The sequence below is a fragment of the Pholis gunnellus genome (assembly GCF_910591455.1).
Source record: "Pholis gunnellus genome assembly, chromosome: 12".
NCBI lineage: Eukaryota > Metazoa > Chordata > Actinopteri > Perciformes > Pholidae > Pholis > Pholis gunnellus.
In genome coordinates this window covers 4732793-4804261 of record NC_136539.1, presented here as the reverse complement: position 1 = coordinate 4804261, position 71469 = coordinate 4732793, and the positions used below count along the sequence as shown (strand labels likewise).

At 43.1% G+C, this 71469-nt stretch overlaps 5 protein-coding genes across 6 annotated transcripts in view; 1 reads left to right on the top strand and 4 right to left on the bottom strand.

Annotated features, from left to right (window-relative positions):
* Positions 1-26080: 26080 nt before the first annotated feature.
* On the bottom strand, positions 26081-34694 carry asmtl (acetylserotonin O-methyltransferase-like). Its single transcript, XM_079169625.1, has 15 exons — positions 34631-34694; positions 33760-33875; positions 32889-33020; positions 32755-32802; positions 32593-32657; positions 32442-32506; positions 31841-31949; positions 31129-31447; positions 30820-31059; positions 30072-30234; positions 29775-29974; positions 29556-29688; positions 29324-29464; positions 29070-29192; positions 26081-28609 (listed from the first exon to the last, which is right to left on the bottom strand). Exons 2-15 carry the CDS (start codon positions 33850-33852, stop codon positions 28404-28406), a joined length of 2037 nt encoding a protein of 678 aa, XP_079025751.1. The 5' UTR covers positions 33853-33875; positions 34631-34694; the 3' UTR covers positions 26081-28403.
* A 214-nt stretch (positions 34695-34908) lies between these two features.
* Positions 34909-38365, bottom strand: p2ry8 (P2Y receptor family member 8). 2 transcript variants are annotated; one of them, XM_079170785.1, is made up of 3 exons: positions 38265-38365; positions 36749-37068; positions 34909-36207 (listed from the first exon to the last, which is right to left on the bottom strand). In XM_079170785.1, exons 2-3 carry the CDS (start codon positions 37039-37041, stop codon positions 35457-35459), a joined length of 1044 nt encoding a protein of 347 aa, XP_079026911.1. In that variant the 5' UTR covers positions 37042-37068; positions 38265-38365; the 3' UTR covers positions 34909-35456. The 2 variants fall into 2 exon arrangements, with proteins under 2 accessions (XP_079026911.1, XP_079026910.1); XM_079170784.1 differs by having other exon boundaries at positions 36749-37082; positions 38265-38315.
* A 2711-nt stretch (positions 38366-41076) lies between these two features.
* upf3a (UPF3A regulator of nonsense mediated mRNA decay) lies at positions 41077-46564 on the bottom strand (the record flags this gene model as incomplete). The annotated part of the gene is made up of 10 exons (XM_079169658.1): positions 41077-41265; positions 42354-42654; positions 43835-43968; positions 44061-44219; positions 44312-44367; positions 44467-44577; positions 44695-44793; positions 45017-45123; positions 45241-45347; positions 46424-46564. 10 exons carry the CDS (start codon positions 46562-46564, stop codon positions 41077-41079), a joined length of 1404 nt encoding a protein of 467 aa, XP_079025784.1.
* Positions 46565-48494: 1930 nt separating this feature from the next.
* On the bottom strand, positions 48495-56016 carry cdc16 (cell division cycle 16 homolog). Its single transcript, XM_079169605.1, has 18 exons — positions 55881-56016; positions 55637-55691; positions 55274-55371; positions 55069-55107; positions 54795-54935; positions 54211-54370; positions 54023-54117; positions 53387-53520; positions 53064-53143; positions 52887-52936; positions 52732-52805; positions 52495-52620; positions 52221-52373; positions 51794-51857; positions 51625-51686; positions 49836-49971; positions 49435-49525; positions 48495-49288 (listed from the first exon to the last, which is right to left on the bottom strand). The coding sequence occupies exons 1-18, from the start codon at positions 55926-55928 to the stop codon at positions 49035-49037; spliced, it is 1860 nt and encodes a 619-aa protein (XP_079025731.1). The 5' UTR covers positions 55929-56016; the 3' UTR covers positions 48495-49034.
* Positions 56017-70775: 14759 nt separating this feature from the next.
* fgf14 (fibroblast growth factor 14) overlaps positions 70776-71469 on the top strand; it is a gene marked incomplete at both ends in the record, with an annotated part of 105280 nt that continues 104586 nt past the window's right edge. Inside the window, one exon of the mRNA XM_079170011.1 lies at positions 70776-70983. Within this exon, the coding sequence (XP_079026137.1) occupies positions 70776-70983 (208 nt within the window). The remainder of the gene's footprint in view (positions 70984-71469) is intronic.

Below are 71469 nucleotides of genomic sequence, written 5' to 3'. Positions count from 1 at the left end.
AGAGGAACAAAGGGAACCGTCTATTTCTCTGATAGAAGCCAATGGCTGGTAAGAGGTTTGATTTGAGTGTTGGGGATGCTATTTGCCTAGAGAAAGCCTGAGGATGAGGGCCGATCGCGCTGGCAATAGAATCGGGCTGTCAGCTGGCATCTAGCGATAATTGCATCCCATGGCAGGACCCCGTCGGCCGGGAGAGGAGCAGCGCAGTGTGGTGAGCCGACGCGGGAATCCATTTTCACCGCAGCCCGGTCATAATTGTTTCCCGAGCATGAGGATACTTGTTGCCAATCTGCGTGAGGGCCAAGCTCTGATTGACACCCATTGACCAGAGAGGCCGGGGGATGCGGGGAAGAGATGGAGAGGGGTTTGGAAGGCCTTGAGTATCACCGGGATTGTCACTCAAAGATTAGAAGTGGAGGAGAGAGGGGGGTGATGGGAAAGTGAGTAGAAAAAAAAACAGAGAATAGAGAAAGAAAAGGGCCAAGATGTTCATGATTCCAATGTGTTAGTATAATTATCCTGTTTCCTCTTCCAATTGTTTCCTCTTTCATTATTAATCCTTTGTAAATCCAACCTCCTCCCTGGTGGATGATCATTTACACAAGTCAATAAAGCAGTAACCCTGAAAACAAGCAGCACGGCCAAACCTAATGATTTTCTCAGCACCATACTCTGCAGGGGAAAATGTATATTTTATCCACTTTAACCTGCAGGAGAACTATTGATTAGTAATTGATAAGATCATCTCTTTAAATAGACACAGATGCCTGTCTTGCTTCATCAAAGAGATCCTTAACGCTGATTGTGATCACCATAAGATGCTCTATAGCTCAATTTGCTCCCGGCAGAACAGCCTGCTATCTGAGAGCCGTGGGCTCCACTTCTTCCGTGAGATGGCTCCGATCTATTTGGCGAAAGCACCTGGGGAACTTATCACTCACCTGTCCGAAGCTAATTCCGCATGGTGTCAAGCATGGAATTGGATTTAAGGACAGAGGAGTCGCACAGGTCCGTCTGCTGTCAGCGGGTCCCGGTGCCCCCTCTCTCGCGTGTCACTTCAGGGCCTGGTGAACATGCTAAAATTCCTAAAGCGCCATCACAGGCTATCTGAGGCCCTGGGCAAATCTCTGATGACATCCTCTACTCCCCATGTACCCCGCTTCTTTGGACCAGGATCCCTGAGTATCTTTAAGCAGAAGCAGCACATCGTAAAGGGAATAGGAAGCCAGTGGACATCCCCGCCCCTGTGACAGTAATGTCCTATTATCTGTCAGGCCGACACACAAGTGAGGCGCGCCTTGGGTCGGGTTTGACTACATCCTCAGTGATACACCAGAAGAGGAAATGTTTACATGTGTTTTTACGAACCATTTACAACATGTAGGTCCCATTTAAAATAACGGGGATTGTATGTATGTATTCTGAGTTTGGTGTGTCTTACCATTCAGAAAGCAGTGGTTACAGCCGAGTAATTGCTGCGGTAACAGTGTTGTTTAGAGACTGGTCGGGGTCAAGGGTGAGAGATTACACTGAAATATTGTTCCTCGAGAAGAAATGGCCGCCTCGGTCGTCAGCCATGAGCCCACTCGCTGCTTAGCCGTGAGGCATTCAAATTGACAGGTCTCATTATGTGTGAACTCCCCGATATTCCCCCTCGCATTCCGTGGCCTGTCAGTCTCCACCTGCCTGTCCATCTCGCTGCCGCGTCCCCTCAGCGCCCGCTCGCTGACAACCACCCTTCTCCTCGCCAGCTTTTTAGGCTGGGAACGAGCTGGCGAGAGAGCGTGTGTGTGTTTGTGTGTGTGTGTGTGTTTTTCCGTGTGTGTGAGGGAGGGGTGTGTGGGTGTAGTCAGTAGCAGGCTTTATAGAAAAAGGGCCCAGCTATCTGACAATCTGACAGGGGTCCTCTTGTAAACAAACTGCAACAACCAGTGTGATCTAACCTATAGCATTGTGCTGCAAATTAGAAGGGGACTCACACTTCATATGCATGCAGGCGGCTCCATATAAATATAAGCAGGTGCATATAAGCACACACACACACACACACACACACACACTCAAGCGGGATGGTGCCATAGCAGAATCTTAAGTACCTTATGCAAACTGTATGTTTGTTGGAGGCACAGGCAGAGCGCTGATGAGTGGCTCATTATGGCAACACCAGCACTACACACTGGGTATCGCATAATCAAAGCCTGGGGGTACGTATTAATTATCCTTTTGAATAGTGATGAAATTTTAAAAAGCTTCTCCTTAAGGCTCACATCACGGATAGATGAAACAAAGCGCAGCACAGCTTGCGCGCCCAGCCTCACATGTGTTTTTACATCTGTTCAGGATATTTCAATTTGATGCTCAACAAGCTGAGACCGAGATTAAAGGATAATAACGTGTCACCCTCCACACAAGCATCTCCTCCGGAGCGAGTAATGGCACATCAGCAGGCAGGCGGCTTCTGGAGGGGGGAGCTAGCTAACAGCCATCACAGGCGAAGTCGATCCAGTCACGCGTGTGTCTTCTGCTTGTCTCCCAGTCAAGGTTGCTGAGGCACTGTCTCCGTCTTTCTCCTCACACGTACCAGTTGACTGGGAAAAGAGGGTACGGGGGAAAGAGCAGACAGGGGAGGGGGTAGGGGGAGTTGTGTTTTTTTCTAAAGAAAGCGTTGTCTTTAATGAACATGTTAAAAGAATGTTTCACCATCTATAATTTATATGGTAGGGCTTCGTCTGGGAAAAGGGGCTATAGCTCCAGTATGCACATGTGAATCCCTGATCATGACGGTACAGAGGATCCTGAACACCTGCTTTGCCGGAGAGGTGTGCCTGCTCCTGTGCCGCTGTGGTATACAGAGGGACTCGTGGGATATAGATGCATGGTGAGCATGAAGATATTTGGTGGCAAATTGTGTGAGGAGCTGCTGATTGACACTCACCGACCAGAGATACGAGGTGATGGACCCGGAGAAGAAAGGCAGTGATGGGACAGTGAGGGGGAAAGCAGTCTGAGAAGGATTGTGATTCTGTTTAAAGCCCCAGTTATGTTCTCCGCACGGACGGTTGCACGGTTGCAATCGCGACGCGGAAACTTTTCAATCAAACCGATATTCTCCCAAACTGGTTAGTTGGTGGTTTCAGCATGGTTTCCGCCCGTTAAAAAAAATTACAGATTTGTAGGGACAGGTAAAAATCTGCTGCACTGGACCCCCGCGAAGGTGCGTGTCTGATGGTGTGACGTCACTTTGCCCGTGCGGAAACACGTGACCCTCAGTGATGCGTCAAGCGTACATCAAACTTAAGGATTTACTGTAATTTTCTGATCTCCAGTCTTAATAGAGCTGATCCTTTCAGTATCTTACTTTCTCTCATGGTGTATAATACCATCAATAAATAACCCTAAAAACGGGCAGCACAGGAAAGATAAGCTTCTTTTTTATTTTATTTTATTGCTTTCTTTAATCAATCAAATGTATCTTTTATAAACTTTAAACTGCAGGAAACCGATGAGATACCCCATCTATTTTTGAATATTCCCTGTCTGCTTCGGAGGGAACGGATTATTAACATTGATTGTTATCACACCATCCATATGATGAACATGACTATCGCGGAAGTTTTCTTTGCTATAGTGTCTTTAATAAAGGAGTACAACAGGAATTTAGCAGTACACTTCACTTAAAATTGAGGGACTCACTCAAGAGACAGATTTAAAACAGATAACTTGACTTTTAGTATGAGATTAAGCTCCGGAAACACTTAATCCTACATTTCCCATAACCATTCGTTTGACCCTGCCTGATAAATGCCCATGTTGCAGCCTAAAGGCCTTTACAAACAGGGTTGTTTTCTTTGCTCCGATTAAAATTCGCACATTAATAAATCTTTTTCAACTATTATTTTTGTCATGTATATTTCCACAAAGACGATATTACGTGGGGAAAAAGCGACATTATTCCATATATTTCTTTGGAACGAGGTACATTTTTCTTATCCTTCATTCTGCGAATGAATGCATCAACCGATCACGTTGGGCTAAACGGACATATATTAAAAACACGAACACTATAGTGTACAACAACACAGAGGCGCCATAGTCCGAAACCAAGATCGCAAACTTCAACACTCCTTTCAACTTTGACAAAGGCAGCACAGACCAGAGCCACTCCTTCCATTCTCATCTTTCACAAGAAAAGCCCTAGTTATACACTGTGTCAATGTTAACCAGGGGAAAATTTGCTAAAAGTAAACTCAATAAAATATGTTACAAATAGTTGAAACAGTTAGCTTAAAGTTATCGATAAACGGTTGAAATAGTTAACTTAAAGCAGTATTTCTCAAACTGTTGGGGTGGTATTACAGGTGGGGCGCAGGGGGAAATGCAGAATTTTTTTATTTCAGGAACTTTATTGAGAACTTCACATATTACGAAAGTAGAAAGTACATGGACATAAAACCAAGTCATTAATAAATACATGGCGAAATGCCTGTACTTTCGTGTAAATGTTTATGTTTACAGGTTATGCTTGCATCACATTTGTAGCTTAGTGTGCAAAATGAAGAGATATTATGGAGATGACATCTGACTCTACCCGGAGGCTGAGGTTTACAGCTCAAACACTGAGTGAGTTCTGGCTTGTGAGGGAGCCTCCACTCATCGGACTCAGTGGGCATTCTGCTTCCCTTCGCCACATCCTACCTCTGAGAGATCGGCTTTTCTGCTGTTGCCTCTCAAAACAAAATACAGATCTAAGCTCAACATTGAGCATTGACTGAGAGTGGCCGGATCAAGTCTGCAACCCTGTTTTAAAAAGAGTTGTAATGGAAAGCAGCTCATTGCAGCCACTAATACTGATAAAACCTGATGGCTCACATATCTGCACTCATTTTGTTTTGTTTTGCACAGGTTGCATGTTATTGTTGTTTTGAAAATATATGCAGTGTAAAACTCATTAAAACTCTTTTGCCAAATATTTTAACTTGTTTTGTTTAGTTTTTCACAGGTTGCACGTTATTGTTATTTTCTTGAAAAGATATTCAGTGCAAAACAGGTTAATTGAAGCCACAATAAGCTATTTTTTGCCAAATATTAGGGTTTTTTTGCGAAGATAGAAATGTATTTGCATTGTTCTGACAAAGTGATGGCACATTTTATTTGTTTTTGTCTGATGGAGCAATCTGGTTTCTGGTGATTGCAATTTTTTTTATTCTATTATTTGAGAAAGCACAGATGGAGGAGTCACAAAATGTTATTTCAATAAAAATTCAACATGGACCATTTTGTTACAATTTTGTTGGGGCGGTGGGGCATGAACATTTTTCTTCCTCCAAAGTGGGGCGTGACAGAAAAAGTTTGAAAACCACTGACTTAAAGTAACGGATACACAGTTGAAATAGTTAGCTTAAAGTAAGGGATAAACTGTTGAAATTGTTAGCTTAAAGTAAGGGATAAACTGTTGAAATAGTTAGCTTAAAGTAACGGATACACAGCTGAAATAGTTAGCTTAAAGTAACGGATAAACAGTTGAAATAGTTAGCTTAAAGTAACGGATAAACTGTTGAAATAGTTAGCTTAAAGTAACGGATAAACTGTTGAAATAGTTAGCTTAAAGTAACGGATAAACTGTTGAAATAGTTAGCTTAAAGTAACTGATACACAGCTGAAATAGTTAGCTTAAAGTAACGGATAAACAGTTGAAATAGTTAACTTATCGTAACGGATACACAGCTGAAATAGTTAGCTTAAAGTAACGGATACACAGCTGAAATAGTTAGCTTAAAGTAATGGATAAACTGTTAGCTTAAAGAGCTAAAAGAAATGGCTAGCCTACACTGTTCAAGTAAGAACATCTGCCACTCCAAGCAGTTGTATGACTCTACGTGCAAATAGACGGGTTGGTAGTTTTTTTCCCCCTCTCATACGTGAAATATGAAACCATTTTTTGCAGTTGAACAATATTAAAAGTCAAGGAGCCAACCTCCATGACAACGTGCATCAGACCTCCTTTGGTTCAGCAGAGCAGCATTTGTCTGGATGTCTCCTTCTATGACCAGAGTGGATGATCTAATCGCCTGCTACTGCTGCTGTAGTAGATACACCCTCGGTGATGACAGCACGGGTGAGCAGGTGAGGTCACAGCCAATTGTCACTAATAGGAGCAAGATCAGTCGCAGCACTGGCAACTGTGTAGAAACTCTAACCTTATTATTTACAAAGCTTGCACCTCGAACCTCATCAGTCTCAAACAGAGCGTTGCCGTCAGCGCACGCGGCTGAGTGGAGATTATCACAGTCAAAATAGAAAGAAGAGAGGGGGAAAACAAGCTATACTGTAGCTGTCAAAATTTCCTCCTGTCTGAATTTCTCCTTTACAAGTGCCTCGCTATATGTAAACACACCCACACAAAGACACGCTCGCAAACACACAGCCACTAAAAAAGTACACGCCTGTGTGCGCACACTGCAATTTCTTCCAGTGAAGGATGTTGGAAAAACCTGTCAGACTTTCACAAAGCAAAAGCAAATTTATTTATTTATTTGAGTTCAGAGTAATTACAGGCATTACCGCGGCGCTCGGCTGTGACATCTCTTTATAAAATCAGGTTCAGAGTGCGGCAGGTAGAGACGTGCCAGGGAGGAATTGTGACTCTTTTCCTCTTCTAATCTCTAATCAAATTAAATAGGTGAGCACTTTTTCCTGCTCGCTCTCTCTCTCTCTCTCTCTCTCTCTCTCTCCCTCCTCATCCTCCTCCTCCTCCTCTCCCTCCCATCACATGAGAGGATAAGCTTTGCCTGAAACTGCCAAGTGCACTAGATCTAGATACCATGAAAAATTCTGCTTGTCAGCACTTCCATAATTTTTGGTCCTGAGGAATTTTTCAATATGACTGCACGAGTACACATAGCAGCCGCTTAAGAAAAAAAACAAAACACCAGAGCCAAGGAACCAATTGAAGGTATTTGTTTCCATTTCCGGCTATTTGGCAAAGATGAGACTAGATAAATATGTGATTCATTCCTGCCGAACACAATGGCTTCTGTGGAAATACGTTACTCCATGCCTCTTTTTCTTTGACTCTAAATAATTGAACAGAGAGAGAGAGAGAGAGAGAGAGAAAGAGAGGAAGGCCTCCGCAGGGTTCATATTGAGTTTTTTACTGACTTTTTCCCTCAACATCTGTTCCTACTGGCACAAAGATTCACACTCACACGGATCAGATGACAACGCGGCTGTCTGAAAATTCCCGGCTTTGAGCATCATTTGACAAAGTAAGCGAGATGAAGACGAGCGCAGGTACAACATGGTCAGACTCCGCTGGGTTTGCAGATGCTCACGCTCCTCCTCTCACATGAGCACCACCGGGCGCCCCAGGGCCCTGACAGGAAAAGATATGACATATTTATAAAAAAAAAGGAAACTAGAAGGAGGGGGGAATGAAAACAACTCCCCCCTATGTAGAAAGAACCCAAAAAAAAAAAAGGGCTGTGTTTTACATCTCTTTCACAACGACAGCTTCAGGGACAGTTTATGTGCGAGAGACAAAGATACTTTGACACTGTCAGCTTCTGTCACTGAAGCTACCAATGGTTGCTGGCGAGGCGTCGCTGCAGCAAAGCGGCCTGCTCGTCTCGGGCGCACGCGGGTTGATCTGTGTGCGTGAGCGAGACTGTGAGACGGCTGGGTCTTTTGTGTGTGACTTGATGTCTGGAGGCCTTTATGATAATGAATGCTAGGTCTCCCCCCCTACCACCACCACTAAAACATATCAATAAATAAAACATAGGAACTCCTCCGTTGTGGTTGATTCACACGCGGGAACAGGCGCGGGCCCCCTTTTAGCTCGCTGCCACTTTAAGGGAACGCGGCTTAGCTGCGATACAAATACACCATCATAAACACTTAAGATGAACAATCCACCTGAGACCGAGAAAGCAGCCCTTTTATCCACGGTGAAGGAGAGCTATACATAATTAAGAGAGGAAAGTGTAAAGATATAATTGCTACGTTGTTGATAATCTTGATTACCATTATTAAGTAGTTTTTTAAAAGATACATGACTCTGAGCCATATTTAGAGGGCCTAACTTATTAATCAGGCAGCTGTTTGCAGTAGCTCTTCAGAGAAATGCAGCAGTAGAGGTACAGTAATAAGCGGTGCTAGTGTGTGTGTAAAGGGGGGGAAATGTATTATTTTACGCTAAATTAATTTTTTGGACCTGAAAAAGGGATATGTTGAGATTAAACATTATGAGAATATAAAAATCAATGGGCAAAAATAAAGACAACAATCAAAACCCATTATAAATCAGTGACTACATGAAAGAAAGTACTAAAAAATGACTCACAACTGAGCGCATAGTTCCCCTTTGTGACGAAGTCATCTCTGGCAAAAGTCTTTGTTTCTTTGTGTTTTTGCTCCCACTGCAGAGGTCATGTTGTGGGTCTAACCCCCGGGGTCTGAGGTTTCGCTCTCAGGTGCTGTCTGCCGTCCGGGCTCAGCTCACCACACAACCGTCCCCGGGCCCCTGCCCGGGCCCCTGCCCGGGCCCCTGCCGCTGCTCTTCAAACACTGCTTGGAATATTAGAAGAAAGGAAAAAAAAAAGAAAAATCAAACATTGATTAGTGAGAAAACACTGGCAGATGTTTATTTCCAGATGCAGAATATTTAGCGAGAGAAGAATTTAACAAAACAGGAGAAAAATATTGAAACGAGCCACGATAAAAACATGTTAGAGGACAAATGACCGTGATTCATCTGTAAATCTGAACATTATTAATTATCTTGGCTTCCATTAAAATCTGATACTCCCATTTTCATCAGATCAGAGAACGATGTTGCAAAAAATGGAAAGAACTTTTAAACTAATGGACTTAAGTTTAGTACGAGTATACATGGGAAAAAGGCATGCCTGCTCATTACGAAACCTGACTGCAACATAGATCTGACGATGAATCACAAAATGTTTTTCCTTTATTGGACTTAACAATCTAACATTTCCCCTCCATCTTCATTCAGTTATAATCCCATGGATCTAAACTTGTTAAAAGTGTCACATCTAGAAGGCAGAAGACACAGAAATCAACATGTCGTTTATCTATCTTGCTCTATAGTCTTTATGCCCAAACACAGCAGCATTACAGGGTGTTGAACACAGCATGTTTGGGCTCCAGCCTCTGTGATGATGCTCGTCATCATAGTCACACTGCCCTCCATTGGTTAAAGCTCATATTACAACAACTGTTCTGAGGGTACAGTAAGTATTGACATTCCAATTTGACTAATAGCGGTTCAGAAGGTGGGGGGGGGGGGGGGGGGGGGGGTTGGGGGGGGTTGCTGGAGTCAGGTGTGATGGAATTATTGAAGACGGTTAAAGACTTATGATGTGCCAAGGTCCCACAGTACATAAAGCATAATGCATGTTTCCATGACTCTTTTCCTTTTTCTTAATAGCCAATCTCACAGTCTAAATAATGACAACTTCTCTGTGAATAAGTCAACATCATATGTGGGTCATCGTACTTCCATTCTGTCTGCCAACATTAATGTATTTCAGTTAATAAAACAGCTTGTGGTTTAGTGTAACCTATTAGGGCAATATTACACTACACACTGCTGAATGTGGTCATCACTGAAACACTGGCTTCAATTAATTCAAGCCCTTCTCTCCTAATATGTTGAAAAGCAGTGATGGCTGTAACTTGTTGCATTGCACACATGGTTGTCATTCATTTAATAAGATACTTATTCCAGGTCACACTCTTCTGTCTGCCTCGGTGCTTTGGGTCTCACAATAGAAAAGAAAAATGTATACACCAACATCCATTTTGATCCTTTTGCGTTCATGAACATATTTGCATCGAAGACGAATTGAAATTCTTTGTCGAAATCGTCCAATCATTTTATTAGTGCGGAATCGATATCAAATGAGTCAGTCAGTGAGATTTATACTTTTATGTCGGAAAAAAATCGAACATGTAATTATCATTTTTATATGTTAGTTAGTATAGTGAGGGAAAAGAGGAAAAGTGGTCACTTACTCATCCACTTTATCTGAACTATATTCGTCTTAAAATGCTGCGCTATGAGCACTTACTAAAGAAAATACTAAAATACATTTGAGTGATTTATGGCCCTTTAGAGTAGTAGGAACGCGAGGGTCCTCAGACTGCACTTGTGGCAGCAGAGCCACCGCACTGTGTCATGCGGGTCGCTTCCCATAACACAGCGAGATCAGCGCATTCCTAGAGTCGTTCAGCAGGTCTGTTGCATTGCTTTAAAGACGTGTGGGGACGGTCACGACACGAGTATTCTGTCACTTTAACAAATGACACGCAGGTGTTTCTTTTCATCCGCTGTGCCTCTCTTGCTTCTCAACACTGCGCTCCCGTTAGCTTCCATGCACCTGTTCGGGCGGGGCCGTCGTTCCCGGGCGTGGCTCCGCCCAGCTCAAACCTGGGTTTAGGTCTATTTAGCGAGCGTGAGAGCAAACACCTGGGCGGACGTGCAGGGCCTTTCATAAAGTATGTATTATACTTCCTCTAAAGAAAGCATGCCACAGCCTCATGTACTCCAAAATGCACGTGTGAAACCAGAAACTAGAGAGCCCTGTCTGAGTACACAAGTACCATCCCATCTCTGCTGCAACCTATGCCTCTGTGACATACAGTGAGACTTTTCATTGACTGTCAGCGGAGGTGAATGTTTGAGTTTACGAAAAGGATGAACTGTCACTAGCTTTTACAGAGCTGCGTATGGTACTGCTGTATGTGAGGCCGCCTGGGTTCTAATTGCTAGAATTATCCCTCTGGGCTTCTGTCAATCGGCGACGCCCTCTTTGCAGCACTTTAGTAGTGAAGTTTATGGGGAAATGTGGTGCTGATTTCAGAGTGCATCTGGCTCGAGACAGAGGCAGGCGGTCCTCCAGACTATTCAGTAGTTTAATTGTTTAACGGTTATTATGCCAAAGAATTTTAACGTGATATATTGAGGTGTAAAGAACTTTAGGTCTATTAAACAGGGTTGGAGCCTTTGAGGTCATGTCACATGACGTTTGCTCAATATTCTCGCACACTTATCGGCCTTGTGTCTTGTGCAATACGGACACAAAAACGATGGAGCAATGGAGCTGTGATGCGCTAAAGGACTTTACACATCTTGCTTTTGTAGTATACTTTGTGTATGAACTGAAATAGTTAATAATAGAGTAATTCCTACTCTTCCTGATTTTGTTACAAAGCCACCTCGCATTTCCTTTTGAATTACAAACATTGAGTGAACTTAAAAGTCAGATCCCCCCTTGTTATTGACAGACTCAAATATACCACTGAAGTTATAATTAGTGCTCAAAGAATGAATTATTTTTGTGTGTGACTGTCTTTAATATTTGTAATCTTTCCCTGACACCTAAAAGAAGACTTCCCTCGGAGTCGTATTGGTGACTCGGTTAACTCGTATGACATGAACCACATTATAATGGTGAAAACAGCAATCGTTAGGTGATAATGACGTGAACGGGGGACTTTTCTGGTGAAAAAGTTTGATTTTTTTGCGTGGCTGACGGAGAGGCCTGACTGGAATAATGAGTGCCTAACATCTGGGAGGCAAGCCGAGGGTAGCCGACTCCAAAAAAAAACGGTCATGTTTAGGATATTGCCGCGATTGAAACCAGATGGTACTGAGAAAACACACACTTTTCATTTTTCATTACGCTCTCATTCGGTGGAAGTCCTTGAGATACGATGCCCCCTGCTCTTTTGAAGACGAGACTCAAAAAGTGCGTCGAAGTGCCTGCGATGCATTTCTCAATGGACTCCATAAGGATACGCTCAAGCTCGTGAGAAAGCCGGCGACTTATCTACGGCTCTGTCAACCAACTTTGATGAAAAACGGATCAGAGCAAAGATCATCCTCTTCATCCACCGAATCAAAACGCCTGGACGTGCAGAGGAGCCTATACCGCTGGAACTGGAAACCCTTCATGCACCCATGTAATGTGCAATGCTCGTAGCACATACAGCCCCGGCTCCCCCCTCAGGGGCCAGGATGATGGTTTGGCAGGGGGGATGGCGAGGAGCAGGTCAACACGAAGGAGCAGGAGGGGGTGGGGAGGCAACGCAGGCGGGAACAGTCAAAAGAAACCCGGAGAAGTCTTTGAATCCAGTGGAATTCCTCTCCTCCTTCCGCGGCTCCTCTGGGAGGCGTCAGGAGCCTGTGGAGAGAGCGAGGTAAGACGGGGACTGTCAGGAACAAAGCTTCGAATTCACATGATATGTTTAGCTAAAAGGGTGAAAGAGAAGTGAATCAAAGCTTGGCGGGGATCAAAGAAAACGCAACAATAAAGTCAAGGCGGTTGCCATGGGACCAGCAGGAGATGCATATCATTTTAAAAAGTTGCTCGTCGGCTCTGTCAGATGTGGAGGGGATTGATTGTTATTGTTTGGTGGATGAACTGCCGCCGGAGGGGGGCGAGGAGCACAGGGGTCATCGTCGCACAGCGAGAGGAGCGCATCTCCTCGCTTGTCTTGAACAGCAGCCGCCTGTGATCGGTGTCAGAGGCCGCCGCCGAGGCACCTGCAACTCGCGATTAACAGACGGCGAGACAGACGCAAAGACAACTCTGTCAACCCGGTAAATATCTTATCGGCACAAACCACTGATAGGCTAAACATTTTTGTTTTGCATCTTACACTGTCAGAGGTTACGATCATTGTTACCGTTTGAACGTGAAATCAAATAGACTTAAGCTGTTAACGGGAGACTTTCATTTCCATTGATGCGCTGTAAATTTCAAACGCACAATTGTGGCATGGAATATGCTGTTGTTGTTATTTTTGAAGGGTTAGTTTACCTAAATTACAACAAAAAAAACGTATCTAGCTGTGCAGATAATTTTAGTTTTATGTTTTGAATTATCCAAGTCTGAAACTTCTGCCACCCCCCCCCAAAAAAAAACAATGGAGGTGAATTAGATTTAGCTTTTATGCTCAAAGTATTGAGACCTCACATGATACATACTTAATCTAACCAAACCCCCGAGCTATACGTCCTGACGCGCAGCAGGGGTGAAGGAGGTAACTAACGGTGAGGTTGCAAACTGAACACTCCTCCAAGCATGTCGGAGAACTACGGTGGCCTTCAGGTAACGCAAAAAAACGCAAAAAGGCCCTATCTAAAGCCAGTGTGTGGTTTGTCCATTCTGGGCTACTGTAGAAACCTGGTTTCTACAACATGGTTGGACTCTGTGAAGAGGATCCGCTCCCGATGTAGATATAAAGGGCTCAATCACAGAAGAAACTCCAAAATGATTACATAGTTTCAGTTGATTCTACACTCAAGAAAAAATAGTTAGAATTAATATATTCCATTTCTGCCAAAAAAATCCCGTATAATCCTACACACTCCTCCTTAATTTCTGAGGCTGAAAAATAAAAAGTTAAGGAAATAAAAAACGCTCTTCATAATGATCGGAAAGCAAGTCAAATTTATGAAAAAGTCAAATTTTTACTTCCTAATTATTAATTCAGCAAAATGACGACGTAGGTCAACATTTTGGCTTTACCTTGATTGTTTTTATTTTCATCTTTTTTTCATTTTTCTTTTTTCTGTTCATGGCTTCCAAACAAATTGTAGTACAGCATATGGAACAAATACATCTTCTGTTTCGAAATATTCTAATTATGTCTTCATTACTGAGAATTAATTTTCCATATGCCCACATACCTGCAGAAAAGCAGCCAATTTGATTGACATGACAGTGTGCATGTAATTATCTGCTGTGTTGTTGTTTTTTTGTATATGCAGGTTCCTGTTAGTGTGTGCACGTGCATTTCTTCCTAATGTGTGTGTGTGTGTGCTCGTGCAGAGATGAGTCCCGACTGTCTGCTGCTCTCTCAGATTGCACCCACGAGAGCTCCCAAAATAACAACAAAGAGCCCTCAGTGGGTCGGATGAAAGCCCTGTCACCAACCATTTCAGCACAGAGAGTCTCCTCCCCTACTGTATCTCTGAGTGACACCTCACACATCACATGGAGACAGGAAGGGGAGGCGGTCTCTCGTATTTGACCGCAACAAATATTTCCATATGTTAATGAGACTGTCGTTGGCTTTTAGCGAGGGGCCAAATGGGTTCTGATTGTGAGCTGAACGGCGGTGTGTTCCCTATTACATCGCTGATGTTCACACACGCTTCAGTAGAAGTTGGAAGTTGTGAGTGATCAGATAGAGAACAGATGGTAATGTTTGTCTTTTTTTCTTTGAAGAAGAAAATATTTTGGGGAAATATGCTTATTTCCTTTCTTGCAAAAAGTTAGAAGTTAGATGATTGATGTTTGAGCCTTTATTATGCAGCCAAAGCCAGGAGGCCGTTAGCTTAGCTTAGCATAAAGACTGTAAACAGGGGGAAACAGCTAGCCCTGCTCTGTCCCGTTTGTGCAGGATTACGGCTATCAACACCTCTAAAGCTAAGTTATTGTACGTCTGTGTACACTAACACAAATGTAAAAAAGGACAAGTTGTGATTGCTACGGAGGACAACCTGCTGTTACTCCTGTAGGCTTGTCATCACCATGTGGTTGCCAGGCAACCAGAGGAGACTCCAGGAAGTCACTGCTCTTGGCTTTTTCCTAATTTCAAACATGTACTTCCCCTTAAAACAACTTGTTTGTATATTTCTGTTTGCCTATACAGGTAAACAAACTAGCGGGCGTATTCCACATATCGTTTCTTATCTTCTAACTCTCAGGGAAGAAAAAAGCAAATCAGCATTTTTCCAACACTGGAACTATTAGGTTATGAGGGACCACAAAGAAAAGACATAATAATAAATAATCCGATGCAAATCTATGGTGAATCACTGCAATATTAAAGTACAATAACCATAATTACTGATCTGACAGCCCGACATCTCAATTGGAAAGTACAACTCTATTAAACGGCCCCAAACCAGCAGTTAAAGCCGCAGTGAAAACCCCTCCATGTTCCACTACTGATGTCAGGCCAAAAACACTACAAACAGCAGAGAAGGACTCCATTGTTATTTCTAACTGGTAGAAGCCCCGGGGTTATTTTTCCTCTGCCTTGAAACAAATCAATGAAGCACAACTCACTTTGAACAACTGCACATTTGCTGAAATCAGATGTGTGTCGAGGAGCCATCATCACGCTTTCCTCTCGTTTGTTGACGGAGCAGCACTTTGATAAACAAAGCCGCTCTTTGAAATCAGGTGCACAAGCACGAGATCGGCTGTTCGGAAAACTGACTGATTAGAGTGTTTGTTATTCTGCATGCAACCATTTGCATTGTGTGGATCCTTCCCAAAGTCATGGTCACATCGGCACTATATACAACTCAAAAGTTTGACACGGATATTTGCAAAAAAAAACAAATTGTCCTTTACTGTCACTTTGGTAAGAGTGTCAACAAACAATGTAACTTGATCGAACCAGGTGCAGCTTGTTTTCTTGTTTTTTAAGCCAATGATGCCCCCAAGTGGTGACTCTAGAAGTTGCAATGAAGTACAAGTTTACGTCACAAAATAATTGACATATTAAACCGTATAAAACTTTGCACTCATCATTACTAAACAGGCCATCATTACATCATCCTTGCTCAATGCACGGTCTGCTTCCTCGACTGAAACACTGACGTGGTGACTTACAGCCACAGTGTGTTTTCACTGGCCGTTCAAACACAACACGGTTCCCCCCAAAAACCCGGCTTATCCTCGCTATCAACACATGGAAGAGTTTTCAAGTCGCTATCTACTCGCAGCAGCGCTCTTAAATCACTCATTTTAATATCAAAGCACTTAACACGAGAATGATGATTGCTTGCAGGTGGAGAGCCGCGCTGCTTGTCAGGAGCGCATTTGAAGAAAATGACTGAGCTCTTATCCGACACGTTACAGTACGGCCAGTGTCTCCACGGGCAAGATCGCATTACAGAAGATTACTTTGGAGTTTCGAGCAATTTTCCTTAAATTACAGCGGCCTTTGGTCTCTGGTAAACTTGATTGACTTGAATGGTTTTCATTAGAAAAAAAGAAAAAAAAAACAGACCTCGCGCAGGCTTTGCTGTTGATTCTCGTAGACAAAACACACACACACACACACACACACACACACACACACACACACACACACACACACACACACACACACACAAGTGCAGACACTGAAGGGTGAGCGGGTGCAGATCTTGGAATCGTGGTTTAAGGGAACACAGGCCCGGACGTTTGATTTGTGACGCCCATCTGTGTCTCGCGCTGCACGAGAATTTGGCATATTTAAAAAAAATAACTGGTCAGCGATGCAATGTGTGCATGAAACACAATAGAAATTAAACAACAAACTACTCACACTGTCATATTTGAACTCCAGTCCACCCCCCCCCCCCCCCCCCCCCCCCTGTCTCTCCTCATCGACGGAACAACATCTGAGTCATGGAATCAGTTAGATGTCACTGAGAGCCTGAGCCCAGACTGACAAGAAAATAGCCATGAATAACATGACCACCCTTATTACTGTTCCAGGGAAAATACTTAAAGCGAAAGATCCAAAATGAAGAGTAGTCCAGATATACTTTCAGTGTCAAAAAGAATAAGAGCTATTTGTCCTGGCCAGAGACATTCCCACATTTCCATCAGCTGTTTGGCTGCTTTACCAGCAGCCTCCAAGCTGAAATGAAAGAGGAATATCTGTAAGGAATTAAGGGACGGTGTCTTTAATGCATGAAGAGACTCTCCTACCCGACCATATGAATAAAGCACAGATTCATTCAAAAACTCTGCAACACAAGCCTTAGTTCTGAATGTTAAAACGATCTCTACAGCTCACATCCACTGGAAAGAATTAGTTAACAGAACAGGTTACTGTGTGTGTGCGTGTGTGTGTGTGTGTGTGTGTGTGTGTGTGTGTGTGTGTGTGTGTGTGTGTGTGTGTGTGTGTGTGTGTGTGTGTGTGTCTTCTGCAGGTTGGTGATGCCACCTTGAGGAGGTTTACCGGCACTGCAAGGGACTAAAGCACTGTGCAACGCTTTCAACTGCAGAATAAATATTTGGGTTCCATTTCCAGAGTATCAAATGTCTCTTTTCCGCGTCTACTGTAAGTAAAACAGTGACAAGCAAAGTGTTTTCCTCTGCAGCTTTGACTTGTGGGTAGATTAACGTCGGAGGATAAACAGTCATCAGTTGGATCATCAAGAGCAATTATGATCAAGTAGGCCAAAGGTGGCAACAGTGTGATCCGTGTTTAGAGGAATGCTCCGCCCGTAGGTTTGAAGAAGGCTAAGCCTCCCTCATCCTCGGTGGGCAATTATTTTTCCCAAGGGGCCACATGAGAAACAGGGCCTGTTGTGGAGGGCCGGATCAATAGACTGAACTGGATCCTGCTCTATATTATTCCTCCTCTTTATAAAAAGTTAATTGTATGGTTTTGATGAGCTGTGAGTGGTTAGAGTAAATATTATGATCAGTGGTGGAATGTAACATTCAAGGAACTTTACTGGAGTATTTCCACTTTGTACTTCCACTACACCTCAGAGGGAAATATTGTACTTTTTACTCCACTCCACTTGTCTGGCAGCTTTAGTTACTTCTCACATTAAAATGTTTGAAACCCTTCCTAACTATCCAAACTGATCAACAGAGTGTAAAAGAGTTAGAATGAGCTCCACCTGAAACATCTGCAGCAGGAATAATGATACAAACAAATGCATATGTAATATCCATATATAACAGTAAAACACTGACAGGGATCATGTTTCTGATAAAGTAGTACTTTTATTAATTCTGTTTGTAGGACGTTCAATGTCTGCAGGATAACTTGTCATTGCATGAAAAGGCCTCATCTGCGCGGGTGAACTGGGTCAAGAGTGAAGCCTTGTTGGTGGGCCGGTGGAGGGGCCGGGCAGCGGCCAGTCTGCCTGGTGGACCTGAGTGGGGGAAAGAGGGAATGAAAGTCCTGGGAGTTTTTTGGGGCAACGAGGGCTTTCAAGCAAAGAACTGGGAGGAAGTGAAGGAGGAAGTGTGCGCTCGGTTGTCTAAATGGAAATGGTTGCTACTCCAGTTGTCGTACAGGAGAAGAGTTCTGGTTGCCAATAATTTAGTTGAGTCAACTCTTCGGCACAAACTTATTGCTCTGACGCCACCGAGAAGCCTAATAGAGGACGTCCAGAGAGCCAGCGTAGACTGGCACTGGGTCCGGGCAGCAGCTCTGTACCTGCCTGTTGATGAAGGAGGGCACGGACTGATTGACATCCAGTCCAAAATTGCCTCCTTTAGACTCCGGACAGCTCAAAGACTGCTTCTGGAGGGGGGGGGGGGGGGGGGGGGGGGGGGGGGGGGGTACACACGGTACACACTTTGGTGAACTTTTTCTCATCTCCTCCTCTCCTCTCCATCTCCTCTCCTCTCTAAAAAAAACAAATTAGATAGACAACAGTAAGTAGAGTTAAAATCTTCACAGAATAAAGGTGAACATATAAATTATGCAGCTGTATAGAAAGAAATAAAAGTGAATATTTACCTTTTAAATGAGAGGGTTTACACTTGCCCTCCACCTCCCCTCCTCTCTCTTCCTCTCCTCTCCTCTCCCTAAAGGAGAAATGGAACACAGGTTATAGAGTTATAGTTAAAAAATCAGATGAACAGATTATTTATTTATCACATCAATTTTGATGATAAGAAATAAAATCATACTCACCTCTTTCTTAGAAGGATTCACACTTGCCCTCCACCACCTCATCTCCTCCTCTCCTCTCCTCTCCACCTCCTCTCCATCTTCTCTCCTCTCTAAAAAAAACAAATACAAACAGTAAGTAAAATCTTCACAGAATAAAGGTGAACATATAAATTATGCAGCTGTATCAGAATAAAATATAAATTAATATTTACCTTTTATTTGAGAGGATTCATACTCACCTCCTCTCCTTTCCTCCTCTCTCCTCTCCTCACTCTTCCTCCTCTCCTCTCGCCTCCTCTCTCTCCTACTCCTCTCCTTTCCTCTCCTCTCCTCTCCTCTCCTCTCCTCGTCACTGAGGACTCTTGTCGGACTAAGGGTGGGCATCAACAGACATGTGAACCCCCTTGATATGCTGTGGACATCCTATTAATTCTCTGCACAGAGGAGCTTCCCTGGGGGGTCGAAACACGTTGGAGGTTCACGCTATCCCCCCCAGACCACTCTCTGTGTGCAGACACCCTGCCTGAGTCTCTGTGCAGTGACAAGGAGAACCTTCTCAACAGAGCATGCTCCTAAAATCTAATACAACTTAATACTTTTATACAACTTAATACAACTTAATACTTATATATAATACAACTTAATACTTATATCTAATACAACTTAAACAATTCAACACAATCATTTCAGTCTAAATACGTCCTCTCAAAGTCAGCTAAATTCAGTTCAAATGAATAAAGGTGCTTACCAGGATTGCGGTGCTGAACATAACCTGGAGGTTCAGGGTCTCTGTTGCACCGCCAGCTGTCGAACTGGTCTCTCCTCTCCAGATAAAGACTCACGTTCCTCGCCCACTCCGGCCCAGGGTGGTCCCATAACGGGCGACGCTGACCGGGACTTACCTTTATAGGCTCACCGGGTCCCTGAGGGGGTTTAAGTGTACTTACCTTTACAGGCACACCGGGTCCCTGAGGGGGTTTAAGTGGACTTACCTGAATAGATCCACCTTGTTCCTGGTGCTTCACAATGCCTGGAGGTCCAGGGGCCTTGTTGCACCACCAGCTGTTAAACTGGTTCCTCCACTCCGGATTCAGCCTCCTGTTCTTTGGACTTACCTTTACAGGCACACCGGGTCCCTCAGGGTACCTTCTTTTGCCTCGCCTTTGGGGTGAGCTTTGGGGGATGCTACGAAGGACCCCAGTAACCGTGCTGCCAGGGTCGTAGTCAGGTGGGGGTCCAGGTGAGGGTCCAGGTGGTGGTCCAGGTGGTGGTCCAGGTGAGGGTCCAGGTGAGGTGCCGATCTGGGAGGCGGGTCCTCTGATCCTGAGGATGGTCCGTGAGACTCCGGGCCGGTTAGGGTCCGGGATCTGGACGCTGCTGTACGCGATCCGTCGGGCCATCTGAGGGTAAAAACACACACAACCCTCAGACCACTGACGCACATCATGGTACTTTCCCACATCACATATCACATTAAAAGGATCAGTAGCACAAAGCAGTATGACTAGACAGAAAGTAGATGTCATACAATAAACTATATGCTATAACTATATGCAGAAAAAAACACAGTAAAGTGCAAAATGTTTGCAATTGTTTCACAGTGTTGTTACTGCAGGAGGCCTCCATATGTCTACAGGCTGCTGGTATCAAACCAATGAACACAGTCACCACTGAGAGTTTCACTGTACACAACACAGTTTACTGTCACGTGATTAAAATGACACCTGACCTGATATTCACAACACCATTTTGTTTTCATAATTATTGAGCATATGAAGGATTAGGCTGGATAATGTACTGATTTCTGTCCGCTGTTTATTGTAAACATTAATATGTGCGTGCACGTAAAAACGTGTGTAGATAATTACAATCAGCCTGGAAGCTTAGCACAGTTTACACAGAGTACATCTACACTCAGATACATTTTACACAGCGAGATTTACACCAGACTACGTTCAAAAAAGTCAATTTAAAGCTGTCTTGCTGATTGACTAAAAGTGGGAAACATGTACGCGTCTTTTCTATAAAATAATTATCCTTTTGTGGTTGTTTCACTCTCTGCTGCGCATCGTGTTAATGTTCAGGGCACGAGGACATGAAAGTGACACGTTTTTGAGCGAGGTTTAGTGTAAAATAGTCTCCTCATATATGAAAAACATATAAGAGTATGTAGGAAACAATGAAATAATACGATTTAAATATATTGTCATGCATGCATCACTTATGATCCATATCCCCTAGAAGTTGTATAAATATATAGAAACAATATTTGTATTAGCATTTCTCAGTGTGTGCTAGCTTAATGCTATACGGTCGGGTCTAAACAGCTAACGTTAGCTAACAAAACAAAAGCGTTATTGGTTTAAATTAGACAAAAACGTGTTTAAACTTGGTCACAACAGTCAAAAGTCAATCCTAGTGGATGAATTTACACTGATAATTGAAAATATTACCAATATTAGCATACATATTGGTGTATTTTGGGGATTCACAGTCTCAATGGTAAAATGCATTGAAGACCATAGGGGTTTAGAAAGTGTATAAATCTCACTTCTTTTCTGCAAATAGTTCTCACAACTTGACAGTAGGTCACAAGTAGAGTTCCTGATGCAATTAAAATCACAGTTTGAAGGTTTCTTTTGAGAGATAGATAGGTAGATATTTCTGCTTTTCTGACTGACTGAACTTTCGTTTCTGGACAGACGGAGTGAATTTTGAAAAGATGCGCATTTTGGTAGACATGGTAACAACAGAACGTTCAGGTCCCTGCTGAGAACAGGTCTTACCTCAGAGTCTCCATCAGGTCCGGATCAACAGTCCTCCGCTGCACAAACAGACATTAAATACAAGCTCATGAGGAATATCCTTATGGACATAAGCTAAAATAATAAAGCTAGCTTTAGACTCACGGTCTCCTGTCACGTTTGGGAGTCACGTGACCTGCCCAGGGGTTAACCACAAGTTAATTCTCCACTCAGGCTTATTATTATGTTACAAAACACCATCTCATATAATGTCCAATAATGTAGAAATGCATGTTTGCATGGAGCTCTGAGGGCGTCAGGTTGGACACTGTTACAACGCTTTTACAGGTTTCCTCCATTGTTGTGATCTAATTTTAGAGACTGGAAGCCAGATTTTTTCAGAATAAGTGACACAAACATCAATTTGCAAAATAATAAAAATATGTATTTTCTGTAGTTTGTTTTCTGGTCCACATCCTGTCTGTTTTTGGCAATAGTTGGACAAATGTCTTATCTCCAGAGACATTTACACACCCCTATATCACACTTACAATTAGTAACTTTACTAATTGATAACATATTAGTAGCATGCAGTGGCGGGCCGTGGATTTTATACCTGGGCCTTCAGTGCTGTTCTACACTTCTAATAACCTCATTATGACGTCACAGCTAGGGGTTATTATTTGTTTCGTGTAAAAGCCGCATATTCACATAACACTGCAACATTTGACAAATGAAATAAAATGTTACATGAAGTTCAACACCTAGCATACAAAACACGAAATGCAGAGTGCAGATACATGAATACGAGCATGACGGGACGCTGCGTCATTAACGGACAATACAGTCCAAATCAATGACAAACTCACAAGAGCAGTCGCATATATTCGTATGACAACAAAGCATGACAAATCAATCCAGCAGACCTGCAGCGGATCCACACATTCCACCACACGAGCACGAGCCATTCAAATATTATTCATAAAAACGCCACGATAGACAAATGAACAGTAGAGGTAAACAAACAAAGTTCACTTACCAAATGCTGTCTATCCTCCTTTCTTTGTTGACAAAGAGTTTAATCCCAGTACATCAGTTCCAGTAAGAAGTCCTTCAGTTATATTTTGCCGGTCGTCGTCGGTCTTCCGCCGCCGGTGGTCGTCTTCGGCCGTGGACCGGCGAAGGACGGGCCGCGGTTGTGGAGCTGTTTCCCTGCGAACGTGGTCGTTGAGTTGTAGATCCACTCGAGTCTCTCCAAAAGTACAGACGCTCAGTTCAAATGAAACACATTCACACCACACTGGATCTGGCATCTGGACTCTGAGCTGCAGTAATGCTGACATAACTAGGCCTGCAAACCGCTCTGGTGCGTCCATGAATCTCAAATTAAAGATCTGATTGGTTGAAGACTATGTCAATCAACAATATCGTCCCCATTCAACTTAAACTGCACATGGAAGCACTGGGTGAGTCTGCAGGCCTGGGGCCTCTCTTCTTACTAGAGACACAGAGGTGAAATCTGATTGGATAAAAGCTCTACTTAAAACAAGCTGCACTGGAAGCAGAGCAACTGAGGAGCACAGTAGCTGTGCAATGAGAAAATAAGATAATGGGAAAAATATTTTTATAAATTATAATACATATAAGAAAAAATGAAATGTATTTAAGAAAAAATATTAAATTATAAAATAGCTATAACTTTGTGATTCTGTTTAGGCCAGCAGAGAAGGCTTTGCAGGCCCTGACGGCCCGCCACTACGTTCATGTGATCACATGATGCGTTCATGTGTTCCTACGATGCGTTCATGTGTTCCATGATGCGTTCATGTGATCACATGATGCGTTCATGTGTTCCTATGATGCGTTCATGTGTTCCTATGATGCGTTCATGTGTTCCATGATGCGTTCATGTGTTCCCATGAAGCATTCATGATGCGTTCATGTGATCACATGATGCGTTCCTGTGTTCCATGATGCGTTCATGTGTTCACATGATGCGTTCATGTGTTCCATGATGCGTTCATGTGTTCCATGATGCGTTCATGTGTTCACATGATGCGTTCATGTGGTCCTATGATGCGTTCATGTGTTCCCATGATGCATTCATGTGTTCACATGATGCGTTCATGTGGTCCTATGATGCGTTCATGTGTTCCCATGATGCGTTCATGTGTTCCCATGATGCGTTCATGTGGTCCTATGATGCGTTCATGTGTTCCATGATGCGTTCATGTGATCCCATGAAGCATTCATGATGCGTTCATGTGATCACATGATGTGTTCATGTGTTCCATGATGCGTTCCTGTGTTCCATGATGCGTTCATGTGTTCCATGATGCGTTCAGGTGTTCCCATGATGCGTTCATGTGTTCACATGATGCGTTCATGTGTTCCTATGATGCATTCATGTGATCACATGATGCGTTCATGTGTTCCTATGATGCGTTCATGTGTTCCATGATGCGTTCATGTGTTCCCATGATGCGTTCATGTGTTCACATGATGCGTTCATGTGATCACATGATGCGTTCATGTGTTCCCATGATGCGTTCATGTGATTTCATAAATCCAGTTGTTTGAAGATGTTTTCAGAGCAAAATAAAATATTAGAGATGAATTATGAGCTGTTTACACTAGCTCTAAGCAGCTTATAATACATCATTAAAACTACTAATGACAAGATTTGGTTTCATCCATAAAAATACAATCTTTTATTTCCTTATCATTTGAATTTTGTGTTTTTATGAGGGAAAAAATATATGAATAGAAGACTATAACAAAGTAAAATGATAACATTTAGAATGTTTTGTGGTTTACAGATATCAGAGAGGTTGAAATGATCTTTGGGAGGGTGGCAAAAAAAAAATAGTCTGAAGCCCTGTAGACCAGCTGCTATAATCAAACCATGAATCTCAAACTAAAGATCTGATTGGTTGAAGACTATGTCAATCAACAATATCGTCCCCATTCAACTTAAACTGCACATGGAAGCACTGGGTGAGTCTGCAGGCCTGGGGCCTCTCTTCTACCTAGAGACACAGAGTTGAAATCTGATTGGATAAAAGCTCTACTTAAAACAAGCTGCACTGGAAGCAGAGCAACTGAGGAGCACAGTAGCTGTGCAATGAGAAAATGAGATAATGGGAAAAATAATAAATAAATACATATAAGAAAAAATTAAATGTATTTAAGAAAAAATATTAAATTATAAAATAGCTATAACTTTGTGATTCTGTTTAGGCCAGCAGAGAAGGCTTTGCAGGCCCTGACGGCCGCCACTGGTAGCATGTGTGTACATGTTACTGTGAGAATTGGGCCAATCACAACATGGTCAGTTTGTAACGCACATGTCCACATAGAGGACAGACACAAGCCTCGAGTGCTGCCAGTGTCTCCTTCTAGCGGCTGGAAACTCTTCAAACCTGTATTATCACAGATGGTTGGAGTAACCACAATCAACTTCATTGTTGAAGGAAGTGGTTTTAGGTTGTTCACAGCTCTCAATGTACCTCAATACATCACCAGAGATGACAGTAGCCTGTATAAAAGTAGCTGTATAAAATAAGTATACTGTATTTCTTTGGATATTCTTACATACCAGCATACCAGTTATTTAGTAACTGTCTTCTATCTGAGGAAGATGATGCAGGATGAGTGTCCGATGGATGTGGAGATGATATTTCACACTTCATGTTTCCCTCCCCCCTCCTCCTCTCTGCTCTGCTGCGACTGGTGCGGAAGTTCAAATTGTTTTCTGTCCCGTGTTGTTGGGAGTTCCCCTGTATTCTCCACTTCTCCTGTGTGTGTGATCAGGTTAGCTCTGGTAACATTTTCACCAAGCAAAAAAACTCATGGTTGGGCTCACTACGTGAAAAGTAAACCAGTGATTCTCAAGATAGGGTCCGGGGACTCCTAGAGGTCCGTGGTTCTCTGCCAGGGAGGCTGCAAAATAGGTTTCTAAGAAAATAATGTGCTGCCTCATTAAAAAGTTAATCAGTCAATTCACTCAGGGTGCAACGAACCGCTTAGCTTTACTTATTAGCCATCGAGCTAGCCGGCGAGCATGGAGAAATACTTGAGTCAGTCCACACAATCAAGGGACACTGAGCCCAAACTCGCTAAACTGAGAAAACATGACGACAGTTCGAGTTTGGTTAAATTGAGAACAGAGCAGGGAGACTAAACGGTGTCATGTGTCCTCAGGTTCCAGCCATAGACCGGATATAAGAAATGGACGGAGTGTTCGTGAAGTAACCTATTGGTTTGTGGACAGCGGTTTTGAAGACTCGAGTGTGGCAATTTTGCCATCGCCATCTTGGATTTTGGCGGTCGTCGGGTTGTTTTTTGGAACCAGTGAACAGAAGTGACCACATTTGGACTAAGGGGGAGTGACGTCATGGCAGGGACCCAAACAAAAGTAGTGATAACATGATTCAAATTAAATATGTTTCTGTTCATCTTTTTTAGTTTTAGAAAACAAATATAGTTCAAATGAGTTCAAAGAGGACAAAGGTATTAAGTATGTGCTTAATCAATGTTACCATTAGGGGCCCTTGGACAGTCACACTTTGGAAAATGACCAACAACAACAAACAAACACCTGCCAAAATGTTTTAATACTGGCAAACATAGATTTTTCCACCAGTTCTTAAGTCATAAACACAGGGAAAAAAACTTAGACCAGAATTATTTTTCTTTCTAACTTTCCTCTGAGGGCTCTGTATGTCCTCCTGTTCCGGTGAAGCATGGCGGGCATTTTGCAGGGAGCCAGTCGGCTGATTGACTGACACGTCTCTGTGCAAAATGTTTTTCATCGGATGACTGATTTCAAAAAACCCATAAAAAATACAGATCTAGGTTTGCAAAGACTTTTACACTCAAGTACACTGAAGAACATCACGTCACAGAGTGCATCGAGCTTTCATCACGTCAAATCATCCAGCTTAACATGCTGCTGACAGTTACTATGAGAGGAAGACGTGCCAAGTGGTTTGGACATAACACAGTGACTGAACTGAATGTAAAGCCTTCGTCTTGATTCTTGACCAGACATTACGTTTTCTCTCTCTTTGTGTAATGTTCGCTGGGACTCCAGAACCTCCAGAACACTTGAATCTCTCTCTGGACCATGGTGGGCACATGAGAAACAGGTTTCTAAGTAGAAAAAATAGTGTGCTGCCTCATTATAAAGTGAATCCAAACCCTTCCTAACTATCCAAACTGATCAACAGAGTGTCAAAGAGTTAAAATGAGCTCCACCTGAAACATCTGCAGCAGGAATAATGATACAAACACATATACATATGTAATATCCATATATAACAGTAAAACACTGACAGGGATCATGTTTCTGATAAAGTAGTACTTTTATTACTTCTGTTTGTCTGTTCAGTGAAGGAGTGCACTGAAGTCAGGCTGAATGTGTGAGGTGAGATGAAGGACAGCTGAGAGGTGACCGTCAGTGAGAGGATCTGGATCTGGATTCGTTAAACTCCATCACGGAGAATGTTTGTTCATAATTATGTAGGTCGATCCAGAGAGAACCAACATCTTCTGAGCATGTTGCTGTAGCAGCTTAGCTAGCAAAGCCTCAGGTGTCCGTGCAGCTCTGCATCACCAAACACATCCCAGGTAGACAACATGACCTGGCCCAGCTCCGGAGTGAACTCTGCATACCGGAAGAAACACGTCGGACTGAGACTCGGGATGAATTACGCGCCAGAATCGGGCCAATACACCGGCCGACCCTGCTATTATTGGGATAGTGACGCTGCTGCTCGCACACACCCACGAACGTACTAACGTACGTAAATTGAGATTTAAAAAAAAAACAGCAGCAGTCGCCTTCACAATAAAAGCAACACAGCTGTATTCCGTGAATGATGTACATGCATTTACGTTTCACGCCGAATTTCCCATTGACGTCTCGCGGCCCGGATGGCCCGCGGGCCATACCATGCCCAGGTCTGCCCTAGAAAGTTGAAGTGAACATGAAGTCAAGTCCACTGGGAGAGACGGAACACCAGCGTACAAAAAAACGACACCCCACTCGGACGATGACGCTGCTTGTATTTGACTTGTTGATCCTCTTTCTCCCATTGCATCCAGATTCATTTATGGTGACGTGACACACGTGTTAACGAGGCAGGAGATCCTCCAGCTTACAGCCGACACACAGATGACCAGGATGAGCGCGTGTGTGGAACGAGGAAGCTGCAAGCCAACCACAGAAAGACTTTGGACGGTTACCTGTAGATGCCGTCGTATAGGCAATAATTAAAAATAATGCTTTAAATAATCAATTTCTACAACACTTTTTCAAATTAGCTCCAGTTTTATCGAATAAATCAAATTGTATCTTACAACTTAATTAAATCAGAAATAATCATCCAATTTTAATAACATTATTCATCCTATATTATGGGTACTTTTGGTGCTATATTTAATATTCCTGGTTATACTTACATTCTTTTACTTAAGTAAACTTGGGTAATACCTATTGTCGTACTCCTACTATTACTTAAGGTAAAGGATCGCTTTTCTTTTTTTTAACCACAGATCAAAAGGCCAGAACACAAATAACAGGAAGGAATGAGAAACAGGATGTGCATGATTCAGATGCTACATTTTATAGGCAATAAAAGCACCGAGGGTGTATACTGGCTCTCTGTGCCCTCAGTCTGGGCGAGTATGTTCATGTTCGCGGGGCAGAGTGGGCTGTGTGTCCTTCCAACGTGGCCTCAACAGAAGACTCTGTTCAAGACCCGAGTGCAAAGGAAAATTACAGAATGCCTGCTACAAAACAATATACTCTGTTTTGTGTCCCAATACCTCAAACACAAACTGATTCTTTGTTCACTTGATTCACAGACTCACACTTCCTCATGAAAACATTCCTGACCTTAGTCCCTGATTTTGGTAAAAAAAGGTGTACAGTATTCCACAAGACCTTCAACACAGTATTGTCGAGGCTGTCGTCAGTCACGCTTTGATGCAGAGCATAGCATCCAGGAGGCTGTCCGTGTGTCTGACGTGTACCGCCGTGAACCCGTGGCTCTTCAAAAGCAGGCCGTACTCCGTCGCGCTCCTCTGGCTCCCCTCGCTCATGCTGAGGGCCTGCAGCAGGCCGCGCCTCGGGCCGCCTCGGCCTTCATCCAGGAAGATCTCACTCAGCAGGAGTCCGCAGCCTGGCAGCATGGTGGAAGACCATGATTTGTATGCGGGTAAACAACTTTAGAGACCACAATAGTGGTGGTTTTTGACACTTCCTTTGCTTAAGGCAAAGAATAACGATCAAGAGGGGAAACAAAAATGCCATCAAGTTGGTACTTTGGCTTGGCTTTTGAACTTTCCAGCTTCTTGTTTTGTACGTCACAAAACACCGCTGACAGTTTACAGCAGCACTTCCACTGAGAACTAAGAGACTGTGGTTAACTGAAAACAAACTACACGGCAGCGGATCTCACAGGAGATATGATTTTAAATCAGATTGTTGGCACTTACTAAGTTGCTACAGTCTCAAAAGTTTCACTAGCACATGACTGAGATTGTTGTATTAAACATTTTAGCGTTTACGTTTTAAACATGTTAGCATGCATTGTTCGGTCAACATGTAGTAACAATGTAAAGAAACTTGGAGAATTTTACCTGGCGAGCACGCATCTGCGATTTTACTGAGCAGAACATGCACTTTCTCATCAGGCCAGTCATGGAGAATCCTCGCAAGGACGTACAAGTCTGCTTTGGGCAGCTCGTCTTTAAAGAAGTCACCTGTTCACGCAGAGAGGAGAAAGACATGCGCTACAGTCAGAGTGAGGGAGGTGTTACTGTGATATCTGAGACAGCAGCAGCCAGCTCTCTGTCATTGAACGGACTGTATTTTCACACACACACACACACACCTCCTACAAATGACATCCTGTTGTCTGTGTGCAGAGGATGGAAATGTTCACTCATTTCAACCACTGCTGGCAAGTCAAACACTGTCACAGACAACCCGGGATGGGCTTTGGTAAACTCATAGGCCATGGCACCAGTGCATCCTGGGAAAAAAAGATCATAAAAGAATGGTTTATTACTCTGTGGCACACTTTTTAAATATTTTTTTTTTAAGCTTTCCATTCTTCTCCTTACCTCCGAGGTCGCAGGCAGTTTTAAACCTGGAGAGGTCGAAGGCTGTTGCTACAGCTTGTCCTGTAACTTTAGCAATGCTGTGCATGGCATCCATGAATCTCAGCTGGACTTCTTGACTTTTGTAGAAAGTATCCTTTCAATAGAAACAAAGGATATTTAAAATATTATCCTTTTTATTTGCCCCCCCCCCTCCCGTGAATACATCTGAGGCTCAATCACCTGAAACATATCCGTGGATGTCTTGCCAAAAGCCTTCTCGCGCTGGTTGGCCCCCTCCTGCACGGCACTCTCAAGGTGGGAGAAGAGAGGCCACACGGTGTCGTTACAATGCTGGATGTAGCCGCGCAGCGAGCAGGGAGCGTCCGTCAGCAGAAAGCGAGAGGCCAGATCTGCGTTCTCGAACACCGGCTTCTGGCACGCTGTGAGTAGAGACGCCACCAAACATGTAAGAGGTTCATTTCAAGTTTTGAATCGAGTTTTGAACGCTATCTCTTTAAGAGACCAGGTCGGACTCACTTCTCTCTTTGCTCCTCAACAGTCCCAGAGACACACAGGCTTCCAGCAGGCACTGCGTGCCCTTCACAGAGGCCTTGATCTCCTGGGCCACCTGCGCTGCATCCAGCCCTGGCCGGCTTTGCAGCAGGTCAAACACACACATCTTGGATGCGGTAAACAGCGCCTGGAACATTTAGAGAGAGGTGGAATGGTTACGGGAGTAAAGTGCAATGTTATCAATGTGAATGCATGTGATTTGAGAGTGCCTTGTGCTTGCAGATCAAGAAACGCATGCAAAATCATAAAATAACTGCACACAACCCTCAATAAAACCACAACTGTCCTTTCTACACTTTTTTTTGTACAGATTAACCAAATCAGATGCATGTTAATTGGTGACTTTTAGGGTGAACTGTCCCTTTAAGTTGAGCCAATGTACGCGTATTAAAGTGGTATCAATCTTTAATGTAACTCTGAGCAAGAAAAGAGAAGAAGTGTATTTTCCTAAATGTTTTCCTTTAAAAAGGGACAGTTCACCCCCAAATCAGAAATACATATTTGACCCCTTACCTGTACATCTATTTATCAATCTACATTGTTTTAGAGCGAGTTTCCTTAGATAATCCACTCAAGATCATCCACAGACCTTGTTGTGAGCAGTTTCGTGAATGAAGTATGTTATTTATAATAACAATCATTCAGTTATACGTCACTACAAAAAACATCAGCTTTAATATTATAAGAATACACAGTTTGTCTGTAATTATACCTTTGAGGCTTTGAATCCATCCATCAGATCGACGATTCGCTGCAAGTCTTCTTTTTTCGGCTCGCTGTCCTCCTGCTCTGTCACATTGAGCTCAATCACCTGCCCTCTGCTGGTCATCAGCGGTAACGTGTTCTCAGAGTCTCTGAGATTAGCCTCTCTATCCTCCGTGTGTTTAGACAGGCTGTTCACCAACGTCCAACAACTCCCATCCGCTTCATTTGCACTGCCTTTCCTTTCCACCTAGAAATAGGAGACCGTTACTTTATAGAGAACAACAGTAAAAAAAGTAACTGGCTGTGCTCAACTCACCTCATGGAGGGGAGCGGCTGAAGAGTTCGGTCTGGAGCCGGACGTGGGGTTGTGTTTGGCGGGAGAGCTGGGACTGTGGCTGGACTGAGCTGACGGTTTGGGCGGGGGCTGAGTGAGCGCCAAGGCGTGAGTGCCGTTGTGGCTCGGCAGGCCGGACACGCTCTGTTGGTCCGAGGAGGAAGTGCACCGGTTGTAAATACGGTCCAGCTGTTTGCAGAAGTGGTTAAGGGGGAAACCCACAACATTGAGGAAGTCTCCGTAGACGTACTCCACCAGCATCCCGCCGAGAGCCTGGATACCGTAGCCTCCAGCTTTGTCCCTGACACACACGGAGACACAAACATGTCCACTCAGATTAACACACAAACAGTTGCACAAACACACACACACACACACACACACACACACACAAACAGTTGCAGACACACGCAAACAGTTGCACACACACACACACACACACACAAATGTGCGTGATGACTCAATCCAACCCGGGTCAAGATATTTTTACTTTTGCTTACACATTCCATGTCAAAGAGGACAAGGCAAACACAGCTCACACTAAACTCACGCACCAAAGTCCAAAAAAGCAGCAGCTTCGTAAATGCAACCGTGCAGCAAATGACCTCCATTCAGCAAATGCGTGGTTATGTTACTGCACAAAGAGAAGTCACGAGCATACAAACATTTGAAAGTTCAAAGGTTTCTGACTCACATGGGTTCACCGCTATTGATGTACTCCCACAGCATATCATCGGAGAGATCAGCAAACTTCACCTTTGTTTCTTCGTAGAACTCAATCAACTGGTAGTCCACTTCTTCGTCTGGGGGGGGGGGGGGGGGGGGGGGGGTGGCAGGGAGGTTTAATTCAATTAAATATATTTTGTATAGCCCAAAATCACGAATTTGCCTCAGAGGGCTTTACAATCTGTACTGGAAAAACTCCCCCAAAACAACCTTTAACGGGGAGAAAAATAGAAAGACACCCCAGGGAGAGCAACAGAGGAGGGATCCCTCTATCAGGATGGACAGAAGTGCAACAGATGTCATGTGTACAGAATGAACAGAACAGAGTTATGAAATGAAATGTCCACTACAATTGACTAGTAAAGGCCTCCCATATACAGCATATTTAGCAAACTGGCATTAAATCCTACAGTCCATGAATGTATAACTTTGCCTCACAGATATATTCTTGCTGGGCATTTAAGAACTAGAAGATACAAAAAGTACCTAAACTGTTTTAACGGCTGTGCTTCATCAAATTTCGACAGAAGACAACCTGAAAGTGGAGCTGTTATCAAGCTGTGACTTACTTTCTTTCTCGTGGCAGAGGACGATAGCTACGCCAGTGAAGACGCTGTGCTCTTTACCGCTCAAGCTGGAAGAGAAAGATAAAGAAAGAGGGAAATGTAACGATACCTTCATACTAACAGTAACTCACACACAAACGTAAACCACACTCACCTTGACAGCATCCTGTAAGCGTCAGCTTTGTCCGCTGGCTTCTCCAGAATCATGCCATCGACAGACTGTGGAAATGAAAAACCAATGGCCAGAGTTAATAATAAAAAAAAATGAAAAAGAGAGTGAGCCGATAAAATACTGTAAAGCTTTTCCTCCTCTCACCACAATAGTGTCTGCTCCGATTACTATGTCTGGAGTCTTCAGGTGCTTCTGAAGCAAATGGACGCACAATATGTTATCAATAAGTCATTGGAGGGGATAATACATGCTGCCGTACAACAAGGAGCTTAACTCACAAAGGGCATCCTCCTGGCCACCTCCAGGGCCTTCTGCTTGGCCGTCTCCACAGCATACTCATGAGGTGCTTTGAAAAGCCCCTTGTCGAGGGTTTCTTTGAACCAGGATGGTACCACCTCAAACCGTAAGCCCTGCGATGAAAGAGTGAAAAAAGAAACCACAAAATTGTACCCCAAACCACGCTGCATTTCTGAGGTCGACATCTGACTCACTCTTATACATAAAAAGAAATGTGACTAAGAGGTTTACTGTATGAGATATTTCATATTTGAATTACGTTCCCCAGCTTAGTCATCGCCCGGTTTTAGTTTTTTACGACACCATTTTATTGCAGGTCTCTTTCATTTCATTCATAGTTGTTTTGGTCTCTATTGAAGAGCTGTTCTGCATGTCTTACTTGTTTGATTTTTTCAACAGCATGTAAAGAGTCTTTGAGAACTTTGGAAAGTGCTACGTTGCATCATTATTATTATCATTATTATATTTTACAGTTAAAAAAAGATCAGTGTTCTCTGGTGGAAAACATCCAACGGCAACATTGTTTCCAAAATACCCTGAACACATCTTCTATAAAGCAATAGATTGTTACTGTCAACTTCAAAATAAACTATGAACCCATTATGATTATGTTCATTATGATTGACAGCATTATCATCAGATATGACAAAGTAAGAGATGTGAGATGCACAAGACAAATGTGTTATTATTATGCATTTAAAAATCTGTAACTGTAACTTACATGATGCCTGCGATCACATGACAGCACTCTAATTGCTGGGGCATTTACTCAACATGGGTTCACAATAAAAAGGTGCATTAGTTGATATACATATATACCATTCCTATGAGTTTAACCAGAGGGCAACATACCGCATTTCTGAGAATCTCCAGTCTCCGAGGAGAAGCACTTGCCAGCACAACCAGTTTACCGGCGAGCTTGGAAATGACAGGGTTCAGCACCATGGTGGTGTTCTCGTTGAACCGCCCTAAGAGGATCAACACAGTTGAAGATTTTAGATCTAGATGTAGTCTATGTAAGGAGGCAGCAATAACGAGTCATGCCCAGTCAGGAGGACTGGTCCATTCAGTGAATCAGTCACATCGCTCACTAGTCCCAGCTTCTCAAATGTGAGGCTTTGCTGCTTTAATACGATTTATATTATTTTCAATTGTAGATTTTAGGTTTTAGACAAAACAAGCATATGATATTATTATTTTAAACAGTATGGACTAATCTGTTATAAAAGCAGTGGTTAGTTGCAGCCCTAGCCCAATGTTTCTCAAACATACATACTAGAATAATTCATTCATAAAAAGACAACGAGCTGCTGTCTGTACGGTGAAGACGTTTCTGCTCACTGTGGCGTTAAATGCATGCCGGGTAACGTTAACGTTGGCCATTTCAACCAGGTTACAGCTTTTCCAGACAATGTGAAGTTAGACTAATATCTTTATTGTGCCTACATAATCAATATATAGCTTCTATGAAAGGAGCCAAAGTTAACCACGTAACGTTACGTGACACACAATGTCCCAAGCATATCCAACAAAACAGAGTTAACTTACGACATGCATGGATAGTTCACAACTCTGCTAGCTAGAGTTTTCCCTAATGTGTAAACTTGGTGTTACGCGCGTTGTCATTCCAAAAGCGCGACACGGTTGAATGTACAAAGTCATTAAAAAGAACACGTTTTAAGGTCTGACGTTACGTTACTGTAGATAGTACAGTATCGCTCACCTGCTCATGTATTTCTTGCTCCAGTCAGGAAACTGACACAGCTACTTGCTAGCTGGTCACGAGCATTAGGACACTACCACCTACGTGACGGCGCATACGTGATGACGTTTCAGAAAGTGGGCGGAACCACAACTTGCACAGAGTAGTACCTGATCTTCTATGTGAGTAGTATGCAAGTACCATACCGCTACTCCGACTACCTCCAACAGTATTAATAATACCAATAACAACAACGATGATGATGGTAATAATAACAATAATGAAATGATAACAATAACAACAATAATAGCATTTATTATACATCTATAGCTACAACATATAATATACAGTAGTAGAGGAAGAAAACCTCATGGAAAAAAGGAGGAACTTGAAGTTAAGAATGTGAAACGGTCAACTAGACCAAGTCAACACAGTATAAAAGCATTTACAGAGATCATGTTAAGACGTTACAACTTTCCATCAGAGAAGGCTTATATTTTCACATTTTATTTGCACTTTTACATTCTACATATTTCTGAATACAAAAACTAATATGACACCTGTGGCAGATTTATTTACCTATGATTTTAAAATCCATTGGCAGCTATAAATGTTTCACATTTTAAGATAACACATAAGCCATCATCTAGGGAAATACAACAATAAGACACAGCTGCTGTCCGTGTTCATTTGTTCTGTGGTGCACATATAAACAGAACTTAAAGGATTTAGAAATGTTTAGATGCTGTAAGAGCTTGACACACACACACACACCACACTTCCTCTCACTTCCCTTGTCACAACTCTCTTACTCTCTTTTTTCTTCTCTTCCTCTCGTTCTCTCTCTCTATGCTGTGGGTGGCATCCTGCTGTCTTCTCCCACTGGACTTTCGACAGCGTAATGTGAGGAGTAAAAACTCTCTTTACGCTCCATTTTCATTGAGTCCATGCTACTCAGGCTCTGCAGATTGATTATCTGTCTCAGCTTCTGCCTGAAATCCTTGGAAGCAAAGTAGTAAATGAAGGGATCGAGGCAGCTGTTCAGGCAGCTGAAACAGAGAGACAGTTTGTAGGCCATGTAGACAGACTCCTTGTAGAAGAGTCTCAGCACCGTGTGAGTCAACAGGAGGATGTTGTTGGGCGCGAAGCAGACGGTGAACACCAGGAGGACGATGAAGGCCAGACGTATGGCTCTCTTTTTCTGTACTGTCTTGGAATCTCTGGCCAGTTTGCGTATGACACTGACATAGCAGAATGTCGTGACACAGAAAGGGAAGAGGAAGAGGACGAACACCATGCTGAAGAGAAAGGCCGCCCAGGCAAACAGGCTCGGGAGCATGTCTTTCTTCAGCACGTCAAAGCATGTGGTAATCCCGAGTTCCTGAATGTCAAAGGTCAGGTCTGTGGTCATCAGCGGATACAGTACGCTCAGGACCACGCACCACATGAGGAGGCAGCTCAAGACAGCGATGGACTTCCGAACCCTGGTCTGCCTGAACCGCATGGGCCTGACGATGCCCAGGTAGCGGTCAATTCCGATGGCCATCATGGTCAGAATGGAACAGTACATGTTGGTGTAGAAGACAAGGGTCATGACGCTGTGGGTGGATACATAGAAGAAGAGGGTTTTATTCAATCACTGGTTAAAGCAAAAAGAAAGCTGAGAAGATCAATACCACTCTCCTATTTGTCTGATCGATATAAAGACCTTCTTATAAACAGTGTTTATGGTCTGTTTGACTCTAAATGGACCATCATTTACGAAATGATCATGCTGTATTAAAGAAGACTTGAAACGAGAGATTGAGACCATAAACTCATGTTTACAATGTTTACTGAGGTAATAGACTTCTATACAACCAGACTTATTTTTGCAACCAATAGGAGAGAGAATGCAAGTTTAAGGCACTTCAGCATTGGCTTCACTTTTCGGAACCGGAGGTTGCCGCCCGATCATATTGAGCGAACAAACATAAGAGTGGTATCGATCTTCTCATTGATTACTTGGCAAGACAGCAAACGAGTGTTCTTCCCTAAATGTCAAACTATTCCAACTGGTGGACTGTGGATGTACACTGAGTAGCACATTTCTGTGGATTTCTGTTGAAGACTCCCCGCATCAATACTTATAACGAGTACCTGCACATCTTGGGTCCCAGCTTCCAGTGGTATCCTTGGAGCTGGTAGGCGATCTGAAAGGGCAGCGCGGCGCCGAGGGCCAAGTCGGTGAGGGTGAGATTTATCATGAAGATGATGGAGGGGGTCTTGGGGGAGGTGCGGAAGATGAGGAGCCACATGGAGAGGCCATTTCCTGTCAGGTTAACTGCAGTGACGATCATGTAGATGACAGAGATGGCAACGCTGGTGTTTACATTCAGGAACAGGGCCCGGGTGGCGTTGTCTAGCTTGAAGCTGCTGGAATTCCCCGTCATGACTGGATGGTTACTGGTTCCTATCACCTGTGACACATCACCTGTGGTTATAGAGGCATGTGCTGCAGTGGTCGTTTTTCTTAGAAAAAAAACTGGAGCAGCATCATACGTCTTAATTTATCTATGGCATGCAACTGGTTTGTAATATTTGAATGAAAAAGCATAAAACATCAGCCGACATACAATAAAAATAAATAAAAAAAGAAGATAAGCCGAGTCTAAAGCGACATTTGCATCCTTCCCTCTCTTTGAACGTGCAGAAGCGATTGATCTAAAAGGTGTGAAACAGACACTTTAAGCACTCTCATAAGAACTCCATTACTCTGTGTTGTTGTTTGCGTGCGAGCAGCACATGTTTCGTGTGGAGTTTTCACACAGGAAAAGAACATGATTGATTTGCGGTGAAGAGTGCCAACTGCCGCTGTGGTTTAGCTGGTGTAGCATCGACACCTGAGACACCTCGTAACTGTCGATGATCATATCATTGACGGCCCAACTGAATTTCATCTTCGCGCCATGAGAAAGTGAACACTTCAACACAGTAAGCAATACACATGGTGATGGTGTTGTTGGTGTTGGTGGTGGGGGGGAGGGGGTGGACAGTTACAAAAAGTCCACAAAAATCCCTGAGACACTGCAAGTTGCACTGTAAGCAATGGAAAGTACCCACTACTACACCAAGGATCAGGATCATAATAACGGTGACACATTTTCGATACACCAGAAAACATAATGTACGACAACGACAATTAGCAAACTGAGACTTTTGGGTTATAATGTTGTTGTTTCTAAAAGTAACAAAAATGTTGTCAGCTAAATAACTTGTTAATAGTTTGTTTTGCTTATTTATTTCCCTCCTCTCTGCTTTCAAGGTGTTTTTACACTTACACGACATATTTATGAATTGTGCAGTCAGGCATGTAGCGTGCTATTGTATGTTCACTACACCGATTCTGTACCTTAGATCTAAGTCACACGTTTAGCTCTTGGCCACTGGGTGTTCTTCGTATTTGTGTGTTTAAACACTAAATACAAATATTGTCCAAAAATGAATTTAAATAAATAATTAAATATTGCGGTAACCTTTCACTCTTTCTTTTGACTCATGATATTAAGTTACTGAGCACATTTAGGAACTACACATGTTGACCACAGTGACTTTGCTGATGAGTTAAAGGTAAAAATAAGTAAAAATCTCAGTGAAAGTCAGTCAAAACACTCACCTACGAAAAAACGGAGGCAGACGAAACAAGAGGCAGGTATGGGATTAGGTCGTGTCGGTTGAAGACGAAGGTACAGATATTGTGACTGCTGAGGAAATGAGATTTGATTGTGTTACAGTGCCATAGAGAGAGAGAGAGAGAGAGAGAGAGACAGACAGACAGACAGAGAGAGAGAGAGAGCGAAAGCGAGAGGAAATGGATCATGTGACAATCTCCATCCTACCAACTGCTGTCAACACATCAGATTCAGTGTTAACGTGTCTGAAAAATCCCCACGCCTTCACAGCATGGAGAACTCACACATTTAGTCATCATGATGATTTGCATGGTTGCCTAATACCTTTATGAATTATCTCTACAATATCTAAAGCAATAGTGCTGTTAAAATGTGTTGGGAGTGATGTGTGAACTACTTTCACTTTTGCTCATAGTCAGTCATATCCCCGCTGTGATTTATAGGAAGAGAAACCAGAGCGACGTCACAAAGTAACACCTGATAGTTGGATCACAAAGAATAAAGATTATTAAATATTTCTTTACCATACTCAACTCGATGCTCAAACTCACACATATACATTCTTTCTGTAGGGAAGCTTTTGTTTTGAAGTGAAGTGAGAGCACCCCATTTCAACCCCTCGCTCACGAGATACACGGGTTGTGAGGATGTGTTCTTATGCTGCTGGCTTCCTGTTGATTATAATAGTTCTGCTTTATTTTGGTGACGTTGTCACAGGCACGGTCAGTGAGATTACTCTGATTCATTCATTACGGAACATTGTGGGGGAAAAAAACATCAATCACGACACCTGCCCGAGTATAACTGTGTTCGCAACATTTGGAGAGAAATAAAGGTCTGCCTTCAGTATCATCAATGAAACACCTAGCATGTGTACACCCACTAATGCTAAGGTGCCGCTGCATATTCATGTGTGTTCACACATTGCTAACTATAATTGACTCATATCTGCCATTTGTAAATGTGTATGCTGGGCGGTGCTGGAGACAAACGCTGCCTCACCCAAACTGTCAAAAGGACTGAAACGCTGATTTAGTGTCTTATAACGGTACAAGAACTTTATTTTCTCACAACTTCAAGAAAGAAAAAATAAAAGAATGATACAAGAGGTATGATAGACAAATGTTAGCTGGTGTGCAAAAACAATATAAGGCTTATTCAACAGACATATTACGGTATCAATACTTGTGGCTGTTTTGATTTATTATGAATTGACAGTATTGATAGAAAACAATGCACACATTATAGAAAACAAATTGTTTTCATCTATCTGTGTCATACTTTGCAACTTTACATTTTATTTCTAGGAAATGCTCTATATATACGTAGAGAATGTGTTCTTCCTGGCTCATGGGTGGTTATGTACAAAGCTTTGCTCACAAAACAAAAAAATCTCTGTTGGATGACATCGCAGAATAAGATGGAATAAAAAATGAGGAAAAACATTGTTCTTTTTTTAATCAATAATAACTCTTATCCCCACTCATTCGCTCACCTCTACACACAAAAATACACACAGGATTTCATCTGTGAAATTTTCTAAATCCATTGTTTGTAAGTTCTACTTACATTATATATCATTTTGATAAAATCTATAGGATTATTTAAAACATCCAGGTTCAGGGGAGTCTACAAAGGCTTGGTAACAAGGTCTGTTGCAGAGGGCGAGGTCATGGTTTCACCAGACAATCGATGACGGATACGACAGGAGAGCTGCCTCTTACAGGGACACACTTCAGAAGGACACTGGACTGTCTGACACCGACTGGTTGTGCTATCATTAAGGTAACTATCATTATTATATCCGCCAGGAGAATATGTATTGGGTAGCGTGTGTGTGTGTGTGTGTGCATGCGTGAGTGAGCATCTCTGTGTCTGTCTGTCTGTCCACGGCTAATCTCGCGTACTGCTGGATCTATTGGCCTAATGTTTGTTGTGCTCATTTATGACTGTATGCCTAAGGACCTCTCGTGGTTGCAGTGATTCAGTTTTCTGTTTATATATGTACTGTTTGTACTGTATGTACTGCATGTAAGTATGTAAGTATGTACTGCATGTATACATGTATGTATGTATGTATGAGCTCTGACTACGACGGAGCATGTCTTCTTCTGTTGGTAGCAGGGGAGCTAGTTAGCTGCTAGCAGCCGGTGGGAGTCCTCTACTGTGTTTGGCTTAACAGAGCTAGCAGCTACAGAACTAAACACACAGCAGGACTGACTGTTTCTGTTCAGAGGAAGCTTTAAACAGTCGACATGAAGCGTTGCACAGTGAACTACAGTTCAGCTGCACCGAGTCGGTGCAGACAGCTGTCTGGATTCAAATAAGAGCTTATCTGTTGCATGATACGTGCGAGTGAAAAAAGTGTCTGAAGCGCTTGTGGGTCAAGACAGGGAGCAAGTGTGGTTTTTCATTCAACCAGCACTGGTCGGTGCAGAAACACCAGGCCGAGATCTGCACTCAGTTTTTTAGTTCGACCCTGTTCTTAGTATTTTTCACATGGTTCATTCCAAGGATTCTTTGAACACTAAACAGTGAGACAAAATATTTAGTGAGTACTTGAAATGTTCATGCTCCAGCAAAACTAAAACCTTCACCAACATTCACAGCTTTGTTGTCTGTCACACCTAAAACAGATGCAAACGATTCAAAGATTTGTTTGCTTTTGAAGTGCCTTTCTCCCTCAATGGAGTATATTATTTTTAAAAGCTCAATGATAACCTGTCAAATCTGCCCCCATCAGCTTAGGCTGAAGAAGCTACTTCTATTGTTTTGTATTATAAACATCCAGACTGCTCACTGTTCATCTTTGCTTTTCTCAAACCCCTTCTCCAGGCCCGTTGCCATAGCGACCGCCTCATAGCAGTGCTCCGTCCCGGGTTCAGGGGAGCGGCCCACAGGGATGCAGTCGTAGCCTTTGCCAGCCGAGCTCATGCGCTTCCTGTTGCGTGCGCCGGGCTGATAGAGCTGCATGGCTGGACGGTCCTGCAGAGAGACAAGAGAGCAGGGACATGGGAGAGACAGGCAGCACACATTTTGAATATACATATTAATATATATATACTGTATATGTATACATATTAATATATACTGTATATACTATGTACATGTATATGTATACACACACACACACACACACACACACACACACACACACACATATTAATCTTCTTTACCCGCTTATTCACGAGTCACACAGGGCTGAAGTGTATCCCAGCATGCACTGGGGCCGGCAGGTACAGAAAACAGCCTTTTCAACGTTCAAATGCTCTTCCGCATCAGTAAGTGAACGCACCGTAGAATAACGACGACCGGATTAAGTGTGTTACATACACCCTTTGTTTAATGCCAATAGTCTGATCTGTAACATTTTCTTTGTAATGTTTATTTTTTGATAAATTGTTGGAGCACCAGACGTTCTATGAGCCATCTCCACTAAAATGTATCCTTACTAGCTATTTAGGGTCTCTTGTTCACCTGGTTTCCTGTTGTTGTTTTTTTTGTGGGGGCATTATGTTCTGGGGTTGTCAGTCCCGTTTTAGTGACCGCAATATCTGAGGGACATATTAGGCACAAACGTCCACCTGGACTCAAGGACGAGCTGATACGATTTTGGTGGTCAAAGGTCAATGTGACCTCACAAAACAGTTTTCTTTGGCCTGGATTCATATGCTTATTATGACAATTTCACACATATGTAAACTAGGATAAAATGATGACATTTTGGACAGACGTGGGTATATAGTGCAACTTTCTTATAGACTGAAGTCAAGAATCAAACCCTGCACCTCGTAGTTGTGAAATTAAATGTCACGTAAATAGAAAACCTTTCCGTGACATTTAAAGAGATACGCTTTCTGTAAGTTCACTGTAACACGGTTAAGTGCTATCTCTACGCCGGCATCGGATCATGAGAGAGACCGTTTCTCTGACACAAATACACTGAAAGTTAAGAAACAAGATTTCTCGGAGCTGATGATTATCATCTGTAAAAAAAAAAACACACATCAACAAACATCTGAGACACAGTTACACGTAATTGGGTGTCACCTTCCCCCCCATCTCATGCTCACCTTCTCGCTCACCTTGTTTCGGAGGCGTTCCTTCCTGCTACCCAGGTCCTCCCTGTCCTCCTTTCCCAGTTTGTCTCCCCCGTCGGGGCAGTAGGAATAGCCATGATGGTGCCCCTCTTTCTTGGCTCGGTCCTGGCAGTAGCCCTTCCCCCATTTGGTCTCGTCTTTGCGCCGCATGAACTTGTCAAACTCGTAGTGGTGCCTCTGCCGTTTCCTCTCCTCGTCCTTCCCCCGGTGATCCTTATCCCTCTGTCTGCGGCCGTGCTGCTCTCTCTGCTCCTTGTCGCTCTCAGGCTGACCCCTAGTGGTCAGAGCGGAGATTGCGTAGACACCACATAACGTCAGGGTTACACAGGCCGGCTTGTGATTGTCAGAATTGTTGGTAGCAGATCACAGTCAGATGTGTGTTTCTTTCTACCATAACATATAGATGTACATTCAAATTTAACATCGTTTTAGTTTTGGATGATGGTTTGCAAAAAACAAGGTTTTAACTCAATTAAAAACACAACTTTCTCAGATTTTGTTGTTGTTTTCAGCACAAATAATTTCTTTTAATGACTTGACAATTATTTAGTGAGTGATAGCAGATTCCAACCCTGATATATATTTAACCCCACTTAACCCCACGCACCGCTGTCACTTCTTTCGTGGTTTCCCACCCTGGACAGAGCTGTCCAACACAGTAGTGCTGAGTAGACTGAGCTATAATGAGCCTAAGGCTTTTATTTAAAGTCATTTGAGAAGTTTACAGCTATTAAGAAAGCTGAAAAGTAAGATTTATATGTAAGCAAAGCATCTTTATTATTATGACAGTAAAGAATGGTCCATATAGCCCACGTCACGCATGCTCATATCAATCAGAAAACCTTCATAAAATCCCATAAGTGCAAAAACAAAAAGGTCATTAGGAACTAAGCCTCTGAGGGAAAGACCAGCTCTGAATGAAGGCCAGCTATTCCATAAAGTCATATCTCAACCAGAACATGAGGCCAAACGAAAAAACTAAGTCGAGAATAGAACGACAGGTACAGTTACTTCAGCTGGTGCATGGAAGCTTGCACATTTGGACACTTTTCAGAACTGAACTTTTACTTTTTATTTTGCCATGTATTTGTTACAACTGTCGTATGTGGGTCTAAGTCAAATCCAGTTTACTGCACAGACGAGTTTTCACATCAAATAAAGGAATTTTGAGTGGGATTTATTCTCCATCTTATGCCACATTAATTGACATTCTACCCTCTTCATACGGGGTGCCGTCGTCCCACACTCCTACTTCCAACTTCTCTGGAATCTATGAAATGGTCCTTTCAGGTTAAATAGAGAACTGCTTAAAAAGGCTGAGCCAGCCACATTAGCAGAAGACACACTCACTGACAGGTGGACTTGTTTCTGCAGCCAAGGTGTGCCTGAATGTCCTGAAGTGCTAACAGATCTGGAATAGGGTCCATCTCACACGATGCCCCCACGCTCCTTACTTTTCTTTGGGGTCCTTGGACTTCGTTTGTCCTCCAGCTTTCTCCCATTTGCATCTGTCCGTCTCCCCGACATCACTTTTGTCCTTCATTCGGTCTGAATCCACGTCGTCGTCCCTGTCGCTCTTCTTCAGGAGCTGGATATGCAGAAACAAAAAGAAACGATTCCATTATTGCACGCTACTGCACCCTCCACGAACAAATGAGTATCGAAGTGACGGAGCGTCACCTTGATTTTGATGTCTTTATCGGACAATTTCCTCTGCTTCTCCGCCTCCTTCCGTTTGCGTCTCTCCTCCTCCCGCCGCTTCCTCTTCTCCTCTTCCCTTTGTCGTTTCTTTTCCAGCTCCCTCCTTCTCCTCTCCTCCCTCTTCTCCTCTCTTATTCTCTGCGAGAAGAGATGTGGCACGTTAAAGACAGGATTGTTCAAAGCAGTTTGTCAAGTCATTTATTTTCATTCAAGTATTTGTCATTTCTCACCTGTTTCTCAATTTTCTTATTTTTGATGTACTCCAACAGTGGCGTTGTCCGTTTGGCTAAAATCGATCAAGGGAGAAAATCTTTTTTAGACAAGTAGACAGAAGTACTTCTTTGAACCCATACAAACCTGAACCTTGATCGTTATGGTCCTGTACCTATGAGCTCCCTGGTCTTGGCCTCTATCTCTCCCAGCAGAGTCTCCGGGTTGGCCATAGACTTCTCCTCATCACAGGAGTAATTCTCCAAGAACCGCTTGTACTCTGGGTCTGAATCGGGTTTAAGATCCAGAATGAGTGTATAATATGGTGCGATGTCTATGTCTGTGTATGTCAGGGTATTTTTATATATCTTTTAATGATGGCTCAAGCTCCGTCTTTCAGCACCTTCTTCAATGCTCCCGGCTTTGGCATCTTTCTTTTTCAGCTTCTTCTTGGAGATTTTCTGGAAGGGGGCAAACTCCACCACGGCAGGATACTCTTGGCCTGAGCAAATATTGAAATAAAAAGGCAGCTCGTCATCGAACAGACGTCCACAATCAAACAGTAACGACGGCAACAAAAGCTCTAAAGCCGCCTCTCGGGCCCGTTAAATCCAGCCTGCAGCTGTAAAACAAACATATCTTGTTTTCATTCAATACGGCAGAATAGGCTGCGCTGTGTGTCGTGGGCCGGCGAAGCCTAACCGAGTTTAAAGGGAGAGAAATACCCTTGTTGTCGATGAAGACGTAGCCATCAAATCGGTCCCTGAACAGCAGGATATCTTCAGGGTTTTTGAAATTGACATACGCTCTGGAGAACAGGTGGGGGTAAAGACTGTGGACAGAGAGAACGAGAGAGTCACAAACATTCACACGTAAGGCAATACGATGTGATATCACGCGCATACATATAGCTGGTTACTGCTCGTTGATTGGATGAAACGGTTATTACCTTTGATCGGCTGGAAAGAACTCAAAATAGTCATAGGATGGGAGCGGACTGAGCTGCTCCTCCAGCTGCTCCTTTGACAGGTTAGGTGGGAGCCTTCGGATCACCACCTGCAATCGATCATTTATATGTTATTTCCTCGGCTCAGCGGGAAGCACTTTGTTGGTAATCAAGATCATTAGGTTTCTCTCTCGAAAGATCGGCTCAAGGTTTTGACATCTGCTATTAAGATCTTGATTCCAGATCTCACAGGAACACATCAGACGATGACACGAGGGGAAAGAAGCTCAGCGGGGGGTTAAAAACCAAGAAGTGGGGAGCTTTGATAGTCAGACGGCATCATGAGACTGATGAGTCAGATATACTGAATGGTTTGCAGCATCTTTCTCGTAATCGACGCTCATGAAAAAGAACATACTACAATTTGGTGGTTTATTCACTGCAGCTTAACACACACACTTTACTTTTATGGAAGTCCTAGACTAAACCACTTGAGTACCCCTTTAACTCTCTGACCCTGCCAATGGGCCGCTCATTACAAACTCCGATGCTGTGCAGACTTTGCTCAAACACTCAGTGGTGAGGTGAAGTCATGTGACCAGGGTGAAATTCCTCAATACACCGTTAGCTTTTAATATTTGACCTTTAACATAAGGATGGGAACAAGCTTCGAGTTTACAGATATGATTCTGACAGATTGTTGTTAACCTGAAATATATTTTAATAATAATAACAGAAACAAGCAACACAGATACAATAAGCATTTCGAAGCCATCACTTTGATTCTGTCAATGTGTTTGACTCTAATGCGCTGTAATAAATACTATAAATTATGGATTGTTCTGCATTATTCAGATACACGACACCTTTGGAACTCTTTAGCTGCTGGGAAAATGAGGAGTTAGGATCCTAAAGGCGGGATTATGGCGGTTAAAATGTTGATGCAGCGTTTTAAAACATAGATGATGCAAGAATGCGGACTAGATTGGACACAGTGTCGCGTTTACGTCCAATAAAGTGTGAAATATAAAATAGTATGAGATCACAGGTCCGGTTTATTCTAGTCCGTCGTCCTCCTCCTAGCGCTGTCCGCGGTGCTGAAATGATCACCACCTCCCCTCCATGGCTGTCTTCCCCACACAGCGTATAAACAATGCGACACGTCGCTAACGCGCGGCCTACCCACCTTAGTGAAAACCTCTTTCTTCTCTTCTTTCTGCTTCAGGTTACCGGGAATGTTCTCCTGCTCCCTCGGGACGTCTCTGAACTGTATCTCCACGACGCTTTTCTCCTTGCCCGCGGTCATTTGGTCCTTTTCAGACCTCATTTCTCTCCATCTCCCTCTCTCGCCCGTGTTAAGTCGCCGTGCGCTCGCGAGGGTGTGGGGATATCGCGAGACAAAAGCGAGAGCCGGAGCTTTGATGTCACGCCGCTGCGAAGCCTACATCTCTCGTGACGCCCGCGGACACCGTCCAGGGTGTGAAGCAAAACAATGTGAATGTTTTCTTTCGGGTGAAATCATTCACATGGTGTATTACAACATGTTTTCCACTATTATATAATTGCTTTTCTATTTAATTCAGATTTTTGTTTTGCCATTGCTTATTTCGTGTTATCCGTCTTATTATTTGTCATCAACTCGTTGTTATTGCTGTCTATCTTGACCAGAACACTAAAGTGAAATAGTAACTAACGTACAAGTAACTAATTGTACTTCAGTAGCCTAAACTACTATTTTCCACAACATTACAAACTATATATTTCAAACTAAATATTCAACATGTAAAATTAAACTAACATCGAGTAGCCTACGTCATCGCTTTAGTAAATGGTCGTCCAGCTGTTTTTTAAAATAACAATCAAATCCGTATAAACGCATTTATTTCTTGAGCTCAAACACCATGTTTGTCACGTAACGCTTCGCTGCCATCAATGCATCAAAAGCTGAAGGCTAAAGTAACTATTTTGGCTCAAAGTACATTATGGTGTGAAAACAAAAGCGAGTCCCATTTTCCCCAGTGTCATTCTGTGTTCCTGCAGGGTCGGAGCGCAGTCAGGCAGTCCAGCAGCCCTCGGTGTCAACGTGCAGGTCCGGGGTCGGGCTGCGGGGCTTCATGCTCGACTGACCCGCACAGTGCGAGCTGTCCGCTGGGCTCCAGGGTTCCTCGTGGGGGGACTGGCTCACTGACCGCCCGTGGACGTCTCGGCAGGGAACTGAGGAAAAACAATAATTAAAAAAAAAAGTCCAACGATACTTTTCAAATGGAAATATGGGACTTTGTACGACGAATAAAATCAGTTTTATTTTTTTTATTTTGAGCACATAGTCTGGCCTAAATAAATCTTTACAAAAGTATCGGAGAGCATTTTTATTAAACTGGATCACTAAAGTACACTTTCTTTTTTTTAAAACTGACCATAAACTCACCACTGAGGAAGGTTTGCCTCCTGTTGCTGGTCTCCTCACACAGCCGAGGTCTCTCTAGGGTCTCTGGGGTCGACACGGAGCTCCTCAGGCTGGGAACTAAAGTGGACCAGGTGTCCAGGTCCCGGCACACCTGGTCTTGGGTGTAAATGACCGCCGCTTTAGACGGAGTACAGCCCATCTCTCTGGGAGCTACTACGGCCGCTCTCCATTTGGTGACAATACTGTACGTGAATGTGAAGAGAGATGGATGGAGGGCTGAGAGAGATCACTCCTCCCCCTAAACCGGAGCATGACATTTGAGAGGGCGGTCTGATCTCCGGTCAGTCTCACACTGCCGTGTGTTTTTCTCAGGAGGGGTTTGCATTACAACAGGCTCTCGATTTTACGTTAAAGCTTCGGTGCACGTGAACACAGCACAGGATACCAATGGTTTGTGTTGAAAATCTTTACCATTGCTAACTAGCTAGTGATATTTGGTTTAATTCTGTACTAATAACTATATTATACGTATGTGGGCTAATATCAGGATAATTACCTAATTATATTGGAGTATTAAAAAAACACAATGTAAAATTGTCTTGTTTGTTCAAATCAGTAATTTAAACATTTACCAGAGCCTGTTCATACAGGCAGGACTTCACGTCTCAACAGGGTTTAAACACAACTCATCCTCAGTGAGGATTTTGAAAGTCATTTTGTGAGAGAAAATCAAAAGATAATATGAAGCGTTTCCCAGCCCTGTTGTCATTATGTCATGAGTTTTACAGATCAACCACTAACTTGACAACAAAACACAGACATGCTGGAATCTTTTAAGATAAATGCATGGTTTATTAGAGTAATCACCAAGAATTGTTTTCACCAAAAACTGCTTGTAATAAGCTGGCTCTTTATTAAATCCACAGGTCGAGTAACACGGAGGCTCCTGCCATAGGCAGTAATAAGTGACTTTTAGTCTGTTAGATACGATGCGAGGTGTGCGGCTGTGTTTGCTCTGCTCAATCAAGTGTCAGAGGGCCACATGTTCCCGGGGTCTCCGGGCTCAACCCAAGGTCCAAGTACTCAACCCCTTCACCGAGGCACATGTTAATTCCCCCTTTTAAAGTGCATTCTTGCAAAATGAATACAGCAGGCGCTGTATGGCAATTCACACACTTTTACCCCACTCTCATAATGTTCACGACGGCATGTTCCGTGTTTTGTCACTTACAGGAACAACCATATCTAATGCACAAGAGGGAGAATCCACAGGGAACCATTGGTGGAGGACACGTGCCAGAGTTTCGGTTCGATAGCTGTCCCTGGGCTCGGATATGTGTACCTATGACAACCCGTTGCTGCGACAGTTCCGCCTCCCGACGGGATGAGATCACGTGCTGGCGTCCGACAAGGTGTCCAGCATCATGTCGCTCTCGTACATGTCGCACTCGAGGGTCAGGGAGAGTCGCAGAGGCGTCTCCAGCATCATCTTGTCCTGATTGGACAGCGGCGTTTCCAAGGACGTGATGCTGGCGTCTTCCAATCGGGGCGTGGCCAGGAGGTCGCCGGGCTCCGACGTGTTCAGCATCTTGATCAGCGCCGGAGTGTTCAAGCCGCCTCGCACCTTGTCATTGATGTCCGTGCCTTTTGTGGAGACAAATGACGACAGGCTCGAAATGTCAGCTGGTGTCTCAGAACAGACGTTGGAATATTTGCAACAAAATTTGATCATGCATAATTTTTTCAAAGATAAAAGACAACTGATGTGAAACCGGAGTAGCGTGTCCTACCTATATAGGCATCTGTGTCACCGATGTACATCTCAATACAGTGGCCGAGCATCGTCACAGAGAACGTGTCGTCCCTTTTCAGTCCGAGTGCCTGCACAGAAACAAACAAACAGACTTCTTACAATAATATAACCGTTGACATACAGAGAAAATACCACAAAAACGTTTTCTACACAATATCTTTTTCTATTTATTTTCATTTAAACTTCGTACAGCTGGTGGTGTTCACTTGCACTTGGTCTTAATGCTTATGTTTGTTTTGTTTTCTAAAAAGACAGCAAACTGTGTCCTTTAAAAGTTCTGACTTCCTTCTTGCAGAGGAGACCATCAATCCTTCATGACTCAAGGTGTTTAAGTTAGAAATAAAAACCCTTACGGACTGAAGACAAATGGCACTATACCGTGTGAAAGTAGTCGATGGCGCTCTCAAAGTCTCCCATGAGGCTGTGCACGTATCCTATGGACGAGTAGGTGGAGGCGTGCTGAGGAATCAACACCAGAGCCTGACGGTGGTACTCCAGAGCCTGGTCGTACTTTCTACAGAAACAAAGTACAAAGTCTGTATCGATGGATCCAACTAAATATCATAAGGACGTTTGCAGAAATGTGACAAAATACATTTCATCAAATAGTACATTTAAAAAAGGACCAAATTACTGGTTTCCATGATTTTGTTTAGTAACGAAAGACAAACACAGCAATACACAATGTATTTTGATAAACAAGGCCATATCAGCAATTTTGAAATTGGTGCCTTTTGTAGGCAATGAGTGCACCAGGGGAACGTTTCTAGATTTTGATAGCTGCATGTTTGAAGTTGCAAATTGTTAAAGTTTTGCTAAATACAGCATATCTTCTGCTTCTGTGTGACGGTAACACTAACTGCTGTCGATGTGTCCACATCAGCAGATTGCTGCTGCCACTGCTTTGGAAACGGTTGCTAGGTATGTGTCGATCCAGTCTGACGATGACCAAACAGGTCTTCTTTGTGGACGCACGTCTGCTGATCCTGACGAAGTGAGTTTGTGACTGAGGTACAAAACAATTCCATGAAGGCGTTGTGATCACAAAAAATAGATGATGTCCAAAGTATATACGCACACTTCAGTCATAATCGTTTTACAAACAAATGCAGAGAACAGTTCTGTTCAACCTTTTTTAAAGTGCCAGTCAAAGGTTAACCTCGCACGGCAGCTGGATTCTCGCGATATCTCAAGATCACACAAAAATCCACCGCGTCAGGCTTCCAGTAATGCCTTTGTGTTGGAACCACAGTTGGTCCAGTCAGCGTCCTGTGTGGCGCTACTGGCTGATGCGTTTGTGAGGTTCTTAACAACAAGCGGTTCCTGAAGAAGTGCGCGTAGATGCTGCAATGGCATCAGTAATATCAGAACTGGAGAGGGCTTTTCACGATGGGAAGGATGTTTTCGTTCCTCTGCTGACTGGCTTCAGCAAGAGCTTGATTGACAGCTGGTTCATCCAATGACCTGCCAAGTATCGTTCAAAAAGGGCCTGCCCTTCTCCAAACAATGACGGCTTCTCGGATGATTCTGTCTAACAAATCCTCTGGCGGGTCAGGTGAGCTAAAGGTCCTAGCAGCACAACATCATAAAGTCATTGTGCAGTACTGATTATCATGTTGACCCTACTTCAGTGATACCACGATAACACATGCACCATAGTGTCCCTATCAGCACATGTGAAGCTGTGTTTCTATGGTTTTCACATACAAGGAATGGAAATGAATGCATCACTGACGCACAACGTTAACGCATTCACCCCGTATGGATGAAACCCTCGTTCTATAGAAAAACTACCTCAGCCTTTCAAAACAACCACTTGCGTGGCGCACATTCTGCAAAGCCCCTTATATCTAGTGAGTGGTGGCTATGCATAATTCATTAAAGGGTCTTTTCATGAATTCCCAATGAGGGCCCTGCATTCTGAATGATTGCGACGGAACAAGCGAGCGCATCTCTGAAAATAGCTTGTATGAGGAAGGTGATGAAAATATAAGGAGGGGCATGAACAAATTAGAGCAGAGTGCACTCACCGATCTTCTTTAATAATCCACTTGGGATGAATTTAGCCTCCCATATTAGTAGCGTATGTGCCATCTCCCCTGTTGGGCCACTTTGAGACTATTCATTTAAATAGAAAATGACCTGAGAAAATTGGCTCCGTACTTACTTTAACTTCCGACACACGTGACCCAAGTTGTTTAACAAAGGCTCCCATTTGTCCACAGTGACCTTACATTGGAAAGAAAAACAGCAAAAAGCATACATTATTAACATGTGGTCATGTTTTCAAGTTGTTCGTCATTCAGAACTTTTTAATGAACTAAATCAGTCGTTACCTCGTTTCCTATGGCTTTGATCTTCTCCATTGCATCGAGAAACAACCTCTCTGCCGTCTTCCAGCTAAAACAATAGATGTGACATTTCTTTACAGAACACATGATTTTATGTTTTTATAACCAGTGTGTAATTTAAATTACCCAGACTTCAGAAAAAAACTAAAATATTTTAGATTAGAGTTTTTGAGATATTTTCTGCCATCCCAATATAACAGGTGAATGTAATGTGATTTGATGCACGGATATCAAAAGCCCCTCAAAACAAACTAAAACTATCTTCATGACGAGATACCAGTGAGAAAACGTGTCCTCTTGTAACCACCGCTGTGTGCCAACATTCCTTTGTGCTGCTAATAACATGTATGCTACCTTTGTCAATCTGGAGGCCTACGTGTTGGTTGTTTGTGTTTGTGGCTCCATGACTCACTCTCCATTTTGAAAGGCCACCACCGCCACCTCGTGTATGACAAACGGGTCCTCTGGAGCGATACTGAGAGCCTGGCTGAAGAAACGCTCTGCCAGCTTGGAGTTGTTGGTCAGACCGTACTCCAGGCCGATGTAAAGCATGGGTAAGTGGCACCTGGATGAGAGAGAGCCACAAACAAGTGTCACCAGAAATAGCAAAATTGCCAATGCAGGCTAAAGAGACCGGTATGTCTATGGCTGTCAGGACCTCCAGGACCTGTTCGTCGTGTACTTACCCTTTCATCAGCTGGGCCGCGGTGAAGTATGCAGCCATGGCTTGGTCATGCTCACTCTCCACCGCAAAAGAATGACCATAGGCGATCCATGCAGGGCCGTATGTCCTCTCCAGCGTGGTGGCTTTGCTACAGGATACACACAATATTATATAATCTGCATAACCGCACCAAAACATAAACAGCCTGCTCTGTGGCCTCAGACAGGATGTGCTTCCTTTTGAGCGTGCGACTGCATACCTGAGGTATCGCCGAGCATGCTCGTTTTTATGGCCCACCATGAGATAGTAGCACCCGACAGCAAACCAGGACACCTGATGAAGGTTTATGATGGTTATCAATTACTGAAACATTATGTATAAAAAAAAAAGAGAGGAATAGGCTGCAACACTTACTGGGTTGTTGGGATACAAGTCTACAAGTTTGTGCGAGAGGTAAAACAATTCTGCAGAGGAAAAAAACAACACAAAAAAGCTTACTAAGCAAAATTAACCAATTAACTATGACACTGGTGGGTAGGCTAAGCAATCAAACAAAACGTGCTTCATGCATGAATGCAATGTATATTTTACCGTTTGCTTTTCCAAGCTCAACCAGCGTTCCTATGTGGACCGGTAAACAGTTGGCATGGAAGGGGTCTTTAACCATCACCCTGAAACACAAATACAGAGCTGCATTAAGTGGTCGTGCATTTCTACAGACATTCTACTGCAGTTAACTTGTTAACCTTTATATAGAATGTAATCCACATCATATGATGGGATCCCACACTGTGATTTGGGGCATTATTTATTGGCTTTTTTAGGTTTGAATGTTACTATACAATGACACAGATCCATAGATGTGCATTAGTCAAAACCAAAGATCAACCACAGACTAAGAGGAAGACACTTACGTTGAGGTGAGTTTGTAGCACATCTTGAAATCACAGTTATAATAATGTCTCTCGGCAAGAGACACCACCACATCCAAGTTATCCTGAAGACCATTGACCATCTCTGGCACCACCAAATCACTGGGCTTGTTGTACTGCAGAGGGAAGGAGAGTGTGTGAGTGTGTGTGTGAGAAAGGTGGTTGTAGGGTTTAAATGTGAGTAGGTGTGAAAGATAAAACAAGGTCATGAAAAAGGCAGAGAAACGAGACTGATTAAGGAGGGTACACTGGAGAGAAACATTTGGTTGTTAGCTCTCTATGAACTCAAATTAAAAGTATTTGAGATTGACTAAAAACAAACTGCAGGGCCCACGTTCACTCAAGTAAAATGTCATTTTATACAACAATGTGGATAAATAATGTGCCTTCAATAACTTTTGGACAACAATGGAACAAAAATGTGTCGATAAGACAGAGGAATAGCTTTAAGTTATATCAGGCTACAAAGACAATACTGGTCGGATCAATTCATTGTTGGTTTTGGTATTTTCAAAGGACTCGCCGACAATAAGAAAATATGACTATCATCAGACTTATGCTTCAATTAATAATAATACAAAATAAAAATAAATCAAAACTAAATGCAGAGCCCCATACCTTCTTTAATTTATTCTCAAATAGGAAGTGTAAGAGCTCCTCCTCCTCCTCGGTGCACTGTTGACTCAGAGGAAGCGAGTCCAGGAAGTCTTTTTCTATTGAAAAATGAACAACTTTCACATACAAGTTCTTGAAATGATGATAAAATAAATAGGTCAGTGCACATCCTCGCCACAGATCAGCCTCACCTTCCTGCGCGGTCAACATGTGGTGGGACGTTAAAAGGTCAAAGGCTTCAAAGCAGTACACGTCCAGTTTCAAGGCCTCTTTATAGCTCGAGGTGGCCAGCGGTCTGTTGTCCATGGCATCATAGATCTTACCCCGCAGGAGGCAGATGGAGCTGTTGACCTGAAATATTGAACAGAAAGAGTCTTTAGTAAATACATATAACAGCACTCATAACTTTATATAGTGTTTAAGCTCCATCCACGGCATTAAGAAACAACTCTCATATCCTGACATAGAAAGTATTTCATGCCAGCACTAAATGTCAAATAAATACATTCATATTTTCTGCACTCAACTGTTAACAATGGTTAACAATAACAATGGTTATAAATGGCCACGTCTAGAGCACGTTTTCACCACTGAATATGATCTACTACACCATACAAGCCAGTCGTGCGGGGGCAATTTTGAGCAGGTGACCTCCATGATGTAAATGTCAGTGGAGATGACCATATCTGTTGTGTAGTAGTTAAACATCTTGGATGAATCTGATGAATATAAACAATGATCTCATGAGTGACTAGTGTGGATGAAGAAGACTTACAGCGGTAGGGGACATGTCCCAATCCTTGGCCGACTCTGGTGTCCCACTGTCCTCTTTCGCACTCCTGTCCAGCAGCTTCTTACAAGCTGACTCCTCTGTGTCCAGGATATCCAAGGCCTGCTGGAACTCTTTGGCAGCATACTAGACAAAGCAATCAAAAGGATAATGCATCTGAAGCATGGGCAATGTCTGGTAGGGTTCTCTCTATATTATATTCTGCAGCACATGTAGAGGAGGGTTTATGACTGACAGTGTTTATTTTGGAGTTACTTACATGGCACCTAGCAGCAAGATACTGACAAGCTCCGTACAACTGTGTGAGAGAGGACATGTTTGTTTCAGACAAGGGACTGACTTCATGGAGACAGTGATAACTATAATACACACATTTTTATTTGTGTTATAAACCGTGTCACCCACTTCCCCAGCACAAAGCTTTGACAACACACATTGACAACTCACACATAACCTGCGATTACCTTGTCAAGTTTCCGTGAGCGGAGGGCATGGGAGGCTCTGTGGTACTGTGAGGTCAAGTAAAGGCACTGAGCTAGCCAGTAGATATCCTGGGGATCCTCTGCATGCCAAACAAAGAGGTAGTATTGGGGTCATCAACTTCTGACGGCTACACAAAAACACTGCAGCTGTTGGCAAGCTACTGTATTCAAGTTACGTTTATTTTCAGCTGTGAGTGTACGTAACAATGTCACATTTAACACGTATTCTCTCTCTATAAAACGCCAGTGCTGCTAACATTAGCATAGTAACTTAAGGTGGCAGATTGGTAGGTTAAGTCCGCTCTCATGCTGGTGTAACGTTAGCGGTTTATAGCACTAACTCACCGTGAGACAGGGACGCTATCTTGTCGGCCCAAAACAGAGCACTTTGATACTGTTGCTGTGAAGAAACACACAAAGACAGGGCAAGAGTCACTCAAATATATCGTTATTGTTGTGGTTGGCTGGCTGCCGGGCCGGCCGGCTGATAGCTTTTAAGTTAGCGTGCCAGTCAAGCTAGCTGTATCGCTCCCAAGCTAACATTAGCTAGCAGGACAAAAAGTCAGAAATAAATTCGGCTAATTGTTACCTGGTCAATGTACTGCCGTACTCGCTTTCGAATTCTGTCGAGATTCATTTTGAGTTTTCCTTTTTACAATTATCGCTCTGACTATCAAAAGCGTGTCATTCTTAGAGACAAAAACAATACAGTGTATCAAACTGTGCTCAAAACAGTACGTGCTAGCTTGCTAGCAGCGTAAAATCAAATCCGCGGCTTCTTTCTGCAACGGGTGTCCTGCAAAATTGTTCCGTAAGGAAACTCATACTGGATAGACAGTTCCACATGAACTCTTTCACTTTCGTTGTATGTCTAGCTGTAAAATAATAGTATAAACATAAAAACAATATACAAACGTTTACTTGATTTATTTATTGTTGTATTTGTTGCTGTGAAAGAAACAATACAAAAGGTTATCATTCAATGTGTGACAATTATATAAACCACAGACATGAATTTAACTCGGTACACAGCCTATACAAAACTACTACTTCTCTATTTTAGAGTGCCATGCAGGATTTAGGTCCAGTTTCTCTGTACATATATGTACTTTTCAAAACTGCCTATAGTGGCACAAAGAGTCTCTTTATTGTGAAGAAAAACACGAGTTTGCTAAAAGAATAAAACATTTTATCCCTCTTCAGGAACCAGGATTCTCAGGTGTGTCCTGCGAGAAGTATTTCTCAGGTACATTTGGTTCAGGGTATGTTACTATGTCCTGCTGTATCTCTCTTCTTGTACCTTCTTTCTTGCTGGTTTCTTTCCTCTTTTCATTTTCCCCAGACTCTGCTTTGCCATTGGCCTTGTTGCTTGCAGGACTGTGTGTGTTTGCACCAGCGCTAATCTTCTGTTCTTCATTAGCATCACTGCGCTTCTTGTCTGGTTGTTCTTGTCCCTGAAATTGACACGTACAATAAAGTCTTTATTATGATATTCAGTTATGATCATATGATACAGTTTAAGGGGTCATTGTGAGTGTAGAAGTGACAGATAATTAACGAATGTTATCTAAAAAAAGAAGGAAAACAAATTAAACCTTTTGCTGGCTTGTCCTCCCTCGTGGGTAATGTGCAATGCTGTCCATCACTTTGAGAGTTTTGAGCCAGCCCTCATGCCAGCTCCTCAGATTATAATGAGAGCTGCACTGGCTCAGACGGAACAGGATCATTTGATTCTCCTCGGTAATACGGAGCAGCTCCAGTTGTCGCCTCTCCGCGCCAAGGCTGCGATGAAGAGTAAACACGGGCTTTACGACTGGGTTCAGTGTCAAGGGCCACCATATTCCTCGCCATTACAACTTGTTGCTTCACTTTAATATGTACTTTTACACCGACAGTTCTACCACAACCTCAACTGACCTTTTTGTGTCATAATAATTCCTGTTGTCAACTCCTCCACGTGTCCTCATGATGTGCGATATTTTCTCCACGAGCATATTGTTCTCCCTCTGAATCTTCATTGCCAACTCTTCTTCAAGCTTAATGCAATAACACAGGATTGGACATTGCCACACAGTGTTCAGGTTGAGATTTAAAAACATTCTTATATTCACTGCACTATTCATTTCTCATAGTTTGAGACTTCACTGGGTGGTTTTCGGGCACTGATACATCTGCTGCCACCCTGTGGACGTAATGTGAGCAGAGTTGAAGACGTGAGAGAGAAAACAGCCACCTTTTGGTTCTTCAGCTTGACTGTCAGGTGACTATAGGTCTTTGGTGGAGTCGTGTTGATTGTTGGTTTGGCTGACGTCACCTTGGGAGACAAGAAAAAAACAAAACATGCAGCTTTGTGTAGAGCAATGAATGGCACTGAATCATAGCAACACGTACTGGTTTGAAAAATAGGTTAATTTGTGACTAGAATAAAAACTTGAGGCGTAGGTCAAAACATTTTAAAATAAGGAGTAATAGGAAGGTATTAAGTCACTTCACAAACCAAAGTAGGGTACATGTTTGTCCTAACCTTCCCCCTGTGTAAATCATATGAAGCCTTGTCAAATTTCTGCTGCAGGTATTTGTTTCCAGTGGGAAGCAGGGGTCGATACCCCCGATGTGCCATCACGGCCCTGTCGATACAAAAACATTAAACTAAAGTGCGATACCACCAGCCCCCCACCTCCACTAGAAAACCACACACTTTTAAATCATCGTGCATTAGTGCTGTGGTCCAGAATGAATCGCACAAACAGTGAACAGTATCACGACCTCACGGTATCACGGTCCCTCCTCTGACTCACCTCACACTCTGTGGCGTCTCGATGTCACAGCTCTTCATCAGCCCAGGAGAGAGTGTGTGTGCTCTAAAGCGTCCCGCTTGACTCCGGCTCCAGAGACTGCGCTCTGTTTCCTGACAGTCATACGCGGTTGCCATGACAGCCTGACTGTGGAGAGCGGAGATGAATGAACGGTTTCAAACGATGTCCTTGTTTAGCAAGTTCCACACAGAGAGACACATACAGGCACCGAGATAGGCTAATTAGAGAGGAGGCTGGAGGAGAGGGGGGGGGGGGGGGGGGGGGGCTGTGAAATGAGCTGCCACACAGTTCAAAGCTGGAAACACAAACTGAATTTTCTAAATGTGCTCATGCTATTTTTAAACTGGAAAATAAAAAAAGGTTACGCTCATTTTCTAACACCGATCAGACTTTCTGAAAGTTCCAAAGGGATCTGCTAAACATGTTGATCGTGAAATAAGTAAATCGAATGCAGAATTATTACATTACAACATGTTAAAGCATTGAATTAATGAGGTCACAGGAATGCAGGCGACTGTATGTCCTTCCTTGCTTTATGCAGACAATAACAGCCTTGGTAACAGTTACTTGGAAACTTGAACTAACGCACTCGGTGCAGAAAATCTGCTGGCACAAAACAACACTGCAGGTTGATTGATCCCCCTGCAACTAGGGGGGATTGAGTTTATATAAAGTTAGACAACTACATTAAATCCCATCCAATCCATACAGCACACGGCACTGCATATTAGCTGTGGCATCATGTTAAATGATCATGTTTAGTACCCAATATCTGTTCTGGACAGTACAACACAATGGAGCACATCATCAAGGATTTGTTGAATGAATCCCATTGAGGTGATGTGACTTCATGAATGAACATCTATATCGCCACACTGCCCCCTGCTGACCAGAACTGGTTACGGCAACTATTTTGCTGCAACTGAGATCATAACTTGTTAATAATTCAAATTCCACGCCAGAGTGAACAACCACAGCACTGAAACTACATGAAACTGTAGTAGATAATTAGACCCCCCCCCCGATGCACCACAATGTACATTGAATGAAATGTTAACTGTAACAAGATTCAGACTGGCAAACTGAACTAAATGTCAATATGTAACACCTACATGTGTGTTACCTGTGCTATCAATGCACAAACAATATGCTGGCAAATAATTGCACCGTATACTTTTATGAGTATATTACAGATTAATACGGTAGCGTGTAACTGCAGTAGTTGTTGTAAAGTTGCCCTAACAAAGGGCGATTCTTCACGTCTGACATCTCCCCACAGACGCCTTCAAAAGCCAATTAACTGCACCCCCCCCCCCCCCCCCCCCCCCCCCCAGCGCGGTGAATGAAATACGGGCAGTAAAACTGTACCGGTCCAATTTGTTACTTTGTTGTGTAAAGAAGAGACGTGTTGATGGGACAGATGGCAGATGCCAGGGTGATAAAATATATAGCTCAGAGATGGGTGCCTCTCGATATGCCACATTCTTTCTTTGTGATTTTTGTTTTGCGATCGTATTTCAAAACATAAAAAACATGCTTGTTAAGTAGGAATACTGCAAAAAATCATATTCAATGTGCTTGTAAATTGAATGAGAGTGATACTCTCTGCTGGTGCGCTTACTTACACCAAACAATCTCAGCACACACTGGCCATAAAAGGTGGGGAACAACCATTTACTCTTCTCTCTCTCGTCTCTACTGTGGTTCAAACTGGTGCAGCCAGAGGAAACCAATGAAGAAACTAACCTCAAGGCCTTCTCACACAGACAAAAAGCTGTTCTCAACAGACTTACAGCTGCACCAAATCCACCATCATATCAGTTTCTGCCAGGAAATGGACTAATGTAGCTGGACCTTCCTTAAATAACCAACGTTTGTCAAACCTTGATTACTCACAGGACATCTCCATGCCTTCAGATCACATGGCACCTCTAATAACAACTGGTTCCGCCAGTGATGCTTCACAAGCGTCATTTTAAATACTCGTGCAATCAATTATTTTGTGTTTAACACCCACAATGTTTGTTTACACTTCATTTCAGCTTTTCTTTTGTATTAATCACTGTCTGTCCACAATCCATTGCCACTGAATGCGGTTACAAACATAAGTAAAATCAAAAAACAAAAAGTCCATTTTTTTCTTGTTGGCTCTGTATCATGATCAATTAAGAAGATAAGATTAAGATAACGAAGGTTGTTTTCATGTCCTGAATGGCAGGGGATGCTACCAGTTCCAGGGAAGTCTCACCGGTGCACTAGTGGATCTTCCATTGCACCATTGTGGGAATAAGATGGTCTCTCTGGGACATGAGGAGTGCAAGGACCTGGGACCTGCTACACGTATAAACACAACAGCAACACTGTGTGTGTGTGTTTGTGTGTGTATACACAGGTGTGTAAGGTTTTCCAGATGAAGCTATTTTTGTATCTTAAAGAGAAGACAAACATATGCAATACAGAGGATGCTTCCACTGTATAGCATAACAATCGGAGAAAGAAGGGGAAATATATACTGCTGCTGTTGCACAGTGTAACACTCACCTCCATCATTCTATTAGATGACGTTATGTGTGGTAGTGCAGGTCTATAGCTGTTTCTAAGGTACTTTGCTTTGATGAGGAATCCAATCCAATAATCAAAGTAAATCTGATTATATTGTATTTCTATCTTTTGTTTTATCTTTATGGTTTACTTATTCATTATACCTTTACTGTTTACTTTCCACGTTGCTGCTGTAATCCTGCAGACTAATAAAGGATTATTTTATTTCATCTTAAATGTTACTTATTTGTCTACTTGTTCGCTGGGTTTGTCACACTTTGGCAACGGATGCTGAACAGAAACCCGGTCTCCCCTGCTGGCCGCCCCGTCTCTCCGCTTATTGAGACAAATACGAGCAGTTCCTTCACGGCTGATATCTCACTGCGAGCCTGTGACCAGAACCGCAGTGAGATCAGCCGGAGGAGTTTGTTCATTCCCCCAGGGTCAAGATCAAGGTTTTCCTTTTTTTGGCAAATCTGTGTGTAATGGAAAGTGACTACGGTAACAGGTCCCGTGAGAAGGGTTCAGCATCACACCGGCTCTCAGCCTGCTCGTTAGGGTTCCTGAACATGCAAGTAAGACGATCTGTCAGTAAAGACTGATTCTGTTCATCTAATGTCCTCTTAAGAGCCCACCAGAAATATGGTTTCGTTGGAACACTTAGGCCTTCAATTTCTCCACATATTTACATAATAGTTCATTGGCTCAAATGCAACACTTCATTCAAACCTTTCAGATCAACAGGCTTCAGAAGCCGGTGAATGGGCCAGGAAGCTTTCGCTCTCCTCTCTCCTTAAAAGCTCTCAGTGATCATCTATCGGATAGGGGTTGATGAAGCATTACAAACACCGTCGTGACCTTTTTTAAAAATAGAAACCGACATTAGAGACATCTCTGGGCACACTGCTTACCTCCATCTGGAGATGGCCCCGTTCTTCCATTATCTCGTATAGAGAACACTGTACGTCACATTTAAACGTATCAGAGAACGCAGCGATCATTCCGTGTGTCTGAATATCACGTGGGAGGGTTATCAGCGCCTCTTTTTCCTCCCCTCACCTGCTCCTTTCTTTGTGCAAAAACCCGACTTATGCAGCCCCGCTGGTTAACGAACCCTTACCTCTAATGACATCTGAAAACCCTTCACACTTGATTTACAGGAAGTCCTTTTAAAGTCAACACAGTTTCCAGCTAATGGACGGTAGAATAGGTAACGACTCCAAGGCTACATACCCTCAGCCCCCGCTGTTCCATTAATGCCGCCGAGCTGCAGAGGAACGGATGCTTTGACTCGGAAATAGTCTTCATCCCTCTAAAAGTGGCTCTTTTGATGACAGTTTGGCGCACACATGCTGCACTTCCTCCCTGAATGCGGGGAAGTTTGTCCCATTTTAACGCTCAAACCCATGCAGGCCTATATCCCGGATAGATCCGCGCCATGAAAGGGTATAAATAATGAACGACGCAGTCTTTGCAAGTTAAAAAAGAGCCACAGTGCAGTTACATAACAGCGGAATGAGTTACGAGGATAACAAATTAGACGGCGCGAGGCCGAGGACTGTAACATGCTGGACTAATCGGCTGCAGTGAGCCAACACAACCCAGATTTATGCCCAGATTGTGTGCTCTTAAATGTAACCTTGGCGTTGTTCACAACTATAAATGTCCTCCTGTTTCCCTTGGCAACTTTACCTCTTTGAAAAATCTCAGTGTCTTGGTTACTGGCGAGGTCCCTCGTCCCTGTATCATGGTTTTAAAACCTGCAGAAAACAAACAGTGTCTCATAATCATGGTGTATCTGACAGGATCACTCTTATTGTAGTGAGCGTGTGTTGTTTTGTGAGTGTGTTTGCCTCCTCTTTGTCCCTCTCAAGATTTTCTAAATGGTACAAAACCATGATGCAGTTTGTTTTAGTTTTTTCAACCCGTGCAGCTTTGGAGTTAATTGTTCTGTATATACACAATGTAAAATGTGTCATACATTCTCGACATAACTGATCCACAATTTTCAAAGCACGCCATTACTTAAATTTACTTGAGCTATTGTGAACCGATTTGAAAGCCTCAGCTGTCTTGTGTTGTGTTCAGGTGCTTTCGAGAGGCACAGAACTCTGAATTAAGATGATGCATAAGATCTCGAATCCATGGATTGAACGTTGGGGACATTTTTTCTAAGCAGTACAAGTCTTCTAGCCAGCAGCGCAGCAAAGGCTATCTTGCTTTTGCTCTATTGGTCGAGACATAGATGCATGCGGTACCATACCAAATATTGCTATATTGCTATTTTTAGCATGTCAGAGTAGAATTTGAATACGGATTGCCAAGAAAATCTGCTAATTTTGAAACACATGTGATACAGTGGATGGTGTTGCTCCACAGCGATCGCAGTGAGGATCGATATTTGGCCACTGTCGCTTAACACCAATGCAGTCTACGTACAATCTTAAATGGTATTACTTAATGTTTTAAACTAATTGACGATGAGTGCATCATATGTAATGTGGATTGCCACATGTCCTCTGAAAGCTCTGTGTCTAAATCTTCTCCATATTAAACATGCCAGGGATTCTAGATTGTCGGAGTTGAAAGAGTAGATTTGCTAATAATCGCTTTAGTGCAGGAACTGAGCTCCACAACAGATTCATAAGGAGAGCTGACGATGGAAAGTGAGCCGAGTGTGAGGACACAAAGCTGCACAGTTGCAGGTATTTAAGAAGTAAGAGAGTTGGGGATTAAAAATGTTAAGCTTAGCTGCGCAAATGATGCAAGAGCATCATCAACATATAAATCTTTTAATGTGACTAATCCCCTCTTGGTCCGGGTATTGAAGGATCCATCAATCATAGTAGGTTTAAACATATTACATGTTACTTGCTCTAGAGCCACTGATTGATAAATGATTAAGTGACAAGGCTCAGCTGAACCGTGCCCAAGCCTTCAAGGACTGCTTAACCGCTCAGATAAAGGTTCAGGTGGTGAGGACTTTAAGCAAAGTATGTAAAGAGGCGGGCCCGCATGGCAAAATCTTCAACTGTTCAACCACTTTTGGGCCCCTGTCATGTGATGAGTTAAGCCAATATAACATTGGCTGCCCAATAAAAATATTACAAGTTGAGTAAATTCAATCCTCCACGTTCAAAGTGTCACTATAAGATGCTCTCACGTTTTCATGGATTTGTGAATGAGGATTTTGCCGTAACGATATACTTTGGAACAAATCTAATGATGTAAATTCGACCTCCTTCCATCCTAATGATAGGGATAATTAGTGGGGCAACGGATCATAAAACTCACGGTTCGGATCGGTTCACTGATCGGAGCAGCACAAAAGAAAAAAAGAGCAAATATAACTTTTAGAGATCCCTGATCACATTTTTTGTCGCCGATACTAATCGCCGATCACTGATGATCCATATTGGCAGATACAGATCCCTTTGTTGTTTGACTATAGTAGCTGGTCTACAAGGCTCTATCTGTCCCAAAAATCATTTCAACTGCTCTGAAGTCAGTCTAAACCATCAAAAATACTAAATGTTTTCCTTTCACTAAAACGCCAAAGTGGAGGCTTCAAAACGGCAGCCCACAAACCAATGGGTGACGTCACGACGACAACGGCCACTTCTCATACACAGTCTATGCTTCAGGCAACATAATAACAAAATGAATTTAGAAATATAATTATCTATCTACGACTACTAAACACAAAATTGAAGCCGTTCAAAACATAACAGAGTCAAAAACAAGCCCGGTAAGGCATTATGTGATCTGCCATATCTTTGCTTATAAATTACGACAAAGTGAGTCAGTTTGACCGCTCCCACATTCATTGAACCTGGCTGGTCAAGTAGCACAAAAGACTGCACCCTCCAGCACGGAAACAAGTAGTTCATGAGGAAAACATCAACCTCATGCCTGATGCTCAAAATAACTTGACAGTGTGTCACATTTATGATCCGCCTTGTTGCATTTCATTCTGGTACAAGATGATCTTTTGTCTTCGCTGCCGCGGTGACTTCTGCTTTCTGTACAAGATGTACAAGATAAAGACGGCGTATAGAGCAGAGCAGAATGGTTCACTACATGGCAAATCAGTGGCTAAAGGGGGGGTGAAACAGCTGAAATATTGATTATCCTGTTGGCACTGCAGGAACCAATCAATCGCATGATCGCCTCATGGCTGTATGTTCACGAGCTTGACTATGGCGCTGCACTGTTGGAGCAGCCACGTACAGTATACCGCAATGCAACTCACTGACATTAAAGAACAACACAAAGGAAACTTGGGAACAATTACTTGAAAAGGAAATCGCAAGCTAAACTGTAAAGCAGCAGAGAGGAGCTCAGAGAGGCTAAAAGCGGAAAATGTTTTCATGATAAGGAAGGGAATATGTTCATTATTGCAATTCTCACTGGACAGGAAACTCCCAGAGACGACTATAAAAGGGCATGATTTGAGAGTGGGCTTTATTTTAGGCCTTACATATTGTGTGTGTGTGTGTGTATCGCTTCTGGGTGAAGTTTGGCTGAGGACATGGGGAGTGAATGTCAGGGTAAGGGCAGTGCCAGCGCAAGAAAGATGCTCGGCATGAGACTTGACCACCGTAGCATTCGTAACTAATATCCGCTCACTTGTTCTAGGCTCCGTTGGACCGCGGGGCCCTTCCTTAGGTGACCTCTCAGTGAAGGCACTTCTAGCCTCGCCCCAAAGCAGATGTCTCCAAATATAGACAACGCTATTAAGACTGATCTCAGAGCTTCAACAAAGAGCTGAAACAAACACCAACAGATTCACTAAGCTCTTAAAACCAATGCAAACTTAATTACATCTCAAACTTCTGCTAATATTTCGGGAAATTTAGTTTATAGAACATCTATGAAACTGGATCTGAAGTTTGGTGGCTACATGTAGCCTACTCAAGTAATTAATTAATTAATTGTACTTCTAAGAGTAGTTGTTTTGCTACTTTGTACTCTTACTAGAGTACATTTGCATTAAAATAGATGTAGTTCTACATTCAACAGTGGTAGTCACCGTGATGTCACCTATTCGTTTGTGGACTGCTCTTTTGAATTCTTGAGTTTGAAGAAGATTTAACAGCATGTAGTTTGTCATTTGTCATATCTACTAAAGTAACTCACGTAGTTATCTTTTTTGAGTACTTCTACTTGAGTCAAAACGGTTATAAAGAAACAATGCTTTTACTTGAATGCCGTTTGTTGTTGACTCTAATCTGCCCAAAACTAACACGGCACAAGGCATTCCAGGAGGAAAATGGGCTATTTGTTAATCATGTGCCAGCCTCACTGAAGATGTCTTCATTACTCCGGGGACAGCAGCAGGTTACGTTTCTGTAAATCCTACTCTTTATGATAATGAATGCTGAATGTCAAAATGTTCCTGTGGTTGAAAGTAGTTTTTTTATTGTCCTCCTTTTTCAAATGTTAAACCACGGCACACATGGAAGACGGATAAAAGGTGAAATGATATTGTATTAAGACACAGGCCTTGGATCGTCATTATGTGGCCATGGTGGATAGAATTAGACTTTATAACTAGCACTAAGTTCACTGGATGTGGGCTGGCTTGCTGTACAGTGAAGGGTGCCTGAATCCTCACTGGGCCGGTGTCCTTGCCCTCATCTCTCTGCAGTAATGAATATTGTCGGTCACAGTGGATTTTAAAGAGGAGTTGGTTGTTATGTGTGTGGGATTTCTCCATTTGATCTCCTGCCCTATTAGTCACAATGTGAGGGCACTGGAGAGGTTTTTAGAGCCGGTGTCTAAACATCCCATATGGAGTTAGATTTGAGCCAAGTATCAGTGAGCAGAAACTAACTGCTGAGTGCTAATATGTATTAAACACATGAAATGACCAGAAGGCCCACATTTCATGTGGCATATGCATCTACACATTCTGATGAAACTGTAAATATGTACAATGCAGACATGCAGTTTGAGCCAAGTGAAGCACAGACATCAGTACTCCAGCGGCTGTGTTGTGCACATCTTGAAGGAGCGTTTGGGTTTGAGCGAAGTCTTCGGTCATGACTCGGTTCACAGCAGCTGTTCGTCTGCTAGCGAACACTTGCTCGAAGCAATGCCAAACAAAGCTGAGGCTTGTTCTCTTATTGGTAGACGTCTTGGCTCATGCTGGGTGAAGGCGAGTGGATGTTTTTTTTTTTACTGCTGCTGAACACAGACATACATGTGGTGCCAGTCCAGAAATCCCGTAAAACATCGGCCACGGCTCGGGATGACGTCACTTTGAACTGATGAAAGTGTTGAAAGTGTCACTGCAGCACACTGCCTTGATGTCCACGCAGTTCGTCATGTTAACGACACTGCTTCAAATCAATAGCAGAAACGCCTTCATTGCCATGGTGATCCTCAGTGTAGTCCAACATATACGGAGGAAATCAAACATCAAGATGTTTTTGACCAAATGCCTCTATATCGATACAGCGATGACATTGTAGGGTTGACTATTTGTGCTTTCATAAAATAGTTACACAATGAGATTTTTGCTGAATAATCGTCACTGATGTGATTATAATGACTAAGTGGGTAAATGCAAATAATAGAACAGCTAGAGCAGTCTGGTATGTTTCATAAAATTACATCACTTTACTGCAATGCAGCCTTTAAAACCTGGAACTTATGTCATATTACCATATCCAAAATCTAAGACACTACCTAGTCTCATATTAGGAAATTGCTATAATAGATATATTGCCCAGCCCTAAGGCACTGCCCTGGTTTGATTGACTATGAAAGGAAACACTCATCAAAGAAGCTTGTAAGGGTACGACTAGCTTTTGATGTGTGTAAACATTCATACTTTCAAGCTATACTTAATTAAAAAATGTCAGAATTATCTAATTATTTCAACAAAGTTCATCATGCTTATCGCCACCTTTCAACTCAGTTTATCTAAATTACAAATATACTATACAGTATGTGTGTGCACCTTGTTACTAACAAGTCACAAAAGTATCCTGTGATATCAGACACACCTCTTTAAACAGCTTTATCTTTTTTCATATGATATGAATCCCTCTCAATATTTCCAAATGATAACACAGTCAAACAGTAATACCACAGAGACCACACGAGTAAAACTGGAACCAGTCCATTTATCTCTGTGCATCTTAAATCAAGTTATTCTTCCCCATCGGGAGAAAAGAGGCCGTTAAAAACTCCCAAGGGAGCCACTTCCTGCCAGGCCGCGGCCCGGGCAATCAAAAAGAAGTATTCTAATGATCCCTGACAAACTCGTCAGACGATATCCTCCAGGGTGCGATGGTACTTTACATTACAGCACCGATCGATGGGGAGGCTGACACAAGAGGCCTCTGCAGAGGTGGAGAGAGCTGGGGGGGGGGGGGGGGGGGGGGGGGGGTGGCCTGCGGTGCACTGCTCCAACTCCTCCGGTGAGTTTGCGTGACACACGACGATGTTCGTCTGCAGCGCGCATGTGTAAATTACTTTAAGAAATAGCAATCACCCGCTGTCTGACTAGTTATATGTGTCAGCAGGTACACAACACGTGCAAACTGTCAGTAATTGTAACACGGCTAAATTATAATGCCGTGTAAAGAAAAGTCAATCAGGAGGCATTTTGTTTCAAAGTGGCCCACATCCCTGAGGATCCAGTTATCACAGACAACTGTCAAGACCTGGGCGCCACGAAACTAGGTCATTAAAGTTGATTAATGCTGTAATTCAGAGATGAACACACAACACAACCCCCCGCTAATAAACCCCTCCAGTCCCGCATCGAGCTTCCTGTGCTGTGGTTAACATCGTTCACGCAAACGCTCGGCCTTCTGCTCCCTCGACGTTGCATCGGATAAGAGAGCCGGTTTTTTTGTATTGAACTCTTCAGCGCAGAGCTCAACTGTAGCTTGTCATCAGTTGTCCACAAAAGGATCCGATTATGAAAAATAGATAACGTGAAAGTCATACATGTCAAAGGGATGCATGTTACATACGTGCTGCTTTTGGAGGTCATTTGGGAAATGGAAGGATCAATGAGGTGACCTGATGCAACACTATTTCCTTATTAGCACGGATCAACTAGTTTCTCCTGAACTCATATTTACAAAAGAATCACCACACAAGCAGGAAGTCAGCACCAGTCCCTGACTAATAACTTAGAAATAACAGGAAAAGAAGAGGGAAAAAACTACAGTTTCTAAATAGGTCATTTATTGTGACTGGGGCCATAATGCCGGTCATTCAGTGTTCTTTGTACTGCAGCCTGACAGAGACGGCTTACTGGCAAACAGTATCTAACACCTGTGATTGGGGTCAACACTATATTGAGCAACTAATTGGTCCACTTCCAAACACTGGCAGACACAGTGACTTCTGCCATTTGTGCCAGGAGAGGGGGAGGGGTGGGGCGGGGGGGTCACGTTGACAGATTATTAAATCCCAGATGTGAAATATGAAAAACACGAACAAGAGGAGCACCGGATAGCAAAAACACCAACGGGTCCAAATCAAATCTAAAAATCTAAGCGTGTATCGGGGCAAAGTTTCCACCGAGGACAAACACTTTCTCTCCACAGAGAGGGCAGGAATAATCAGGGGAGAACAACGTCTTCTTCTTAGTCTGTGATGGAAAACCTTTAAATCCTCAGAGAAAAGCAGTGATGCAGTGGAAACAGTCGTCATGAGCAACACTAGCTGGCCCCCTGGTCCTCGGGGATGAGGGGAAACAAAACAGAGCGAGTAAGAAGTAAACATACATGTTACATCTGAATGTTTTCATCAAGCAAATGATGAACTTGCTCTGACATGTTGTATCCTGTCATTACTTTCTATTCGTAGATGACCAAATCGTTTTTCTGAGATGTGTAAAGTTGCTCTTCTGTATTAACTTTTATTGTAAATACATCTTTTCCAGCAGCTGGAATTGGATTCAATTCATTCTGTAATAGCGATCTGTTGCAGCGGGCCTATAAGCTACTCTGCAGGCCTGCTTCAGTAATGCTAAAGATGACTTGACACCAGCACAGGGAGGCATCCCCAACCTCATCACTTAACACCTGTGACTGTGGAGCTTTGGTGCATCATTTCCCCATTACCACCCATCTGTATGCACAAAAGCTGCAACTACTTACGGAACTGAGGGTAAAATAAATCGCATGTGAACCATTAAGACGAGGGCTGCACATGTAGACCCATTAACGTGCACACGTCAACCTCGTGGATATAAAAAAAAGAGAAAGAAAATCCACTCCTATTGTCATTTCCAAGAATTCAAGCAGAAACGGCATTGGGGACAACAGTCTCAGTCAGATCATAAAAAAATGTTCCTAGAGCATCACTGAAATGACGGCGCAGAAACCACGTGTTTACGTAATAGAAAGCCACTCTTTCAATTTAACCCCTCCTCCCCGTCTATTTCTACCAGAGGTCCCGACGCTGGAGGGAATTCATGCAAATGTTGGTGTAAGCGCACCGTACTTTATTTTGGAGATGCCAGTGGCGTGGTGTTGAAAGGCTCGAGGAGGGGAAAATACCACACCATACAGGGAAGAAACGCACACTCCAGGAATCACGGACACACACATACGCGCGCGCCAAGAGCCCCAAAAGCCTGGCTTTAAAACTGAAACGGTCGCGGTGTGGGACTACTAAGAAATGAACTGAGGTTGGCGTTATCTGACCTCGTCAAAGCAGCCTGTGTGTTGTTTTTTTTTTAAACAGGAGAAACGTTGAGATTGGACTCGGATCCGGCAATGTGGCGTTTTGTTGGGGCTATCATTGCAGCAGTCTGTGCATAGGATGCATCCTCCCTTGGCTTTTGATGCTGTGCAGATCCACCCTCCTCTCCTCAGAGTGATGAACTAATAGGCAATGGTTTTCTCCGCGGAAACCCACCGTGTTCCACTGTTTTCACGTTAGTTGTGTGTTTGTTTACCGGCGGCCCGTCTCCTCCCCGGTGCGACACATGCAATTTACAGAGTGTGTTTTCTACCATCGACTAGTTGAGGAGGCATCATTTATACGGCAGGAGGAGAAGACAACACGCCGTTTGTTGCGAAGTCTGACAGACACTGAATATTTTGCCACGTGAATGCAACCGCGATAGGACTTGGATATACCTATTTTTTTCTATGGTGCAATTGGTCGCCTTGTCCTGGAGAACTGATCCAATTGTGTTATTATGCAACCGCAAGGATCTCATCTATATCTGGGTGTTTAAGCCACTGGATTGCTCTTCGCCCAAATCAATGTGGTTTCTTTGGAACATTTTCAGCAAAGGAACGCATATGCTGCAGTGTCTTTGTGGCAAGAGTCTTAAGAAAAACAAGAATCCAAGTGGTAAGCTCAATCCCCATTATGCCTCCGTTTCGCTGTGAACCGGCTTTGTTGCGTGCGTGAGAGCCAGTGTGTGTGTGTGTGTGTGTGTATGTGTGCATCTGCGTTATTCGTTTGTTTGTTTGTTGTAACGGTGATAGGTCTGCAATCATATTTATGCAGCGAGTGGTATCATGCAGAGGCGCTGGGAGGGGGAACAACTTATTCTGTGCAGCTACTATCGGCGAGCCCATGGGTTTTGGGGACGCGCAGCGCACAGACACACAAAAGCCCCCCCCGCGTCCCCCGTCCCCCCTGCATCGCCACGGCACTATGATCTCCTAACTTTTTAAATAGCGCTCACACGCGCGTGCACAGACGCGTGTGCGCGCATACGCGCACGGACTAGATTTTTATTTCTGTGGATGGAATCCACGCAAATGTTATTCTGTCCAACGTGATCCACCCCCCCCCCCCCCCTCTCACCCCCCCAAAGCAGATTATTCCATC

Bases quoted from the DNA above. Each gene is read 5' to 3' on its own strand.
- p2ry8 (XM_079170785.1), bottom strand. From the start codon at position 37,041: ATGACGGGGAATTCCAGCAGCTTCAAGCTAGACAACGCCACCCGGGCC. The intron at 36,208-36,748 runs GTACTCGTTATA...ATCCACCCACAG, and splicing joins CTGGGACCCAAGATGTGCAG to CGTCATGACCCTTGTCTTCT.
- cdc16 (XM_079169605.1), bottom strand. From the start codon at position 55,928: ATGAATCTCGACAGAATTCGAAAGCGAGTACGGCAGTACATTGACCAG. The intron at 52,621-52,731 runs GTATGCAGTCGC...TGTATCCTGTAG, and splicing joins CATGCTCGGCGATACCTCAG to CAAAGCCACCACGCTGGAGA. The intron at 51,687-51,793 runs GTAACGACTGAT...TTCCAATGTAAG, and splicing joins TCAAAGCCATAGGAAACGAG to GTCACTGTGGACAAATGGGA.
- asmtl (XM_079169625.1), bottom strand. From the start codon at position 33,852: ATGGTGCTGAACCCTGTCATTTCCAAGCTCGCCGGTAAACTGGTTGTG. The intron at 29,689-29,774 runs GTGATTGAGCCT...TTCTATTGAAAG, and splicing joins CATCCACGGATATGTTTCAG to GATACTTTCTACAAAAGTCA. The intron at 28,610-29,069 runs GTAAAATTCTCC...CCATGCTGCCAG, and splicing joins CGCAGATGCGTGCTCGCCAG to GCTGCGGACTCCTGCTGAGT.